Source organism: Pollicipes pollicipes, unplaced genomic scaffold (assembly GCF_011947565.3).
Source record: "Pollicipes pollicipes isolate AB1234 unplaced genomic scaffold, Ppol_2.1 Scaffold_2555;HRSCAF=2994_pilon_pilon_pilon, whole genome shotgun sequence".
In the NCBI taxonomy this organism is placed as follows: Eukaryota; Metazoa; Arthropoda; class Thecostraca; order Pollicipedomorpha; family Pollicipedidae; genus Pollicipes; species Pollicipes pollicipes.
In genome coordinates, this window is record NW_023596136.1 from 42,454,280 (window position 1) to 42,526,368 (window position 72,089).

Here is a 72,089-nt window from a genome sequence, read left to right on the forward strand (position 1 = left end):
AGATATTCGATGTTTAAAAAAGGATGAAATGTTTGAACTTAGGCAAAACAACTTCTAGACTTATCCATTGCAAATTCAAAACTTATGTCCACGACAACTTCGCGCGGAGATGGGATGGAGGTGGGGCTCTAGGGTTTCCCTTATTTGGCCAGGACCAAAAATACTGGCCGAGTTGAGCAGAACAAGAGTGGTATAAACCACTTAACTGAGCATACGACTGTTTTCAGTGCAAGTGCTTGTGATCCCATCAGCTGTTTACCTTCACATAATAGTTGAAAAACAAGGTACTAAACGCGCATTTCGCACCGGCTCTGCCCATTTAGGCACGGCCGGACGTGCTAAGCCCGTTTCGGGGAATACATGGCGTTAGCATATTTCCAGCCTCTTTGGCCCATTGAGCCTCCCGTCTGGTTCCTGAATCAGCGGGAATATCCCACCTAATCGGCGGCGTTTGAGGACGCCGCGCCGCGCCGGCGGGGCCGATAAGTGCCACATCGCCTTCCCGCCCCGCCCACCGCCAGCCGCGCCAGACAGCCTGGGCCCGGCGCCGGTGCAAACAGCCCGCCGGTATGTCCGGCCCTGGAGGAGCCCAACCCGGCCAATTGTCCACGCTGTCCGGCCGTCTCCGAGCGTGCGATTGCCCCATTCTGCCGAGCCCATTCTGGCGCACTCAGCGAGCAGCGCTGGTAATTGAGATCTCCCCGTGCGCCAACATCACGCCCCGCGGCCGCCGCCGCGTGCACGGAAGCGGTCGAGTATCGTTTGCCGTGATTAATCATGCCGCCTGTCAGCCGGTCTGAATGCCGCTGCCGAAAACAGCATCCGCGCCGCGCGGACCGCGCCCCGCGGCCGCACAATGCGCGCCCTCCCCACCGGCCAGACGCGGCGGCACCGGCGCGCTGCGGCCATCTCGGCGCGGCCAGGTGCGAGCCCGGCGCGCGGTCCACCGCCGTCTCGAGTGGGCGGCCGGCGGCGGCAGTGTCTGGCCGTCCGAACACGGCCGGCCACCAGCTAATTGCGCGCCAATACAATGCACGGCGCGGGAGCGCGGAGCGGCGCGCGCGGCGCGCAGAATGGCCGCCGCGTCCGCCCGCGGCGCGCCCGACAGGTGGCACAATGGCCGAGCCGTGGCCGGCGCGGCGGCGGCGGCGGCGCGCCCACGTGCGCCACAATACCACCGCTGACGGATGATCCGCGGCCAGCTGGTGGCCGGCTAACCGCGCGCCGGGGATCGCCGCCAGACGGCCCGCCAACGCCGATCATATTTTCGACGCCCCTGGTGCGCCTGTTTGCTCGACACTGCGCTGTTAAGTAAAGCGGTGACGGGCGGCCGCGGAGGCAGGGGAGGGGGGGGGGGGGGTTGTGTTTGCAGATGGGTAGCGGTTACAGTGCTTGGCCGCCGACAAATTGGACAAACAGGCGCGCTCCATGGTCGACAGCGCCCGGTGACGCCAGCGCGACCGAGAGTGAAAGAGCAACGACGGAAAAGTCAGGCGATAGGGACCGAATGCTGGTGTCTGAATGCATGCTGGCACAATAGGGCGTGGGAACATCGAGGGCCTGCGTCGGGGGTTTTCACTAACACGATCTGTTAAACCTTTGACCGATTCGTCTAAGTTCGTTAAAAGTTTGCTCATGTGTGCTGTATTATATGTAAAACATGCTGTGTTGGTAAGTATGCTGCATTCGTCAACATACAAGTTGTGAAATGAAGCTCCATATCCGTCATTTGAACAGCGCACGTGTCCGTTTCCACGTTTGTATTCACCGATCCGCTGGTTTCGTTTGCATCCACTCAGCCTAACATGCTCGATCACACCAACATTTCCACAAATGCAAGCGGCCACAGCGAATCAGGGACGGCCACACCAGCTCACAGGCAAACAGACATTCACATTTTACCGTTCAATTTCCGGAGTCTCATTTGCATACGTCATAAATCTGCCCGGTTAAAAGGGGCGAATTCATACACGTCACCGCAAACTGCCAGACTAATCAGATAGGGAGAATACATGATGTTAAATGGAGCGATTAAGCCACAAAAATGCGCCTCACATAATATGCTCTGCCTTAAGCCGCGTGGAGCTCGGGCGGCCGGGCAGACCATACCTTTGCTGAGGCAGCGAGCTCGTGAAGTCAGAATGGGCCAGCGTTTTATCGGGGCGGACACTGGTTCCGCCTAGTCTGTCACTGGTGGCGGAACGGTGCGGAGCGAAGGATATGATGACCAGCAAACATTTCAAGCGCTTAAAATGACGCAGTTCGATACGAGCAGGAAGCGGAGATGAGGAGTTGAGTTGATGGCGGGTTGATGGCACAAGTTGACGGCGGGATTCTGGGTGGTCGACACTGTAGCCTACTGCCACACGTCCAAATGGCGTCTGGGACGTGACACTCCTCCGCCTTGTCAACTATCGTGCAGCCTCAGATATCTTCTACACAATGTCAGAATTTCAGCACATCTAATACTGCATGGTGTTTCTGCACGGGCTGGAATGTAGAGTTCGGAAGCGCAAGTAACGATACTAAAAATAGGCCATGCGCGCACTATATGATCATTGGGATTAGTATCTTTCACATAATCATCATCGAGCATTTAGACTGGTACCTTGCGCACAATCAATGTGGCCTGCAGTGATGGATCCAGAGCTGGAGGGGGTGTGGGGACAATGCCTGCCACTTGGGTCGAAGGGCCACACAAATTGCATGGTGAAGGGGGACCAAAATCCTCTTGTTGGATTTACATAACCTCTATATTCAAGAGACACCAAAGTTCAGGGGAGCCACAAATAACCCAAAAATCTTAATAATCGAGAGGCACCGAAGTCAGGAACATAAAATCAGCCACAAATCTTCATTCTCAACGTAGACCAAACTCCTGGGATACACCAGTGCTGTTCCTTCCACCCTTGCGAAATCCTGGATCCCTTGGGCTAGGGTGCACCAAAACCCTTCACTTCGGGGCACCCTAACCCTCATTTTGGGTAGTTCTTATTTTTTGGCCATTTAAGAGGTTAAGTCTTGCTTTGAAGAGTGGACCAAAACTCAGGAAACCAAAACTGTTGTACCTTTTACGCTGACAAAATTGTAGCTCGGCCCATTCCACAAGGGGACACCAAAAGACTTCATTTCCGGGTATCACAATCCTTACTTTTCAGAGGCGCTCACCTCCTGTGGCACCACAAAGCAGGGGACAATCCAGAGGGGTGTGTGTGGGATAGTTCCCAGGGCATGCATGAGAAATGTATGGGACCATGCCCTTCATCTCGAGTCCCATGACATTTTGGGCACCCAGATCTCATGGTGAGAGGCATACAAATATTAATTGGGAACTAAATAACCTTTGTTTTCATTAAATGCGAAGTTTCAGGGGCACCACAGAGGGCCCCAAATTTTCATTTCCTGTGCCTTTCACTCCGACGAAACTCTAGATCGGCCCTTTGGGCGGAGGGGCACCAAAAACCTTCATTCCGGGGCATCACATCCTTTATTTTCAAGAAGCTCCAATTCCAGCAATCATCACCGAAGACCCCAAAACCCCAAATTGCAAGACACAGCAAATTCCAGAGGAGATACCATGTTTGTGGCTCTCCATTGGCGAAATCATGGATCCGCCCACTTGGCAAGAGAACACCAAAACCTTCAGTTCGGTCGCGATAACATTTCTTTCCTTGAGGTGCAAAATCCGCGCGAGCGATTGAAAAGGCTCGAAACTTTGGCTTTAAGGGGCACCAAAGTTCGGAGGCACCACGATTTCTTTTCTCTTATTCTGATGAGATTTTGGTTCGGCCGCTCAAGCGAAAGGGCGCTAAAAGGTTCATTTTGGGGTATCATCACTTATATTTTCCAGATATACCTAATACGGGGGAAGCATTGCGAAGGGCCCCAAAACCTTTGTTCAAAGGTGATGATAAATTCCAGGGGCATCTAAAATGGCCCCAAAAGTGGTATTCTCACCAGTGAAAAAATTTTAATCATCAGAGGTACACGTAGGGGGAGGGCACAGGGGCTCATAGCACGGATTGGTGGGTCCGGTTGGTCCGTAGCACCGAAGGGGGGTAGCACCGAAGGGCCCGATTGGTGGGTCCGGAGGGCAGTCCGGAGGTCATATGAAGAGACCGCTCGAAGGCTGAAGAGCCCGAAGGCTGAAATCTCAAATGTCAGAGTACTCCTTGCACCGATCGGAGGCTCCCTGAAACAGAGAAGGCCTCTATATCAGTCAGCTGATTGAGACCAACAAAAACGAGCAGTCGGTTCCGTACCTGTCCGGGCCGTAGGGTCCCCCTTTCCAAGCAGAGCAAGGTCCGGGCCTAAAAGTGTTAATCAGTAGGCCTCTTGTATCGATCGGGGCCCCTGAAACAGTGAAGTACCCCCTGTGCTGGCAAACACCCACAGTGCCTAACAGGAGACTCTGTGTCGGCAACAAGCCCCAGGTCAACCAGCGGCACATTTGCTGAATAGAGGCACGGATAGGGCCCCAAAAAGCAAAGGTCGTCTTACGCTTCTGGGAGACCCTATTGACAATGAAAAGAAGTGTGAGAAATGGCAGTGCATAAGTTTGCATTCACGATGAGACAGTGGAAAGGCCCTGTGTCAGTCAGAGCCCCAGTACCGAGCGAAGGGATCCTCCACATCGTTTCCACCGAGGGCAGATAAGCCGATACCAATTTGTAGAGTCCTGCGTTGGTAAGGGATCCATTTTAATCCCTAATGACCACTGCGTCGATCCGGTGACGGACTGACCGGTCAGAGTGTCTGCCGCATCAGGGAGAGGACCGGTGTCAGGAGGCACCCCTATGAGGGCCTCTGCACCGACCACAAGGCTACTGTCCCGTATCGCCTGAATGGCAGCCGCCAGGGACCCCGGGCTGGGACGGCATACCCTTCAGGTACTGCCCAGAACATTTTGCCTGTGTGATTTCGAAGTTGATTCTCTGACCCAAATAATAACAGCAACAAGTAATAACAGCAACACGAGCGACAGAGGTTACACCACATTATGGGTTCGTAGTGCTGTACGTGACAACCTGCCCCGAGTATCACTCTGAAAAGCGCACAGGTGAAAGCTAGCCACGGGATACCATTTACACCTACACTAATTTGCTATATACTATACTACACTATACTATACTGTACATATACTATACCTCAGAGAGAGAGAGAGAGAGAGAGAGAGAGAGAGAGAGAGAGAGAGAGAGAGAGAGATATATATATATATATATATATATATATATATATATATATATATATATATATATATATGACATATATATATATATATATATATATATATATATATACTACACTGACATACTATATATATATATATATATATATATATATATATATATATATATATATGTACACTATACTATACTATACTGTACTATATTAATTTGTGTCATGAAGCATTCAGAAGTAGGCACTATATTCCAATACGTAGTCGTTTTCGCCCGTCCGTTGACCGCCGCCGGATGTTAAACGCGAGGCCGATCCGGCGAGGCGCGGCCCACGGATACTCCAACGCCGGACGGACATCGACATTCTTTCTCCTCGAAAATAAGCGCACCTGTTTTAAACAATTTCGCATTTTTTTCGAGGATGGTTGTTAAAGAAAGGATGAACTTTCCTAAGCGAAAAAGGCGTGTCATATCAATATAAAATTTTGACCTTGTTTTGATCTACACTGGCGTTCAATCCACGTGCCGCTCAGTATGTTTGAAACACCTCGGAAAAATCCAGCAACAGCCCTGATGTAGTGTTTTATAGGAAGGAACGAATTAACCAATACGATGTGAATAGCGGCCGCTGTTGATTTGATGCAGTCATTTATTCGTCCTTAATTTAGCCTATTGTTCTTCTAAACGCATGATGAACTTTATCGTCTGGTATCTCCCAATTTCTGCTCGGTCAAAGGCGCTTAACATAACAAATAGGAGAGGTAAATTTACTTTCAGAAAACAAGTGACCTAAACTGGATGAGATATTCCGGCGGACGATAGTTTAACGAGTAAAGTGCTGAAGTGGCCGAAAAACAAAGCGGCCGAAGTCTGCAGACTTTTTGTGAGGGGGCGCCGGGTGACGATGGGTGCCACAATGAACCGTGGTCCCTCCCTTGACGGGAGTCATGGATGCGCCCCTGGCGGCCTGGGAGCTAGAGATGCTGGCTCACCTTCCCCGAACTCAGCGGATGAGCCGCCATTTGCAAGGCATCAACATGTGTAGGCCGTTCTGGAATTTGGAGAAATACGTTCGTGTTCAGGGGACCGTTGGGGAGCCGTTCCGCCAGGCAGTTGAGCATGGACCATAAAAACAAACATGTAAAAAATGCGCGCAATATGACATTGGCCGTCGGCGCGTTCCTAAGCCCCAATATAATCATCATCATAAGCATACAAAAATATCAAAATAGCTACAGCATAAGCAGGCATTCTAATGCACGCTGTCTCTACGTATCTCAGCTTTTTAGATTAGACATTCCCATTGAAACATTGTAAATTGTGTACGGGCATGGCAAATTAAAGAGCCAGTTTAACCTTTACTTTTCACTGTTTTGCTCGCGCTGAATGCCTTCGCGATCGGAATTTTCAATGCGTCGTATCCTCCTTAACTCCAGCATGGCAACTTGCAGCTTGTACATAGGCCGATGGCATTAGTTGTCTTGGCACCACGTGCTTGTCCACGTTGACGCTGCGCCATGAAGGCCATAAATGAACGGCCTCTTCAGATTCGAACAACTCCACTCCCCACCATGAGGTTGGCTATTCGGATGGTATATAGCGTCACGTTTTATAGACCCAAACGAATTCAGAAAATCACTTTGGACACGACTTTCCCCTGGGTCCCATTCTTTTTGCACGCCAAATGACACCTTGTTCACCGCCTACAAATTTTGGGCGGCCACGTCAGCTGGAAACTTTTCGAATCAACATGGGTGAGCGTGTTTTGACACCCACCTATTCATTAACTGATCAAAGGGACATGCGCTTACTGCACACGCTGGCTGACGTGCCTGCCAGACCGAGGCCTTTCTAGTCAGCGTCTCCCTCACGGGGGTGAGTCCACCCACACTGGCGTAAATCGTTCGGCTTCGGCGCGGTGCGACGTCACGTCACGTCACGTGCTGACAAAGTCACATCTGGCGTCAGATCCAGGACGGCAAGGCCGCGGCAAGGATGGCAAGGCCGCACCACTTCCGACGGCAGTGTGGTGACGCCATGTCCAGCCTGGCGTCACGGTGTTGACGTCACGCCATAGCTGATATTAAGGTGGCCACGGTAGACACGTGAGGCTGGGCATCAACGGTAACACTACGCAACTCTGACGGCTTTCGCTCAAGTGGTCGCATCATAGCATAAGCACAGCCGGAGTCCATTCCGATTCCTATCCCTATTCCGATTCCGATTCGGAGTCCGATTCCGCCAGGAGCTGGAAACAATGTTGATAATTGGGACTGACTGATGAACGATGCATCGTTCATCTGCAAGCATCGGCATCGGCAAGCGATTTACTGATGGAACCGTCTTTCCTGTCGTCTCCCTGTCATCCCCATGCCTATCCTAATCATCTCAGTCATGTTCCAAAATATAGTTAACCATTGGATAAGGCTCCTGATCGTCTTCAGCCTCATTGGTCACCCCAAATGTACAGAACCGTTTCAGCGAAGCACGGCCCGTATCCAGGTCACACGATCGCCTGAACGCACAAGTACATCTGGAGCCTATTCACGGTTTTGTGGGACCCAATGATTTTGTTCGCTCAGCTCCTGAGTGTCTTCAAAACCCGCTTGATGTGACGGCATCATTATTGTGGCTCCCGTAGGGGGATCATTTAGATTCTGGAAGGTTTCTTATTGGCTCGAGACTCTATTGGTTACACTGCATCACTTCAGGTCATTGAAATGGTATTTTTGAAGAGTGAGCAGCCCTCGTTGAATCTTCAGGTCCACCTGGCGTTCACAATCTTCAGATCGCATGTGGCTTATAAGTTAAGTTCACCAAGTTTTCGTTGTTAATTTGAATGCGTTTGTTATAGTTGTGGCAGTATCGATTCAGTCACTCAAGTTTTAGTACATACAACTTTTATTTTGTATACAAACTTACCCCCTTTGATCTGCGTGGAGCAGAAACGCTGCATGCAGCCACCAAGTGTAAGGGTTTGCCCAAAAGGATCACCGTCGCTGGGATAGATCTTGTTTTCACTGCATCCCCCCCTACAGCGTGCATTTTTGTTCGGGCTGTCGCACCGGCCTCTAACCAGCAAAGAAAACATCCAACAAAGACCCCTAGGGGTATCACTTTGCGTACTTTCAGGGGCCTGAGCCACCCACTACCGACTTGAGCTCTCTTAATGCTTTTCTGAGCCCTCGCCCCCCAATGTATGTGAGCGGAAAAGGAATACTGGGCCAATGAAATGTACGGAATATCTGAACCGCTACTACACTAGATACCCACACAGATCACTATCGACAGCATTATTCTCATAATTCATAATTATCACAATCACATCGACTTGAAATCAGCTGTGAATTCTTGGACATCAAAGCAACTTTGGAAGGACCAAATATTTGTTTTTAAAATTGAAGATTTAGAATAGGAAACGCAAACTAAAGTGGCTGAAATCCATGGAGATATATGGACAGGGGAGGGGTAGGTTAGGTCAATTTCATCAGATCAGCCTCCCAATCGATTTCAGACAGTGACGCTCCAGCCCTTGGCTGCATCTGGGTAGCCCTGGTGGCTGTGTCATCGGGCATTGTTTGGCTACCTGTGTCTAGGGACAGCTGGTCGTTTTGGGAAGATCGCTTACTATATTACACTTCAGCCTTCTCAAAAATCCCGACGGTCCTAAGTGTCTTTTTTTCTTTGATCTCCTTGGGTTCACCTGGACGTCCCAAGAGCCTTTTCGTGGTCTCAGTTCACGTAAATTATCTCCCAATTGGTGATAAACAAATCGCTTTACGTTCCTTTACTACAGTTTTATACGCGGAAGAAAATCGATGACAGACCCTTCAATGAAGAATGGCAATTCCCTTTTGCATCTGGTATGGTGAGTGTTTTAGATAACGTTAGGCGCGTTGACTGATTCTCCGCAAGATATTCGAATTGCGACTTATTTACCCATTACGCGCCGCTGCCTGATTCTCCGCAAGTTATTCGAATCGCAACGTATTTGCTCATGCAAAGTATTTGCCCGTGGCCATCTGCCTAAACGTGGGCGCGCGAACGCGTGGTTTTATCCCATATGGTTTTAGTAAGCGATCTTAACGGAGTGTTCAACAGGTTGACAGGGCTTTCTTCCTTTTTAAACAGATACATGGTTTTCTAGTGCACGAAAGGCAATATAACAATAAAACTTCAAGCCGCTGGTCTCAGAAAGGAAAATTAAAAGGTGCGACTGTTTAAAACCCGACAAAACTTACTGTAAACCTGAGTTTTTAGCCACGTGAAGATCTAGAATGCACGTTGACGACACCAAAACGGCATTGGGCCAATATGGCATAGTTATAACAATATAAATCAAATACCTCGCTACTGCGCGGTTGTAGCATAACACATCACTTGACAGTCAAAATTGTAGACATTTTGTCCCACGTGGCAATGCGCTGTTATGTGCGGTGAAAGCGCACACGTACTTGCCCCACCCCTCCGACATGAGCACACGAATGACGAATATTTTGCGGCCACTTGGGAAGCTTATGGGAAGGGAACTTATGGGAACCTGTGCCGCTAATAAAATATACACCGATTACAAACCATCAAAGTTCTTTGTGACGGATGGATTTCAATCGACAACAAAGTGTTTAAGGCCGTAGAATGTCTTTTTTTGGAATTAAGTCACTAACATAACCCAACAATTATTTGCCTACTTAGCTGCTGGGAAGGCTCTTCATCTAACCAGTAGCTGGATGCTTTGATATGCCGTTACCATAGGCAGAGGATGGGACTGTCACGTTCGTGAATTCAGTCGTTTTACCGCTCGCATCCCAATTCGAATCAATACTGTCGGCAACATCACCGTCCATATCAACAGCAAATCGGGTTCCACTCATCGAAGGTCGAGAGAATTTTCCGGAGAAGCTGTCTTTTATGATTGGACGGCTTCCGGTCAGCGTACATCTGGCTTTCGGATTGAACTATTAACAGCTGCCGCCGGTCGGTAGCTCCCGCGCCGTGTCCAAAGTTGGCACCAAGCTATGTGCGCCATCTAGTGATATAAATAAGAAGCTTTAGTCCCTCAACCGGACGGACCACCGTCTTGAGACCCGTGTGTCTGACGACACTGAGTGGATTGTGGTTAAATCCAATAGCACAGGCAGGGCGAGGGGGGGGGGGCACAAGGGGGAGGGGGCACGTCCCTCCTCACTTTCCTACGGGCCCTTCGGGCTGCTCGGGATCTATGATAAATTACCCGATTCGGGTGCCCGAAGAGCCCAAATGCCCGGCCGGAGGTCGCATTCAGGGCCCCCGACCACGGCGTCGAGCACTCCAATGCTGGCCAGAGGGCCCTGCGTGCTGATCATGGGACCACTGAGTCGATAAGGGCCTATATGTCTGTCAGACACCACCAGCAACGCACGGTATATGGTGACGGTGATTTACCGGTGATTTACAGTAGCTACGCGATTTATACAGGCGGCACGGGTCTGAGGGTCCATTTCCCAAGCAGGGACAAAGCCGGAGTCAGCAATTTACACTGTCTGAGGTCCCAGTATCTGTCAGGGGCCTACAGCGCCTAAAAGAGGGTCCTGGGTTCTCAAGGATCCCCAAGCCGACCAAGGGAGACCAATGAGATTGACCAATTGACCAAGAGACCAATTCAATGAGACCCGAAGAGCTGCCCGGGCGGCCAACGGTAACGACTATCAAAGGCCTGGTTAGAGGGCATAAGGGCCAGAATGACTGGCTATAGGTCACAGAAAGACGAAAACCACTGAGACAATGCGGGTGTCTATGTCGGTCAGAGACCACGAGCACCAAACAGTTGGCTCCTTGTCAGTCTGACTGAACCCTGGGGGCGCCTCTCCAAAGCAGGGGCAAGACTGGAGGGCACGATTTGCAGTGCTCTGGGTACCTGAGACAGTGGTCGGGGCCCCTGTGTCAGTCAGGGGCCCACAGTATATAACCGGGATCATGTGTTTGCTAGTGGCCCCTAGTCGGTCACGAGCGTTGTTTGAGAAGGTCCGAAGGGGGCCGGAAAGCACATCGGGGCCAAAGATTAAGGGCCCGATTGGGCTCAGATCGCGCCCTCACCCGAAGTGCCGTAGCCTGAACATCAGACAGAGGGCTTCTTATGGGACCCTCGTATTAGGGTTTTCTATCCCTACTATATAGAGCCTCGACACGGCACCAAACAATCGGTGTCATTTCCGTCTGAACCCTGAAGACCCATTTCACAAGCAGGAACGGGGTTAAGGCCCGCGATTTGTCATGTTCGGTGTCCCTGCCACAATGAAGAGCTCATGTGTCGTTCAGGGGCCACAGCGCCTATTAGGGTATGGGTCGGCAAGTGGCCCCGAGTTGGCCAGGAGCGGTGTTGAGGGAGCCCGAAGAGCGGCCGAAGGGTCTCTTGAGACCGAAGATCAAAGGCACCATTGGAAGGATAAATGACACAAAGGGCTGCCTTTAGGTTATATTAAGACCATCGCCCGTAGGGCCGTGATCTGAAATGTCAGTCAGAGGGCCTCTTGCACCGATTGGGAGCTTCCGAGACAGCCCGTTTCTCTGTTTCGGCCAGACGTCCCCAATACCGAGCAGTCGGCTCCGTGTCGGTCTGAGCTTTGGAGGCCCATTTTCCGAGCAGGGACACGACCGGGTCGCGATTTACACTGTTCGGGGCCCCTGCAACAATACAGGGCTCGATATCGTTCAGGGCCCGAAGTGCCTAAAGGGTATTCTGTGTCAACAAGGCGCCTCAAGTTAGGTGAAAATATGCTCAACAGGGACCGAGGCGGGACCCCGAATGACAGAGAGCCTCTTCCGTTGGTCGTGGTCCTGTGATAATGTAAGGAAAGATGGAAACTTTTAAAGACGACGAGAGAGTCCCGTGTCAATCAGGGTCCCCAGTACCGGACCGCGTGCCCTCCATCCCACTTCCAGCTTGGGCTCATTAATCCAAACTGGAGTCTGTGTGCTAATTATTGCACCACCTGCAGATCAGGGATTTTGTTGGGTCAGTGAGGGTCACTGCGTTGGTCCAGGGTCGACTGCGCGGGTCAGAGGGTATCCCGCGTTAGAAAAGGGGCAAACATGATATGATGTATCCCTCTATGTGTTTCCGCATCGGCCAGTGGATCCCACCCCGTGTCGCCAGAATAGCAGCCGGAAGACATCCCTCGGTTGGACGGAATGGCCTTCAGCCCTTCACCGGGAACAATACTGCGCCCCGTAGTGTTCACTCAAGGGGCCCCCTTCCCCAGAAAGAAGGAATGGGTGTCAGTATTGTTAAATTGAGTCCGTCAAAATGAGTTAAAAACGAACAAGGCCATCACATATTTGTCTGATAACTTGTATTCCCTCGCGGAATCGACAAGAGAAAAAAGGCATCAAAAGCTTTGAGCCTAAGCACTCGCAATCTCGGGAGCAAGGGCAGCGATGGCCTGGCTTGCAGTTTCCGTAAAACCGGACAGCACTGGCTACCGCAAGTATACCAGGCGGCGGGCGCCGTGCGCGTAAGAACGACCGTCATAAAATAGTGCTTCCGAATGTCTTCAAAAATTAATTCGTAGAAATTAATTTTAAAGATTAATTTTGGGGATTAGTTAATCAATTTCAAAATTTATCAATCAATTCCAAAAAAGATGCGACTAGGTGTCTTTTTGCAACTTTGAGTTTGTAATCTGGGCAGATTAACAATCACAGCAGCACGAAAAACAAAGATTCTACCTTTACTCTTCCAGTTCCACCACCAGATTCCAGCACTACTTCCCGTAAAGGTCAACCCGTTCTTATCATTAATCTAAGAATCGCACACGCAAACAATGCCCCGGACTACCCTTTGAATATCTGATTTGATGTTCTCAACTGTTCAATGACGCTTCTTTCAAATGCGTTATCATTGTCGTCAAGCGTTGGTCAAAACACAGTGTTGCTCACGGGGCCAACATCGCGCGGCCCAGGCAGACTGCAACGCCTGGAAAAGAGGTGTTTGTTGTCAAGAGTTCCGAGCGAGCGTGCTCAATACTACGTTGCACAAGCTGCATCACTTATCAATTCGGACTGAATGCTGAATATTTCCAGAAAAATGGTTTAGCCATGTTAATGCAAATTGTTGACGCATTTCGATCTACACTGGCGGGGTCGTGAATATCCCTGTACATCCCAGGTCAAGATTCGGACAATTATTCTGAGCTTTATCGGCCTATAAAGAGCCCACTGGACCACTGTGAAAAGAAGAGTGCCATTGATTTATCTCATGCAGTCGCTTAACACATGATTTCTTCTATTTTTTTCTTATAACATTCAAGCAGAAGAGATTTCGCGGTGACTTCTGGCTTCTTTTTCAGTTGAATAGCGCAAAAATTCTGGAAACCATGAAAAACATGCACTTATTAAAAGTGGGCCATATCTGGTGATAAATTTCTGGGGGGGGGGGGGGCCTTTTACTATCAGGGGTCGTTTGTCAGCCTTGTGCCTCCCCATGCCAAGGCTCTGGCTGCGCGCATGGTTGAATTCGTCGAAAATAGAGTCAGCTCACAACTTTAGGCGGCACTTAGTGCCGTTTTATTATGAAATTTAATACTTTTTGGAAATGATACTGATCAATGAAAGAGAGTAGTAATTTCCACTCAAGCCGGGCGAACGGTATCAAACTGCCCTCTGATGGTGGATCATGGTAGCTTTAGTTCTTCGTTTGGGTATCGCCACCAGGGGAGCAAGTTCCCAGGTCAGTCATCTTGAGTTTGAATAGGTGTCTTTCTTTCTCATACAATGAGATTTGTGAAATCGGAGCTGAAAGCATTTTAAATGTGTTCCTATCTCCTGAAGGATGAGAAAATCTGACTCTTCTTCGACTTTGTGGTGGCATGTGTAATACAGGCAAGCCACGGCTGACAAAGGCGAGTAACAGGCTATCAATCATATCATCGGATCTATTCACCCCCTTATCGACCAAGTTATCCTCGCTCGTGCTTCATCCTGCATACCCGTGACACTCCGCCCATCCGGGGCAGGCTGCATACAGCAGCCAGAGCATGCCTAGTGTCCCCTGGTGGGGCGGGCGTGCTAGCGCTGAGCACACACCCTCTAAAGGGTTTCTTGTGCGGGCTAAGTCTCAGCCTATGTGCCCCTAGGTGTGTATAGTCCTGCACCACCATTATCGACTCTCCTTTACCCCATAACCCTGAGATGGTGATGACAGGCTGAAAGATCTCGAATCCAACTAAAAACAACAAGCGCCCTCTCATTTCTTTCGCATAAAACTTCGACCTTATGTAAGCCCCCGCAGGTTATCACACCCCTGTCAGCCGCTGGCGAAGCCTGTGTTCACGCCGCTCCAGTTCTGGGCACGGGTTGAGCGCCCGCACGACCCCCATAAGGAGGGGTGCGCTGAGGGATCAGAGACACGGAAGGTATCCCAGGTGAACTTGCTGCCAGTTTATGAGACGTCCGAAGAGCGTCCGAAGGACACCTAACTCCGCGTTACTCGCCACAGCACGCCGAAACATTCATAAGACACCACCACCATAACGCCGAAGGCGACACCACAAAGACCTGTTCCCTGTACCTACTTCTTCCCAGAGGAGATCCAAATGAACGCTCCTGGCGGATGTGAGCCACACCACGTCAGATCCCTTGTCAACGAAAGTGCGATATGTACGCACGACTATCTCTATCATTATCCAAATTTAAAGATAGATTCAAATTTTGTGCGTACTTATTGGCAGATTAGAAAGTTAGGATCAGTTTACGGTCACATCTTCACAGCCGTTTCACATGCAATCTATCGTATTTGACGGATACCAGAATGACAAAATTGGAAATGTCAGTTGTCGCATTACTATCAATAAGCTCGTTAACTAAACTGAGTTATTCCGTTCGTTTGGGATGCCATTACCCAGTGATGCCATGGCTAGGCAACCTTGTGATTGATTCGTAGTGGGGCTGTTAGGACAGCTGCCTGGTTTTGTCAACCCACATGACCTGCGTGCCCCATTAAACGGTTAATAAGAGTAGCCTCGTAGCCACTTCAATCGTAAAATGTGTCATTACTTATGAGTCAGGGGACTTATCCAGACCAAACAGCACCAGAGCGGCATGTTCTGCTGAAAAATCCCAACACGAGGCGATAATATGTATTTGTTTCATTTGCTCACATTCAAACAGCTCATTCAATGGACCACCGCTAACCGTCGACGCAAAAGTGATTACAGGGCAGCCTCGTGCGTGGACAAGGCACTTCGTCTGTACGAGTTCAGCAGACAGTGATACATGCGTGGGAAGGCACGAGGTGCGGCGTGGGCCCGGGCTGTCACGCGGTCACACCGTCACACGTCACATGTCACACGGTGCGAACGCGACAGGGTCCCGGGGAAGGGTGCAGCGAGAGATTAACGGAGCAGAGACAGCACGGCTGAAGAGATCCCGGGCGCAGCGGGCCCCGATGCCCCAGCCGATGCTGCACTCCACGAGTGTCCGATTCAAGCGGCATCGCTTCAGCTTGCTTCGGTGGGATTGACAAGCAGAGGCGCTGCTCCAACAATCTCGCAGACTGAGGGACACTGCGGTCGTTCACGCCGATCCCAAAGAAGAGACGTGCACACAGTGCAACAATGACGCCCGCTACGGACAAACTTGTGAGCCGGAAAACAACAACACTGAGCTGACCCACTCAGCTCGAACAACGATGAACACGCAGCTTCGCACAGCTCGGGGTGCGAACATGGTAAACACATGTCCAACATGGCAGAGTGCGCGGCGGGATGCAGTCAATGCAATCACCGCACCCGACACCGAGCGAGAGGCAGCACATGACACTGGCACCGCTGCGGTAACAGCCAAGGCGGAGGTTCGCGCCGCGGCTCCGAAACGAGTTTCGTCGGCGGCCAGCCGACCTGCGCCGTTCTCGGAGCTCCCGCACGCGCGCCGTCGTGAGGGGTTGAGCTTCTGCAGTGTCCCGCGGCGACCGCGTCGCTCCACTAGATGAGCTCGTAAAAAGCGACCGTTTCGCACATGAAACGCGCGCACTGAGTCCGGGCTCGTTCGGGCGAGTGCTCAAAAGTCGCGATGCACAAATAATTACAAAAATGGAAAAGGACGATGATAAAAATATGTCGCAATCTGATCAGTATGCATGGTCTTGACTACACACGAACCGACTAGTCACAAATGATAAGCCTTTTAAGATCACTTTTCAAGGGTTTGCTCCGCCATCTCCTCTCGATACCTTCAGCCGACGGCTTGAGTCTCGCTTCCGTCCCCTGACCAAACCCTTCTCAGGCGACGCCAGCGGCGTGCTGCGGCGAAAGCGCGAACTAATGGTTCAGGTACTCATCGCAGGTGGCGCCGCCTGAGAGCGATTCCCATTCGCGCGACGCATCTTTGGATTGACACACGAATGCCGGTTGGGGCTTCACTCGTCGTCCGACTTATCCGGCTTGAAGTCCACCATGGCGTGCATCTCTTCCGGCGTACGCCTGTGGCGGGGGCAGCAAGGCGAGAGATCAGCTGATGGGACCGGACCGTACCTGCGCCGACGACTGAACAGACAGCGCACCCATGCAGGAAACGGGGACGAGTGGGCGGCAGTGAACGGGGCGAGTCGGGGATCTACCAACAGCCAGGTGGGGTGAGTAATTAGACCTGCACAGTCAAAGAGTCATCGGTAATCAGAAAACCACGAGTCAAAGGATCAGTATAAAATATCTATATGCTCGTCAAACCTAGGCGCAATGACCTGCTATATTTCCAAGGTGAATTGATGCCTACCATACCAGCGAGACACAGCTGAACAACATTTTTCCACAGTACCTCGAAGCCACTCACCCCAGTAAGCTCTGCAGGTCGCAGACGAACCGGTAGACATAGCGCTTGCCGGCGGTTTTGTGAATTATGTTTTTGTCGTAGTAGTATCGTAGACCACGACTGAGCTTTTCGTAGTTCATTTTTGGCTTGTTTTTCCTGGTTCCCCACCGTCGTGCAACCTGTCATGGAGGGATTTACATTTTACGTCGTTGGAACGTCTTGAAGCACAAGTACTCAAATTAACGGTATAATATGCGATCGAAGTGAACGCACCACGCTATTCATTAAACATGCTCGCACATATTATGCATTGTGAGACATTTACAAAAAGCAATGCAGTATAGCCGCATGTGAGTTCCACGCAAACTCCCAATGGCAAGCAACTCAAAGTCGTGTACAACCGCTGACGTCACAAGTTCCGTCACACCACGGCGACCAGAGACAGTAAGACCTCCCACGTCGGGAATCGAACACAGACCCCTTTCTTCCCACATCCCAGCGCTCTCACCACCCGACCACCGCCACCCGCGCTGCCTCACCTCGTCCGGGTCTGTGAGCTTGAACTCCCAGCCGTCGCCGGTCCACACGATGAACGTCTGGCACGTCTTGTCCGTCAGCTGCTCCAGCAGGAACTGCCACAGCTGGATGGGCCCGGAGCCGGTGAAGCAGGGTCCGCCGGCGGCCGGGTACGACCCCCTGGCGTCGGCCTGCAGCGGCGAGTCGCGCGGGTGCCGCGGTGGAAGGTAGGCCGGGTGCGGCGCGCCATGCATCAGCTCCGGGTGCCACGCCTCCGGCGGCGCCTGCGGCACCGTCTGGTAGTGCGGGTCGTAGCCGCCGGCGTAGTGCTCGTAGCCGTCGTAGCGCGACGCGGGCGGGTAGAGTTTGTGTGGCGGCCGATACTTGAGCTCGTTGGGGTAGAACTCGGGCGAGCCGGACTGGTCGTAGGGCGGGTGGTGCGGCTCGGCCACGTGCGTGTAGTCGGGCTCGTAATGCTGCGGCACGTACGCGGCCGAGTCGTCGGCCAGCCCCGGCATCGGCTCACCCATCGGCGCACCGTACGCACCTGCGGACCGAGGGTCAGGCGAGGTCAGACGAGCCGGTCGGGTCAGGTCACGGCCCAGGTAACGCCTCGGTACAGGACCATCGACATATCGGTGGACCGCATCACAAGCTGGCGACGGAGGGCGCCGCGAGAAGCCATTGCGGTCTACAGTGTCTATCTACAGTTTATATTTACACTGTCTATCTACAGTGTCTATCTACAGTGTCTATCTACAGTGTCTATCTACAGTGTCTATCTACAGTGTCTATCTACAGTGTCTATATACGGTGTATATATACAGTGTCTATCTACAGTGTCTATCTACAGTGTACAGTATCTATGGCGTCTATATTACAGATGCATAATATTTATCACATGTCTATCGGAGCAGGTCTAGCTGAGGCCGTCAGCGGTGAACAGCACAGCACCTCGTGATATCAGGCCCCGCCGCGCTGGGGCCAGCGTGCTAGGGCTCGCAGACGGGCCCAGCATTCGCCCACAGCCGGAGCGTCACGCGGTGGCCGAGCTGCCGGCCCCGCCCCGCGACGGGTGCACTGGAGCGACGCACGAGGTCACGAGACTGGACCGAGCCCCCCCCCCCGCGCCGAGAGCGGAACAGAGGTGCGGTGACTGGCCGGTGGACCGGCAGGGTCGGGCGGCGAACATCAGACGACAGGCCGCGGTCCGTCCCTCGCTCTGGTTAAACAGGGACACCAGCCGAGAGGGAGGGGTATGGTGTTTTTTTTAATGCAGCGTGGAAGAGGAGCTCAAACGTGTGCTGTGGCTCCAACAGGGGCCAGTAGCTGGGGGTCTCGAGATTTTTTATTGCGTCGCGTTTCACAGAACACGATAGGTAATGTTGAATCTTGCAGAAGTGTGCGGTGGGAAGAGGGTGGGGGGCAATGATTATTTCTGTCCCCGCTCTTTGGCCGAGTCCACGGATCCGGTGAGGGTTCTTCCTGGTTGGGGATGGAGTGAGATGCCAGCTTGGGGCACGGTTCGTCGTGTCTCCGGGTTCAGTACAGCGCATGCGCTGACTCTCCCACCGATCCCGGCAGCGTCCCCTCAGCCCGGCCGGGCTCACCACGACCGAAGCTGACACCGAGCTGACCGCAGCTCACAGTTGGTGACCCCCGCACCAGCCGCAGCCGGCTGGTGCCGCCCGAGCTGCCCGAAGCCCCGGACAGGGGACAGCGACGCTGCCGCCGGGGGGCGTTGCATTCCTGGCCGGGGCCCTGGCAGCGCGCCGCGCCTCGCCCGCCCCCCGCCGGCCAACAGCAACAAACAGCGAGTGACCCGGCCGGGCGTCACCCAGCTGCCGTCCATTCATTCCGCCGGCTGGGGCGCGGGGGGGGGGGGGGGCTGTGGCCACGGGACGCGGCCGAGACGCTGCCACGCGCCAGGCCCAGCCTGCTCGCTCAGGGGCCGCGTCGCTCCCGGCCGGGATCGGGTGTCGCCCGGGATTTAAACCCCGCGACGAACGCGCGTCGGCTGCCGGGAAGAGCACAGCCTGCCAGGGGCGCCGCCAGGCCCCGTCCACGGGGAGGAACAGGATCGCAACTAGGCGAGTGCGGGTAAAAAAAACCCAGCCAGAAAGGCGGAGGAGAGCGAGGGACCGCACGTCATCCTCTCCAACCGTGGCAGAGTGAACCTATCTCGATCTGACGCCCGACCCTGGAGGCAGTCAGTCCCGCGCCGCCACCCGCCCCTCGGCCACCCCCCTTGATTCTGGGCGCGTCGCCGTCCCTGTCCAGCGCCAGGGCGACGACGGACCAGGTGCGACCGAGCGTCCCCGTCGCCATCGGCAGCAGATCGTCCTCGCCGGCCGACAGCCGCAGGGGACAGACGCCGGCTGCCGCGCCACGTCTGTGGAACGTCTCCGGAGTCTGAGGCGGCGTTCAGCGCCACGGGAATGGCCAGAGACGATAGTGTCAGCGCATGCAGGTGCTGGAAATGTGCGCATGTCGCCGGACAGCAAAGACATGAACGATGCAGAGCATTATGAGAAGAAGAACAGACGAACGGCCGACAATTCGTGTGCTCCGGTTGGGGGCTCATAGCAGGAGGACAACGGCGGAGCGGTTCACATGCTCCGACAGGGTCGTTTCTATCAGTAGGCTCGCCGTGCGGAACGCGTGGTCTCGGAACCTCTGACGGTGTTGCCATGCCATCCGTGGGAAAATTTATCCAGCGCTTTGGTAATGTTTCATACACAGCTGCGATTCGCTGCAGTGTGCTCCGACGATGCTGAACGACAGACGATTTTAAAGCTGCGAGCCATGCCAAAGATGGATTGCAGCGACCTCTGCCTCCCATCTGACATTTGAAGAGCTGGAGCCAGCAACTAACGCCATCCAGCATTCAGCCACGTGACATCACTGTTGTTATGCCGACAAAAACCGCACCCCTCTTTCGTGCACAAACCCAACACGTGAAGCCCCCCTCGGCGATGCCCGGTGTCGACTCATGCGACCGGCAGACCGCGACACAAACAGGTGGACACTGACGTCCCCATCAGCTGCTTCCGCCCGCCGGCTTGTTGTTGTCAACAGGGTGGGAATTCAACAGGCCATCCATCCCCTCTCCAGCGGCGTTTTCCGTTATTTTAATTCACGCTTTTCTTCTTTCATTCCACACCAAGGTTTACAAACACACACCGCACCAGCAGACGGAAAGAGAGACAACCACTCAAACCTGCAAACACCCGATCCCCCTCGCGGCCTGTGGAAAGAGGGCCTGGATCAGCCAGTCATCCCGAGCGGACCCCGAGGTACCCGTCCTCAGCAGCCCCGCCCCCCCCCCCCCCCCTAGCGTCAACAGAGCGCCCAGAGCCAGGCCTGCTGCGCCGCGCCAGCGCAGCGGAGGCCGGGCCGCGGGCGTCCTGCCGACTGGGGCGCCGGCGGCCGGCGCGTTTGATGTGGTGACCACACCGCGCCGGGCCGCACACCGCACTTACGCAAACCCATTACAGGGTCCGCCACAGCCGGGGCCGAGGCGCGCCCCCGCGGGGAGCAGGCGTCCGATTCGCGGAGCTCGGCCGAGCCGGGATATATCGGCTGTAGAACGACGCGGCGTGACGCAACCCTGCAGCTTTGCGCTGTGGAAACGTGTGTGTCCGCCCATTGTTTCACCGCGCGGAGCAAATAACACGGCCGGCGCGTCGGCCGTGTGTGCGTCCGTGAGCGGGAGGGGAGGCGAGTGACGTGGGAACGTGGTGACGTGACGCTCGCTGACGTGCGTCATCACGTGCGTCATCTGAGAGGTCCCGCCGGTCAGGAACTTTCAGCACGGTTCGGGGCGGTGTCGCTGACGGTCGTGACACTGACACCCGTCAGCAGCCAGCGCGACGGACCAATCGGCCCGGTGCAGCGACGGACCGCTTGGCCCGCACGGTCGGGCCACCCGCGCTCTGCTGCGGATCAGAGGCGCCGCCCGGCGGCGCGTCTGAAGTGCGGCCTTCGTGAGCCGCACCGCGACCACCGGCCGAGTGTTGACCTCAGCAAACAGCGCCGCGCGGCGGCGGCGGCGGCGGCGGCGGGACCCGTCCCGCTACAGTGGCGAGACTCGCCCTACTCCAGCGGCGTCGGGACCTGTCTTGCTACAGCGGCAGATCCCGTCCTCCCAGCAGCGGCGGGTCCCGTCCTCCCCCCGGCAGCGGAGGGACTCGTCCTGCTTCAGCGGCGTCGGGACTCGTCCTGCTTCAGCGGCAGATCCCGTCCTCCCAGCAGCGGCGGGTCCCGTCCTCCCAGCAGCGGCGGGTCCCGTCCTCCCCTCGGCAGCGGCGGGACCCGTCCTGCTTCAGCGGCGCGGGACCCGTCCCGCTTCGGCGGTGTGTTCCGTCCTCCCAGCCAATGGGCCGCCGTCCACAATGTGAACAGCGGCCGGTGAGGGCAGAGAAGCAGTGCCAGCGGGCACGAGCTGATCGGTGGCGCCCCACTGGCGGAGGCAGCCGATTTGCCGGCCCCGGATGTTCAGGGGCTGGTAGAATCAGTTTCCAAGTGACTGTCAAATGAAAGCATGATAACGAATGAAACAATTATGCAAGCTACACAGCATGATACTCCTGTTCCTTTCTGTCTAATTGTCAGGGCACAATGCAGAACGTGCAGAACGGCCTGAGAAAGACAACTCTGCTCTGACTTTTGTCTTCTGATAGACAGTTTTTTCAAATTGTCATTGCTCTAGCCATCATTCATTTCAAGTGATCCGCCGAGGCCACGGCCGGGCAGCGACCGGAAGGCACAGGACCGTGACACCGCGCTGCCCTGGTGTGCGGCATGGCAGTCCCACGTCATTCCAAAGATGCATCGAGAGGGCAAAAAGTTGTGTAAGACAGCCTGCAATATCTTCAGTCATCCAAATTCCCCGCTTCTCTCAGTAGAAAATGGCTGGGGGAGGATGACACTAACTAAATCTACCCTTCTGCCCCAGCCGACGGCATGCAAACAGCATGCCGTCGGCTGGGGTAGCGGGCAAACAGCACCGGCAAACCGACCCGCTGGGAAAGGAATAGCACAGCATTCGCGCGATAGTCAGGCCACCTACGCCACACGGAGCCGGCTCTAACGTCACTCAGCTCACGCGCCACGGGGCAGCGGCCAGGAGGCACGGGACACCACGCCGCCCTGGTGCCCGTCATCACCAGCACAGAGACGGCTCACGCGGCATGGCAGCCCCACACAGTTCACCTGCCGCGGCCGGCGCCGGCTGACAGGTGGGGGTCCGGCTTCGGTTCCGCGCGGCCGAAACGTCAGCCAGGCGCGACGGCGCTGCCCGCTTCCGGCCGAGTCGAGGGGGATAAACGCCGCCTTCCGCCGGATGTCGGCCCCTCCGGCGCCACCCTCCGAAATCAGCGCGGCGGAAAAAGAAACGGCCACATGATCCCGCGCGCCGGACGACACGCAGGGGGCGCCACCGGCGGATCACGCAGATACATGGGAGGGAGAGGCGCTACTGGCTGATCACGCAGGTACACGGGAGGGAGAGGCGCTCCTGGCGGATCACGCAGATACGCGGGAGGGAGAGGCGCTTCTGGCTGATGGTGCAGATGCCTGGGAGGGAGAGGCGCTTCTGGCTGATGATGCAGATACGTGGGAGGGGGGGGGGAGGGGGAGGTGCTACTGGCTGATCACGCAGATGCGCGGGAGGGAGAGGCCCTTCTGGCTGATGGTGCAGATACGTTGGAGGGAGAGGCGCTACTGGCTGATAACCCAGGCACACGGGAGGGGCGCTTCTAGCTGATAACCAAGATACACGAGAGGAGCTGAAAAGCAGATACACGGGAGGAACGCCACTGACTGATAATCGAGATACACAGGGAGAGACGCTACTTACTGGCTGATACCCAGATACACAGGGAGGGGCTCTACTAGCTGATAGCCCAGATATACATGGCCGACAACAACTCAGTGATACGTGATACATCAAAGGCTGACAACAACTCAGACATGCAGGAGGAGGGACCACGCCGGGTCCAGGTGCACCGGGACAGAGCGCCACCGGTTGATAAGTCAGGTACACAGGAGGATGCTACTACAAGAGGCAGATATGGCGCGAGAGGGACATAACGAGGAGATAATACGGATATGATGGTGTGGTGCACCATGGGCGGCCCCGGCTCATCTCATGTTCAAATTGTTGGAATGGCAAACGCAACAGTATTTTACCTCATCTCTTTGCATCCACGCTGGAGGATCAATGTTAACTTTCTTCCGAGATAGGGAGTGCAAGGAGTGGGGGGGGGGGGGGGGGGGATCGTCCCGCCCTCTTGCTCCGCCACCTTGCCAAAGGCTGATAACGCAAACAAATTGGAAGGGATTGCACCGACCATAACTCAGATACAGGTTCGAAGATGTTGCGTCCTTGACTGGCACATAACCGGAACGCGGTACCCGGTCGCAAATAACTCAAATATGTTCGTGCATCTGGAACAGAAAGCCACATCCGGGTAGCTGAGATATGCCGGGCTGGTTATTTGGGTTTAAGGCAGCTCGGCTGCACGATCAGTCGGAATTTTCTGGGAGAGAAATAGCGAGCTACGCCGGAAGAGGAGCGCCGACCGACCAAGCTTGAGGCGAAAAGTTGCAAATACACACTCCGGCACATCCCTCACGTTCCACAAGGCAACCTAATCGGTGTTTGCCAAATCGAAATACCAAAGCCCAAGACCAAAAGTCCAGCCAAAAATACGCGCACTGGAGCTCCGCTACACCTCAGCCCATCTTTCAGGAGCACACGCCTGCGCGCCATTGCGCGGGCGTCGTCTTACTTGCTCGGAGCGCGCGGACGGCGGCCACCGAGGCCGCCTGGAGCCCCCAGTCGCGGCGTTGATCCATGGTGACACGCGGCGGTGCCGGCGCTGCTACCTCCCCCGGCCGACAGCCGACACCGTGTGCGGCACGGCGCCGGCAGTCGGCTCTCGGTGGCTTCCTGTCGGCCGCTTCCGACAGCACACTTCTCAGCCGGACTAGGTCAGTGGCGGCGCCGGCTAATGACGCGACCCCGGCCGACCCCGGGACGTGACCTGGCGACCCGGCAGCCCGCGGCGGGACGCCGCGGCGTGCCGCTCGGCGGCTCTGTATAGTACACGGAGGAAACAGAAAAGGCTAAGCGAAGGAACTGATCGGGAGACACTTCGATCCACGATGCGTTGGCACCCCTGTAGCTCAGGATTTCGAAGAGCTGGTGACTCACTCACTAAAACAAAACAAAACAAGAACGGAGTCGCTGCACGATGCTGCCTGTACTCTCTCTCGCTGTCCAGTCAATGCACTGGTGCCTTTGAAGTTCACCGCTCATGGTCACAGCCGCCACCACTTCAAGGCTATCCGCGAACGTTCGCCCAGGCGCGTCGGAGAATGGGGAAGTCCAAAGTTGTTCGGCACCTGCGCCGCGGCTAGCCATTGTCTAAAGCATGCAGCACCGCCCAGGAATTCAGGAGTCCACCGACGTTCTTTTACTTACTCGGGCCGGCCACCGACGGGAGGATAATTCCAGCGCTGATGCGCAAATCCGATCCAAGCGCAGGCCAGCGCCTTCCCCAACTAAGTCGAGATGATGAGAAGAGGTAACGCGAGCGGGGCGGTCAGGCTCAGCGACGGCCGGCGCGCTCCAGCTTCTACGCCGAGCTGTGCGCGGCGCCCGTTCCGTCGCTCGGTCCGTCTGTCCGGTCCGCCGCCCGGCACGCAGCTCGCGTGATGCCGCACATCCGGCGCGACACAACATCCGGTGCGCCAGGTTCACGGCTACCGGTCGCACTGCAGCCCCCGCCCCCGCGCCGGAGAGGCGCGCGCGCCGGAAGCGGCCGCCCCCGGCGGCGCCTGAGGTGCGTTCCCACGCGCCGGCGCGCCGCCGACCGGCGCCCCCAGACCGGCTGTCGGCGGCGACGCGGAGACGACTCTCGCTTTCCGTCGGAAGCGCGGGTCGCGTGGGGAAGTCGCGGCCGCGCCGGCTCTCACGCGGGAGGAGTGCCGGCGGGGCGAGGGCTCGCGGGCGCCGGAGACAAAGGCCCCGGGCGTTCGCCGAGCAGGAGACAGTCGGGGCGAGGGCTCGCGGGCGCCGGAGACAAAGGCCCCGGGCGTTCGCCGAGCAGGAGGCAGTCGTCACCGGCGACGAGACCCGTGCCACGTCCGTCGACGGCCGCAGTGCTGCGGACTTCAGTCTCCAGTTCCCGGTGACCGAGGCGGTCGGAACCGACCCGCGCGCGGGGTGTTGCAGAGGTTCTGCCGCTGAGAGATGGCGGCGCACACGTCATACCGGATAGAGTTTGGAGAAGGCCGGTCCGTTGCTTGCAGAAAGTGTGATGGAGACCCGATACAATTGCACGGGACACTGCAGGTTTCTGCAGGAGGGCACGCGACCAGTGGACATCATGGCTGACCTGGTATCACCAGCGGCCATCGCGCGCTACCAGCATGTGCCAGAGTTCGTGTCAGTCCCGCAGCACGGATCTGTGGGCACGTGGACCCTTGCAGACCCCGGCCGCCATCACCGGAGGCCCCCCGGGGCAGCTCAGCCCCGGTCGGCTCCGCCGCGCCCCTGCCAGCAAAATGGACCCTCGGCCGGCGCTAGATGAACTGGGAACCGCCGGCGGCCGGCACTAAGTTCACGTCGTGACAAGGACTGTGAGAAAGCGCCGGTCACCGTTCCCAGAATAAAACAGCGCGGCGGACTGGTGGCCGGGCGGGGCGGCCGCGGCGCCGGCGAAGGCCAGCGGGGCACGTCTCCGACGAGCGCGGCCGGACCTGACCGCGCAGAACAGGCCACCGAGGCGGAGGAGGACACCGAAGCGGAGGAGGCCACCAAGGTGGAGGAGGCCACCGAGGTGGAGGAGGCCACAGAGGCGGAGCAGGCCACAGAGGCGGAGGAGGACACAGAGACGGAGGAGCCACCAGGTGGAGGAGGCCACCGAGGCGGAGGAGGCCACAGAGGCGGGGCAGGCCACAGAGGCGGAGGAGGCCACCGGGCAGAGCAGACCGCCGAGGCGTAGGAGGCCAGCGAAGCGAAGGAGACCACTGAGGTGGAGGACACAGAGGCGGAGGAGGCCACTGAGGTGGAGGAGGACACCAAGGTGGAGGAGGCCACCGAAGCGAAGGAGGTCACTGAGGCGGAGGAGGCCACGGAGGAGGCAGTACAGCAGGAATCTCCGCTATCATAACCACCAGGTTGCGCGGCAACTCCTGTCGCGTCGCGAGGACCGAGAGGGGTCCGTGGGACTGCGGGCGACCTGGGAGCCGACTGGATAGGCTCGACGCCTAGGGAGAATCTGCTATCATATTGGCTGAGCACCCAAAGGACTTGATATCCTTCTCGTTCACGATCGACTGGCATCAGTAACGACACTTGTCAGCGAGATACCGGCCAAGCGTCCCAAACAACCCAAACACGGATCACCATCTTCCGGCCGCCATCAGCGCCGCTCTGGCTGCCGTCGGCCGGCATCAGCGCCACTGCGGGTGTCATCGGCCCCGTCACATCCCGCCAGACGAGCACACGGCACACGGCGAAGGAGGACAGGCCGGCGGCGCGGCGCCGCGCGCCGCACTCTAATCGGGACGCCGGGGGGTGGCCGCCTGACGCCGCGAAATGAGCGCCGGCGGCGCGACGCTGCCGGAAGCGCCCGCGCATCCGCCGACACCGGTTTGTACCACTTACGGCGGCGGTAGTGTACAGAGGTCAGCGGGCGGCGGCCGCCTGCCGCCGAGACGGACGGGCAGGCGCACCGGCGGCGACGAAAGTAAGCCGGCCGCTGCGGAAATGACGACGGCGGCGTCTCTAGGCCGAGCCCGCCGCCGGCTCGGTCGGCACCCAGTCCGCGTTTGCGATGATAAATCGTCGGCAGCCCACTTGCGCGCGACAAATTATGGTCTTCGGGTTGGCGCGGTGCGGTGCTTATGGCTTTGGCGCACCATGTGCTCGCGCAAAGCTCGTGAGGCAAGCGCATTTGAAGGGTTCATAAAGCCAAGCAACAGGCTCTTTGGGCTTTGAGTTCTGTTTAGCAAAAGTCATCAATTCGTCGAGGGAAGTTGAAGAATTATGTAGTCCAATGCAATGTGTCGCGTCTCTTTGCCCACACCCTGTCCATGCATTGGCGCCTGACCCTGAGATTTGCTGTGGGAAGGTGGTAGCGGACAAACTATGGAAGAACCTGGACCCCCTCAAACGGTGTAATGCTTCCCAGCGAGACCAGCAGACCCAGAGTAACAACCAGGCACTGTCATTCGTCACAGAGAGGTCATGTCTCCTTATGTACATGCAGACTCCACCAACAGTGCAGGCCGCGTGGGTAAAACAGCGCGATTGTGGGAGCCGGAAAATAATCGTCGGGACCGTATGACCGAGGAGGGCTGCACGCAGCGAGCCGATCAGCCGCCGGCAGCCGCCGCCCGCCGCACTCGGCCCACGTACACGACCGCAGCGGGAGGGGTGCTGATGAGTTGATCACTTGTCGGCGGCTCCCACGCCTTTGTGCTGGGTGGGTGTGAACTGCTAGACCAACCGTCTGTGGGAATGTTCCTGGTGAGCGGACTCCCGCCTGTGGGAGATCGTCGAGACTTGTCGACAAACCGCAAGGGAGCTAGCTACGACCCTTGCAGTGCGCCCCTGGCCTCACCTTCCGAGAGCGGCTGAGGGTGCGTGGCGTGGTGCGCATGGACGGGCACCGGCGCCGACGGCGGGCCCGGACTGCCGGCCGCCAGACCGCCGGTACCCGAGCCCGACTGGTGCAGACCCCTGCCCGCCGGGTACTGGTCCAAGAACTGGTTGAAGTCGGGCACGCAGACGTTCTCGTAGGCGCCAGCCGGGATGTTCTCCAACGTTGCCCGCGCCTTCTCCCACTCTGGAACGGCAGGGGCCCAGGTGAGGAGACGGCGGGATGAGGTGCGGCGGCGCGACAGGTCATACAGCAGTGCGGAAGGTCATGCAGCAAGGCTGCAAGTCACACAGCAGTGTGGCAGGTCATACAGCAGCGTGACAGGTCACACGGCAGCGTGGCAGATCATACAACAGCGTGGCAAGTGACTCAGCGGTGCAGCTGATGCAAACAGGCAGAGTAGGGCAGCCTCCAATGAACAGGACATCAGTGGCACTCACCACGCTTGAATGTACGCCTCAGTGTAAACGGTGATTTGAGATTATCATTACAGTGGTGCCAGTTTCTTTGGCGAGCGAGCTGTTAATTTTCAAAGTCACTTACGCAACGGAGGAAGCAACGTGCCGTCAAAACATTTTCCTCACGTTTTCAGTTAGCTGACACTGTATATATCGAACACGGGTGATTTGGAAACACATGACGTCATAACGTCTCAAAGCATGGTATGTGGCTACGCCTAACTGTTTCGGATATCCGAACGTTCTCGTTTTCCTACTCAAATACACATGGGAAAATGATGGTGTTCTAGAAACGTTATCATCAAGTTAGTTGTGTTGCTGTTATCGCCATTGTTGATGACGCGGTTATTTGAAAACGCAGTGAGGACATACTATCTTAGTGCGTGGTTTGGGCCTCTATCATTTATTCTGAATGTCATAAACCTTTGTTTTTAATTCGAGACATCCGTGAAATGCAGGGCGTCTAAGGAGGCAGTGAAATGTATATACATGATGTTACGAAATAATGTCCAAACCGACGATTTAAAGGATACGTGAGATCTTATGCCCAATAAAGACTAGCTTTCAATACACCGGGAGGCGCCGATGACACAATACATCAAGCAATCATTAAAATATACGACGGTAATACCCACGTTCGCCGCATCGTTCAATGCCACGAGTGAACACGAACGCTGCTGAAAAGCTAATTATGTTCATAACATACTTACGACTATTTTTTGATACATTGGTGCCTGTAACTCAAGGTACATTAAAGGTCGTTAGTCATCAGAAAAAAACTAAAAAAAGTCGAAGAAGCAGGAACCTAAGCCCCTTCGTGCTGACAATGGGTTCACCGCCATTAGGTTTGTCGCTGCTGGTTTAAGCCATCCTGACCACGACCGCGTAACATTTATGGCGCACGCGCAACCCTGGAAGCAGGGAGAACGACCGCCACCACGACGGTCGTATTCGCGCATGCGCTGACGCGTGACGAGTCACGGACTAGACGGAGCCCTTCACAGTGTTTAGACCCGGTGACACGTCACGTGACGTCTGACGGTCTCAGAGGACTGACAGCCGCTGACGGCCCGCGTCAAGGCCAATGTCGAACAACGCGTTTCTGCGCTGGTGCCCGGCGTCTGCTGTGGTGCACCACAGGGCTCCACGGGGGCGTCATTCCCGCGATGAAATCGCGCGTGAGCAAACGGGGAGGAGATTATCAAGCGAATATGTTTGTCATACGGGCTCGAATGAGTTTGATGCCGGTGTGTCCCTGATTCAGAGCTTTTCAACCCACCATGATGAGGAAAAAACGCACTGATTCGCATTACTGCGGGACAAGCGTATGTCGTTACAGCCCGTTCTGCGCAATGCCCCACAGATTTCCCCGATTGGCCGAAATGGTTGGCGCATGGGTGGACGACCCAATTCAAGGACGCATCCCCCATCCGTGCCACGGCCGTGTCGACAAATGGGTTGACAGTCGGGTTGACATCTATGTTGACAGCCGGGTTGACGTTTATGTTGACAGTCGGGCTACCATAGTAGTACAGGCAGACAGACTGACGTTGGGGTTGACAGATTGGTTGGCTGGTTGACGGATTGGTTGACCGTCGACGGCCGCGCGGCGCCTCACAGTCTCCTCGTGACCTTTGGGCGGCGCATGACCTGCCCTCCAGCACGGGCACGTGCGTCGCTCGTCAAGGACAGCGCCGCCGCTGTCGGATCGACGGTGCCGCGCGCTGGCCGCCATTGTTCGCGGTCCCGCGGCAGAACGGCCGCCCGGGGCGCCGCCGCCGGCGCTCGCTCACCTTGGTCCCCCCCCCCCCCCCCCCCCCCACCGGCCCGGTCCCAGCGGCCGAGTTCTGCGGTCATTAGCGCGATGTGTCATCTGTCGGCGCGAGGCCAGAGCAGGGAGAGCCTACCCGCTGGACAAATCGGTCAGAGCACCAGAGACCGGCAGACTTGGTCCGCTGGGCGGGATCAGTCGCGAGGCCAGAGCAGTGAGAGCCTGCCCGCTGGACAAATCGGTCAGAGCACCAGAGACCGGCAAGCTTAGTCCGCTGGGCAGGATCAGTCTCCAGGCCAGAGCTGAGCAGGACCGGGTCATGGAATAGCCGTGGGACATGCCAGTCAGTCATATCGGGTCAGGAGAAACCTTCGTCCGCTGGAAAGAATCAGACGGAGACCGGAGTCCGGTAAATCTGGCCGGTCAGAGTCACTAGAATCGAACTATAATCGGTCCCCTGCATGGGATAATTTGCGAGATCTCGGTCGCGAGAAAAGTCATTTGACGGAATCGTGGTAAGGCACAAGGATTCCTAATTCAGATCTGGCTGTTTGATAGCACCGGGGCCATGTCCGCACCGCATGCTCCGTTTGCCCAGTTCCCTGATGTGTAGTTACTGATGAACTGTTGCGCTGTTCGTTCAAGTTAATCAACGCGATTATCATCGAGCAGATAAAACAAACACCCTCGTTCACAGAGCCGAGATCGCACGCATGAAGAGATCATTTATACTAGCTCGCACATCCCTCAACCCTTAAGTATAACAAGGTCATTTTGGGTTGTTAGTATTCGGCAAGCCTTTTTACGCCTTTGGGTCGAGAAAAGTAATCATGAGAGTACACCAAAAAAGATTACATCATGATGCTTGGGACTATGTGACGTACGGTGGCGTCTTCAGAGTAAGAAGACGCTACGATATCGCTTTCTGCATCGTTATCGTCGCCTGTACATCCTTGTGGCTGAATTGCCAGCACGTAAAAATGGCATTGCTTACTAGCAGTGACTTCAACGTGCGGCTATCAGCATTCGACATCACACAAGGGACACTTCTCATTATAAAATGTCATACAAGCTATTGATCTGCTTAATGAAAACTATACTCACAAGCAGTACTTTAAGAACAAGCAAGCTATGACCCACATGCCACGCTTCACTCGATCAGGCGAGGTACCACAGACGTTTCCAATAACAGGACGCTTAGATCACAGATCAGATGACGGTTCTCAGTCACACATGACGTCCGGATGACGGTTCCAGTCACACATGACGTGTGGGTGATGGTTCTCAGTCACACATGACGTCCGGATGACGGTTATCAGCCACACATGACAGGCGGATGACGGTTCTCAGTCACACACGACGTGCGGATTGCATTTCTCAGTACCGAGCCACGTACCGCGGCGGCGCTGCATCGGAGGACGTCCCGGAGCCTCCCCAGCCAGGCCGGAGAGGCGGCCGCCCTCTCGAGCTGCTACAACAGCCAGAGCCACAGGCGAGACCCTTCGCAGCGGCCAAAACCACAGCCCAGACCTGCCGTAGCCGCGAAAGCCACTGCCGAGACCAGGTGTAGCCGCGAAAGCTAAGGCTGAGGCGACACTGGTGACCGGAGGCGTGCGGCGCTCTCTCGCGCTCCTCACTGACACCGAGCCTGATGAGTGCCACCCACAGCCTGGAGACGAGCACTCGACCACGGCTGCTCAACGCCGCTTGTTCCTCCCGCAGCCACTCGTCCGATAGCGGCGCGGCCGGCCGGCTCGTCCGCGGAGCCCGACTGGGCGGGCCGGGCGGGCCGGGGCGGATCCGCCCCTCCCGCCGCCCCGCCCCGTGACGGCCGGTCGAGGGCGCCGCCGGCCGTCCCGCGCGGCCAGACAGCCACGCACGCCGTCACGAACTACGTGACGGACGGAGCACCGCCGACCAGCCGCAGCGCGGGGTCGCCTGCGTCAGGTCGCCGCGGGGGACACACGGTCTTTATCCTCGTCACTCTCCCGTGTCTTCACGGGCTCTGCCCGATGAGTCTACCTGGTATTCGGCGAAGCCCAGAGTCAGACTGGACGGACGGAGGTTGGACCGATTCGCGTGCCATGTACACTGTTATCCCCTCATAGCGCGGTGCAGCCTGTCAGCTTGCAACGCAATCAACTTTTCATAACGTGTTAACCTGGAGTCAAATGATATGACATTTGTCTTTGTCACTCTAAATATGAAGAGAGTAGACGCCGCTCTGCGCTCCGAATCTGAACACAGCAGACGCTGCTCTTCTGCTCGACACGCTTCAGCGAGCCGTGCAGATGCTCGAACGGCGTTGGTATCTGCTTCGGGCTAATGTGACAAAGGGTTTCTGGACCAGTGAAGGGGGACCGGGTCCACCAGGCCGGCCGGCCGGACAGCCGAGCCGCGGTGTCGGTGTCGACCGCTGTCTGCGGCTCGCGCCAGCATAGCCGCCGACCTTTCACGCGACACCAGACCAGAGAGGCACGCTGTCGGACGTGTGGCGGCGGAGCCACCTGGCAGGACAGTCGTGGGTAATGTGGCAGGTGCAGTCACAACAGCGGGTGATCGCAACAAAGACCGCTGCCAGCGCAGTCGGGGATCACGGCGAGTCACCGCCTGAGCAGATAGGTCACCGCGAGTCACCGCCTGAGCAGATATCAGTCAGACGAGCTGGTGACGGGCGATACCACGTGCGGCTGCCCAGCCGAACAGGCGTGCACTTGGCGAACCGCCCATTTTAGCAAGCAAGGTTTTTGCGTGAAATCGTACATCCCGCAGTCTCATTTCTGTTTGCATTCTAAAAAAAACGTCCACCAGCCAATCAACTGTATGCATGGTCAAGTTTGGACATGAGCATCAGGCCATCCCAGGGCGAACTTCCCCCTCTAAAGATCCAGACCACGGTCCCCCGCGCGCTCCTCTCGTCCGTCCCGCACCCGCGCTGGTGGCGGCCGGTGGAGGTGCCCCGCGCGCTCCTCTCGCCCGTCCTGTGCCCGCGCCGGTGCCGGCCGGTGGCGGTGCTCCGCCGCAGTCGGGCGCGCCGCGCTGCCGTGCTGTCGGCGCGCGGGGCGTAGTCCCGGCCACTTCCGGTCGAAATGGGTCGCGGCGGGGCCGACCGCATCCCAGCCTGGCGCGCCGGGTCGACGGGGGGGGGGGGGGGGGGAGCAGGGCAGGTGGCACGGCAGGTCTGAGGGCGGCGGCGGGGAACTGTGCGAAAGTGGACGCTTTCCCTGTTTGGGCTCGGCTTTGGGGGCATTGGCGAGGTATTTAGAACGTGGCTGCCTCCCAAATGTTGCATCGGATCCGCCCCTGGGAGGTTCCGTGGCAAAAAGGGTACTGAGGCAGTTCTTCGTTAGCAAACTACCTGCATGAGGTAGCTAAATAGGACGTCAGAGACATGTCACCCGCGCGGCTGTGAGTGCAATGTTTAGGGCCTGCCGCGACGAACTACATGCGACGTGAGAAGCAGCGTCAGGTCAAAGCCAGCTGCTTTATAACGACGGGATGCACTCTGGGGAACGGTACCAAGCGTTCCAAGTTTGTTTTTCGGTAGGCATGCGAAGGAAAGGCCCGTCCAAACATTGGCTCTGTTCTGGAATGCCTCCTGAATAAAAGTGACTAGATAAATTAGGAAATATATAAATGAAGATATATATATATATATACATATACATATATATATATATATATATATATATATATATATATATATATATATATATATAATTGGCGAATTACAGCGGGCCTTTGTGCGGGAGCATGAAGAGATCACCCAATATTCTACCATGTTTACGTTAGGGGCGCAGCTGGTGAATCGCTGGGGAGAAATGCTTGTTTTATTTCGTGGCCGTTTCAGGGCCAGTTTTGACAGCAGCCGACAGCCGAGATCAGCATTCGCCGGCGCCGCAGAACCTCCCGGGCTGCGGACGGGACGCGGGAGCGACGGACGGCTACCCCCGCTCCCCACCTGTGGGGCCCGCCCGAGGCCGGAGAGGTGGACAGAGCGCCTGTCTGGGGAGGCAGGGGTCCGGGGTTCCACCTGTGGGGTCCGCAGGAGGCCGGGGGCGCGCCCCCGTCCGTGCCGCGGGCCCCGCCGCCCGTCCCCGGTCTGCGGTGGCGCGGCCGTCGCCGGCCGCCGCTCTCGATACCGCACTGCCAAACATAAATATTTGGTCGGCCACGGCGGTGCCGCCGGCGCGGCAGACGGAGCGGCACCGCGGCCGCGCCGGAAACGCCGCCGCCGCCGCCGCCGCTGGCAGCCGGCCGGCCGCGCCGGTGCCGCCGCGCCGCCGCCACCGGCGGGGTGGGCAAGGACTGTCCAGAGGGCGGTCAGTGAGGCAACGTGGGGCAGGGTGAGGAGTGGCGTCCTTGTCAGGTCATATGTCTGACCCTGGGGCCATTATACGGTACGTTAGAAGAAGTCCAGACGGAGCAAGCGTGCCGCGCTGTTGATGTGGGGGTCTGCCCTTGTGGTCACATACAGCAAAGGATGAGAGAGTTTAAAGGAGGCTGGATGATTCACTGGATCTCTGTTCACGGAAACATTCAAATGAGATTGGATGAGATATCATTTGTTTGCTCTGGGACTACTATGCTATGTCGGGCTGCATTAAGGAGCGAAAACATAATTGTCCATAATAATTTAATTATAGGTAGTAATAAATAATATGTGACATCAAGTTTACTAATACACAACTAGCAAACGATGCAACTATAAAGCTATCAGCATAATAATAAATGACTATCAGTAAATAAAGCAATGACAATAAACTACAAAACAGCACGTTGTGATCACTTATTGATTCAAAGTCAAGTGTAAAATAACCACAACGTTAGAAAGAAAAACTGAATTTATTTCAATTACAAAATACATAAAAATTAGTTGACGAATACACTCAAAATGCGCATTATGGCACCTATTGTCAAAGGGCCGGGCCTCCCCAAGCCATCTAAAAAAATATATTTTTCGGTTAAAAGGAGGCTGAAGGAGCTTTGCCGCGATCTGAGATAACCTGGAGGAGTCTGGAGAAGATAAGAGGAGTCACAGGAACGATCAGATAAGTTTAGATGAGCTTGGAGGAGATTGGGTGTGTCTAAGAAAACAGACTCTTGGCCTGGGCTGGGTCCACCGGAGAAGCCACGAGCCTGATAGGACACTACGCACCCTGTCCAGTGTGACTAGGGGACTACACACTCTGCCAAGTCTGACTAGGGGACTATGCACTCTGCCCAGTCTAACCAGGGGCTGCACACTCTGCCCAGTCTGGTTAGGAGACTATGTTCTTTGCCCGGTCCGACTAGGGGACTGCGCACTCTGCCCAGTCTGGCTAGGAGACTACACACTCTGCCCAGTTTCACTAGGGGCTGCGAACTCTGCCCAACCTGACTAGGGGACTACGTACTCTGCCCAGTCTCACTCGGGGACTGCGCACTCTGCCCAGTCTCACTAGGGGGCTGCGCACTCGACCCAGTCTGACTAGGGGACTACACACTCCGCCCAGTCTCACCAGGGGGCTGCGCACTCTGCCCAGTCTCACTACGAGGCTAAGCACTCTGTCCAGTCCAGCTAGGGGACCACGCACTCTGCTCAGTATGACCGACGCCCGCCAGGTGCCGAGGCTCTCATGCTGCAGCCCTGGTAACCAGGACACTGCGCCGGATCCTGTCTGTCCGAGTCGTTATGAGCCCAAGAAGCGGCCAACTCTGACTCTGGCCGGGTGTAACGAGGCTGCCGAGTCCGACTGAACACTGCCGGTCCACGTCCGGTTGACTTGATGCCAGATGCCACTGAGCCAGACCACGTTTCAATAATCGCTGCCATTTTCCCGGATCACCAACTGCTATCAATCCTTTGAAATGTTTCGCCAAGGGAACATTCAACACTGACACATCGCGCCCTGCGCTGCGCTTTCGTCTAGGCCGGCAGCATCATGCCTCAGTCGCAGGCTGCTGCCGGTGTTGTTGGGCAGGCCCATCTCACCCAGACCGCCAGGGGACCCACCCAGACAGCTGGGGGACCCACCCAGACCGCTGGGCCCATCACACCCAGACCGCTGGGTTTATCACACCCAGACTGCTAAGACCATCACACCCAGACCGCTGGGCGACTCACCCACACCGGTGGGCTCATCACACGCAGACCGCTGGGCCCATCACACCCAGACCGCTGGGCGACTCACCCAGACCGCTGGGTGACTCACCTCGCTGGAGGTTTTCCAGGTGCTCCCACAGGATGTCGCCCATCCACTGCGGCGTGCGCGACAGGAAGCTCTCCTTGCCGAGGGCGCACATCTCCCGACCGTTCATGTTGAACTTGTCGATCTCGACGCCCTCCATGCAGAACTCGTTGGTGGCCCAGCACAGCCAGTGCACCACGTCCATCTCCGTCCACTGGCGCGGGTCTGGAACGCGAGGCGGCGTCAGCGGCGTCACCACGAGCGCAGCGCGTCGGCGGCCGCCGCTGGGAGTGACGTCACACTGATGTGACGTCACAGATAACGCGAGGCGGCGTCAGCGGCGTCACAAACGCAGCGCGTCGGGCGCCGCCCCTGGGAGTGACATCGCACTGATGTGACGTCACACTGAACACGAAGCGACGTCAGTGGCGTCACCACGAGCGCGGTACGTCGGGCACCGTTGCTGGGGTTGACGGCCTACTGATACGACGTCACAAAGCCATACTGCGCCTCGCGCACCTGAATGTCGGACAGAAGATGACCTTTCTCCGCCAGGGCCAAGGACAAGGGCGGAGTCAAGGGTCACCAGATACATGTTCCCACCAAAAACATGCAACAAAGCTACTGGGTGTTGACTTGCCAATATGATCGGAGGACAACTGGTTAGCGCTGCCGCGCGAGATTTGAACTAGCCTGCCGGAGTCAGTCCGTCACAGGCAGCGGCAGGTCTCCCAAGTCCGCGGCTGAACAGACAGACGTGTTCACGTATGAAGATCCGCGGTGACCTCTGACCTCCGGCCTTGTATTACAGCGGCTCGGACATTCAGCGGCCGCTCAGGTGACCCGGAAACGGTCTCGTGCTAGTCAGGAGTTCTCAGATTCCTCCCGCTGCCGTAGGCCCGTCGTAGGCCCGTCCCGATGCTCAGCCATGCCTGCTGACCACCCCAGATCGCTGTGGTCTTGAAAAACTTGATGGGTGGGTCTGTTCTGGCGACTACCGAAACATGGTGAAATCAGGCCGTCGATATTTCCCAACGCAGCAATGCGCATATACTGCATACGTTCGATGTACACATGGGAGCAGCTGCAGGTTGCCGGTAGTGTGGTGATTGACGCGTAAGCGTTAACCGCTGCGCCTCTGGGAAACCAGAGGTACGGGGTTCGATTCCCCGCGATGCCCGCCCCTTCCTGCCAGGGGGACAGGCGGGTGACGCCATATAACCTCAGCAGTTGGGTGCGTCGTAAAAATCCCAGTGATGCGTTAGAGCAGCTGCGGGCTCATGGATGCATTGATCGTACATATGACATGGTGATTTAATATCGAGTTTACATGGATATAGATCTCCTGCTGGCTGCCAGAAGCACCTATATCGTCGTCATGAGGTTAACAGCATAGCTGCCGGTTTTAACTGCGCTAAACAGTGCGTCCATGATGGTACGTTCCTCGAACCCCATGAACGCTTGCTCAGCGAAATGGCAGCTGGGGTGGCCATATAACATTGGAGAAACAGCATTAGCCAGATGTGTGTCCCCCCATGTGGTTTGGTCATGCCTGTTGTAGGATTTACCTTTATCCGAATATTCCCACGCACAGCACTACATGCTTAAAGGGAGTTAATGCTCCACATTCAAAGGTTTTGAGATAAGCATCACCTATACGAAAGCAGCTAACTTGTAACTATTGCTTGGCTTTTAAGTGCGAGACTGGTCTAGAAAACAGCAGTTCACTGTTCGGTAAATATGCTCAACACATCATCGTTTGATGACGTCATGGCACGTCTTAATGACGCCAGAGTCGCTGAAAGACTGACCGTGTCAAAATGCCCACTGTATCTGAAGGGCTGACTGACTTGTAGTACTTGAAGTTGTCGAGAGGTGTAATGTTGGCTGGTGTGTGTTTGCTGAATACGAAAATGGGTTTATACACATCGTATAAAATCATATCAGACACCGCCAGGCCATAAACATGAACACATTATGTGCTCGTGTTTGGTCCTTTCCCGTGGTGTTCTTGTATATTTGTTCATTATTTTACATTACTTACTTTGATTTACAGCCTCGGATATGGCGCTGACATAAAGCTATTCGATCCTCAGTCTTCTTTCGCCACAACTCGTATCACCTTGGATATGGCGCTGGCCTAAAGCTATTCGACCCTCAGTCTTGTTTTGTCATAACTCGTATCACTGCCCGAATTTCTGTCTAACGTAGCACAAATCTTGATTCGACTCCCAAACTTGCCCTCAACGCAATAGATTGGTAGAACACTAGATGTAGGCCAGCTATCCTTTGATGCCAAGAATCGTGCTAATGTACACCAACCAAAAATGATTCGATAGTCATATTTGTTTTGATCTTGAACACTCAGTGGCCAATGTGCTGGCAGGCAGCGTTCACGTGACGTTTTTATGACGTCATGCACGTAGGGCTGACCTTCGGATCAAGATGTTGAAAAGGGCATGACTGTGAACTGCACTTAATGGCCTCCAAAATAACTGTTTCAGTCCAAAACCCCATGAATAGCTGGAACACTCCTTTTAACGTTGAAGTTTTAAGACAAGTGGGTAGTTCATATCCCCCTCCAACTTGTTCCTACGTCTTGCATCAGCGCCTCCAGATTCAAGAAAGAAATTAGCTTTAATACTAACTGGTTGCATGGTTAAACGCGGATAAAAAGATGTCTATATCCCCAACCTTATCTCCCAGGTTTCCGCACCAACTTTTTGCAGGCCTCCACGCTCCTCCTGACAGCTGACTGAACTAAGCCCCGCCTGTCGGCCACGTGACCCAGCTGGCAAAGGGGCTCACCTTTGGGGATGTTCCGCTTCTCCTGCTCCTTGTTCCAATTCTCGAAGGACGCCATCAGGGCCTCTGCGATCTTCTTGTTTGTGCCGGGGGTCAGCGGAGGCACCTGGTTGGGCGGGTCTGGGGAGAGAACAAGGCCGTCAGAGAAGGGACACGGCCACCGGGCCACGGCGGTGCGTGTCCCTCGATGAAATGCTTAACTCAGAGACAACGTGATCGATAGGAACATTCAATCGTGTTGTAAACTTCAGGTTGTGTCAAGTTAACTGCGACGCTGCAGTCTCTTGCTCGATACCTATGGCTGCGAAACATGCGACACTTTTTTGCTCAAGAGCTAATTAAGTAAGATACTTTTTGTTGAGCTTCATGCAAAAGTTCGGCATTTGTTCCCTGGGACACCGCATTCGCGGTTCATACGCTGAGTTCAGGCCCGACCTGGCGGGGCTGACCCAATGCCCTCGGGAGGTCAGCCATGCAAGGGCATAGCACATGCCCAGCCAAGCTGACGGGCAACACGAACTGCCAATATCGCATGCTTCTGTCATCTCGACTGTCGACCTTACAGATGCAGGCATGGGTGGAGCGTTCCGCCATTCTAAGAGGCTCAATGCTTCCGAGCCGTAACGAGGCCGTTATGTGGCCATTGTGTGCAGAAACTTCACCACAAACCCTGCTTTGCCCATCCAGCGATTCTCTGAAAGTTGCAAATGGCCGGAACAGCAAGAGCAGTTGCGCTCACAGTCCTGCCACGCAGGCTCCAACCGCGCAGAGGAGACAGGCGGGAGGACAACTAGACATTTTCCATTGGCTCGGCGGCGCAAGCAGGGAACCGAGAAGTAGCCTGAAGACGCAGTAGTTGGAAGAGAAAGGGTGGTAGGAGTAGTGTGTGCCACAGTCGGCAGGCCACTGCCGGGCAGCAGCCGGCGGGCACTTGAAGGTAGCGCGAACGCAAAACGAGCCTTTTGGTCATTCAACACACTTTTTGACCATGCGATCAGGCAACCCCAATCATTATGGTTATCGCGTGCGTGCAGCATTCCCAAACACCTGGGACAAGTTAGATTTTACATCTCAGTCCGTCAGCCGTGGACAGGATGGCCAGGCTGCCCCAGTGAAAGGTGCCATGGAGGTCGAGGTATCTTCGCCGGAGTTCCGAAGGTGACCAAAGTGGAACGAGAATTCAACCTAACCATGAAAGGAGACTCAAATTACGAAAAATCGAAACTACAGAGCACGAAAAAATCAGAAAAATTTCGCAATTTTTCAAGACTGCTCCTGGGTCTGCCGTTCCAGTCTTTAACCATCGGGTCACGGAGTTAACGCAGCCTGGTGGTGTCAGCTCATGACCGCCGCTCCCACTTCTCTGTGAGACGAGCAGGCGCGACTCCGGCCAGCACCGCCGCTGGGCCCAGCCCAATTCCGCTCACCAGCAGCTCAAAGCAGCTCAGCCACGGCTCGGCTGAGTCGATGGCATCCTTTACTGCAGCTAGATAACAGCTCGGCTACAGCGTGGCAAAAGCGATGCCAGATACACTTAAGCAGCCTGCACCAGGGGCGCAGAAAGATCCAAAAGAGTGGAGCAGCCAAGCCCCGATTTGGGTCTAGGCTGCAACTTAAAAAGAGGATACAAGTGTCCTTTTTGGGTTCATTCTTTCCATGCAGCATCGAACACCGGCAATCAAGTTTCTGAAATGCTGGCGACACGGCTGCATCCCCAACCAACATCAAGTTATACCCATCCTTCAATTTTGAGACTCTGGATACGATTCTTCACATGCATCACCACGGGCCTAATATTAAGTTTTCACAAAAAAAAAACGTATGGGTCATGGATCATCCGGCCCATGCCCTTCCGCCAAAGCATCCACTGGCCCTGCAACATTGCCTTGCCTCGCCAACAGTTGCCTAGTCGAATGCCTCGGCCACTGTTTAACCCAACTGTTCCGTTGCTGGGACACCGACTGTACCACTCCCATCTGCACTCGACAGTCCCAGCTGAACCGAGCTGGATCCAGGCGGACCGGGCCGGACCGGATCGGACCAGGAAGGACCGGGAAGGACCGAGCCGGACCGGGCAGGACCAGGTCGGACCGGATCGGACCAAGTAGGATCTAGCCGGACCGGATCAGATCAGATCGGACCGGGAGGGACCGGGAAGGACCGAGCTGGATCGGGCCACACCGGGTCGCACCGGGTCGTACCTCTCGCCCTGCGCAACGGCCGCAGCACGTGCCGTGGCAGCGGCGGCACCTCCGGCCGAGGGAACGTCCTGCCAGCCAGCACGCCACTGGTCTGCGCCATCGCTCGCCGTCCGCTGCAGCCGACCGGCGCGGCGCACACTCTCACTGCCTCGCGCGCGTGCTGCCGGCCCCGTCTCCGGAGACGCACTGAGGCCGGCCGGCCGCCGCCGCTGCCGCCGCCGCCCTGCTTCCGGCGGGGGCGGCCGGTCAGCCGGGCCGCGCGGTCTGGAACGCAGCGCGACGCCGCGGGGGCGGAGGGACGGGTGGGCTTCAGGCCCGGAGAGCTGGGAGGAGATGGTGTAAGACGTCATCGCGGTGCCGGCGAGACAGGGCTCGGTCAGGAAGATGACCGCACCCCAGAGCGGAACATGGATCGGAAATGTTGATGCGACTGTGCTGATATTAGATGTTGGACTATGCTTTTGTGGTTCGGGGTTTCTAAATCGCCAGATTACTTAAAGCTATTCCACACTTACTGCTATTGTATATGATGCTGCTGTGCACGTAGTGTAGGCCTCCAGTCATGGCGCCGCTGCAAAAGACTCGTGACTCTGCGGTCCTGACCCGGAGTACATGTCAACGGAAGAAGTTTGCCACTGGCCGGATGTTGCTGCTGCCAGTGTGTGAGGTTGGGACGTTAATGAAGCATAAGCACCGCGTCCATGCACGCGCCCATAGATATTATAAATAGCGTGTGCCGATGCGAAATGCCCCATTCCAGCCATACTGCTCGGTGCATGATCGCGCCCGCGAGCCCGTTTCATCTTTAACCGCCTGCTCTACGGCCAGGCATTCCTGAAGCCAGCCGCGCCGGCAGGGCTGGTTTCCGATGACATAAGCCCGTCTAAAGTCAACACTGCCGCCCGTTTGGTGGTCGAGCCGTCCATAACAAACCAACGCCATTGGACCCGGTCCAAACGGCGTTCATGGTCCGAGACAATGGCGTATTACACAGGCGGCTCGACTTTCGCGCCCCCTCGGCGAACAGCGATCTTCCCCGGGAGCGTTCTGTGCCTTTCCTCGGTAGAGTTTATGAATGAACGGCCAAGCGGAGGGCGGGTGGGCGGAGCCTGAGGGAGGCGCTCGGTCCTGATTGGTGGGCTGCGTGACGTCAGAGGTGGGAGCATTGTGAAGGCGTGAGAGTCGGTTCTACTGAGCAAGGGGACGTTGTTTGGCACTTGCTAGCGTATCCAGCGTGCCCTTATGAGCTACTTAGGCTAAGCAGAGTTAAAGCGATGTGCGTGAAGAAATCCAAGATACGATGAGCCAGCGGCTTCACGGCGCCTACACGATATTCGTGTGATGTGAACGCCTTCTTACATCATTCACCGCAATTCATAGGGTACCTCTGAAATTTATACACGAACGGCAATCTTTTGATGCTATATTCGTATCACTGCATGCATTACTGGTTGCTTACGATAACAATGACATTTACATAGAAGGAAAACTATCGTGAATGCCGGCTTGGCATTTTGCGGTAATTCTCTGATTGCGCTTGGGCTGCCCTGCGGCAGCGAACGCTTTCCGAAGCGCGGGTTGTAGTCAGCGACGCACCACATGCCTCTTCGTGGACGCAAGCAATGTCAATGACTCTGACAAATCCAGTTTTAGTGATGACATGCACAATGACCTTACGACCTTCCAGACAACTACCATCTACCTGGACTATTTACCATGCGTTGTCCAAGACCCAAGGCCAGGACCTGGGCTTCGCATTGGAGCCGTTTTTGCACATGAAGGCTGCTAAGGTAACTGAGAAGCGTTCTCAAAGAACTTATGTCATCATCTCGTGAGAGGCCCTGATATATCTCAGAGGGCAAGACAGCTCCAGGGTTTAAAAGCGTCAGCATCCGCACAGACACCAGTGGAGTCTGAACGTACTCGAAATACAACAATGTTTTCCCCCAACCACCAACCATGCATTACGCGATGATTTCATGCGGGGTATTACCATGTCATTGTCTGCGATATTTGTGACTATTTCACGACCCTATTTTCATAAGCACTAGTATATTGTTTGTGCATTTCGTATTATCATCATACCTTTCGAAGCATATATATTATACGCTTCCATTTATATCTATCCTATGTTTCGAATTATATTTTCATAACTAATATTGCTGCCATCTAACGAGCGTTTCACAACATGGAGGAACTGCTACAGTTCTCAATGCGCCTTTTATTTCGACTGGCATTGTTCAAATCTCGGAGTAAATGCAATCGCTTTACAGGCATTCCCCTTGTGAGTGCAATCACAACTTAGACACCTTGGCATTCATTCCTAGAACCAGCTCGTTCCGTAGTCTTTATCAGTAATGCGCCGTACACTCAAAGTAAAAGTACAGACCTTGCGAGCCTACGAGGTGGTACAGGCAAATGAGCTGGGCTGAACCGGTGTACAAGAACGTCACCTAACAAATTCTGTCTGCACCATATCAAAGCTTTATGAAATGTCCCAGAGCATTTGTGTCACGTCAGAAAAGAGTTATGATGCTCTTCATGAACCTCTGTCGCCCAAACTGAACGGTAATAGTCAACAGTAAAACCAGATAAAATACAAATGCTACAGACTGCAAAGACAACTAAGCCGATAATAGAATGCCAAATACGTTATTGGCCTGCTAATTTCATTTCTTGGTTGTACCGGGTTTTAGATTAAATTCAGTTCATCTTCGAGAGAACCTGATAGCTAATGGACACTGAGACATTCCACGACCCCCTCATGACAAGTGGTATCTGGCTGTTGGGTAAATGTTCATGCAATGAAAGATTTCTCGCGATAGCACCAACGATTATTGGGTGGATGGGCTGGACGTGATTTCCCCATGTTGGGACACTGATTCAAGTATTTCTTCATCACCTGGTGTAGCTGTGCCATGGCGTTTCGCAGCGCACCGGTTTGCCACCCAATGTTCGGAACCTCGCGAAAAAAACATCTCCAGTCCCAGCCAGTGGCATACGGAGTGGTGGGGCGGTGCTTAACAAGACCGCCTGCCAAATCACAACCCAACAGCAGCCATCCACACAGGCTGAGCTGCGAATGATTCACGTGGGTTTCAGTCATACAAGGAGGCTTGGAAGCCAAAGCCAAACCAGAGACAGATGCGGACTGAAGGGCTGAGTTGACCGGAAGTTGCGGACTGAAGGGCTGAGTTGACCGGTTGGAGACCGACCGCTGCATCTCGACCCTTGGCAAACACTGCTTTTGACTATCTCGAGGTGGGCTAAAGGAGGCCAGCCAGTCGCGCGTCCGACATGACGCGTCCCCCCTGTACCAATCGCGTGGTGTTCGCGCGCCCTTTTGGGGTCAGCGTGGCACGCGCCGTCCTCAGCCCTATCGAAGGCGCACCGGGTCCCGGGCGAGCGCAGTCCTAGCAAACGTCCTCACCCTTTCCGGCACGGTCTGCCCTCCCTCCCGACCCTACCGAAGGCGCACCGGGTCCCGGGCGAGCGCAGTCTTAGCACACGTCCTCACCCCTTCCGGCACGGTCTGCCTCCCTCTCGAGCCTGTCGAAGGCGCACCGGGTCCCGGGCGAGCGCAGTTCCAGCGCACGTCCTCACCCTTTCCGGCACGGTCGGCCCTCCCTGTGGTGCCGCGGGCGTGACGCCAGCCTCAGGGTACGTCATCGACCGAGTCAGCGATGACTGGAGCTGGCCACGGGCGCCGCGTCTCGCTGTCGAGTCCACCCGCACGTGGCCCGGGGGACGGGCTGGGGACGGGCGGGCGGAGCGGGGTCACAGAGGTCACGTCGGGCCTCACGAGGCGACAGAGACCGTCGGCGACGCGAGGGCAGCGGCCGGACCGGCTAACACGCGCTTCGCTGCAAGATGTCGCAGGTCCTCCAGAGACGCTGCCGCAGCTTTTTATAGTCGGCATTGGCAGACCCATCGACCAAAGAGGCGCTAAGCCGGCCGGCTGGAGACCCGGCCAGAGCCAGACGGGTAGGGCAGAGCCAGAGGGGCTGTAGGCCTGCTGGAGACGTCGCCAGGGCCGGCGGCGTGTGTGTGGGGCGGGGGCGAGGCGGCAAGTCGGCGCGTGGCAGGTGGCGGGCCGGGTAGTCGCCGGCAGCTGCCACCGCCGTTTGAATTCCGGCGTCAGGGCGACGCGGACATGTGGCCAGCAGGGCCCCTCTCCGGCCGGCGTCTGACGCCGACTCCTCTCTCTCGCCCCAGGCCGCGGCACGCGCCGACACCTGCAGATAACCGTCCTGCACGCGGCGGCACGCTCAGCCACATGTGATGGGAGGAGGACACGCACCGGCAGGAGGCAACCGCCAGCCTTATGTTCAGCGATGTGGAGGATTGAAATGCTGGATTGCCCAAGCCGGATGGCAACCCAGTCTTGAGGATTACACATGTATTTGAGATCAACTTTTGTAGCAAAAAGAAAGAAATGTGGTTACAAATCGGATTGCGCATAATTGTAGCTCTTGCAATGCAGCGGGATTAGAATAATTTTGATTTGAAAACGCTCCTTGTAATATATTTTTGTTTTTTTGGTAAGACTTCATAGCCAAATGCATCAAACAGCTCCTTTGTGCAGTCTGAGAGCATGCAGTGTCCGAAAGTTTTGTTGGCTTTCTTCTCGTCAACATCCGCATTTATAACGCATTTTTCCTTGCTCACTTATTCTGACACATAGCATTCAATGTTTTACGAGCTAAACGCCTGCATGAATGCTTCTGCAGGCACAAAGTACCTCACTTCAGTCCAGATTCCTTGCGAGGGAGGCGGAAACTTAACAGATGACTCGTTGGTGAAACCACTGAGCCGAGACATGAACTTGAGTCATGGGTAAAACACGGGTCTTCCAGTGGAGGAAAGTGCTTTATTTAATGCACTCTTGTGCCTACATTTAGTTTCAACCTCCTCCCTAAATGTCCGGCGTTCGGCAAATTGCAAAGGCTCAGCTAGGGGGGCCTAGCGCGTGACAACAGTAAACAGGAAGCTGCGAATCTATTTTTTTGGGGGGGGGTTGTGGGGGGAGGCGCGTCGACTGCGGATGGTCATTTAGTTTCAGGATTTTGCGAGTACTCCTTCCCCACAATACGCACCGCGAGTGTGGCCCCTGCCAAAGCCCGTCGGTAAAAGTGCGCATTTGCCACTCACTTCGCGACGTTTCTACATTCACAGACGGCTCAGCGCCAGTTGGATGGACCCTCGGCTTGTGGGTCGAAGGGCTGGTAAATTGCTCCAGAACATTCATTACATAAGTTGCATCAGTCACGGGCGACATCTTGCACCCGTGGGCCTGCGCCCTACCCCTAAATATGACTATGCAATCCCTCTTACCTGCTGTCATCCACGATGCTGTTTCAAACGCGGCAACATGCAGCGCAAGATCAAAGAACCCCGCCGAATTTCTCTTCAAAGGAGCTTTGTCCATGTCGCCGTCACCCCACGATAGTCGGGGGCGCTTTGTGCGGGTAATCCCCGGTGAAGACGGCATGCTGTCCAGCCAATCTTGCCCTTCGGCGGAGCTGAGCCGCTTGTGGACTCTGCGCTCGGCTGCGCAAGGCAAGGAGTTAAGAGAAGCGGACCGGTACTGTGTGCTGAACCTAATTATCCGGGATGTACTAAGTGAGCAGTCGGCCGAGCGAACGAAAGGGCCAGCCATCAAACAAAGTGATGTGGTGCTTGTATCAAGGCTATCAGAGTCGGTGCGTAAATAAGCCTCGATTTCAAACGGATCTGACTTTCGCCAAAATACTCTTCAAATTGCAAGTACAGAACACTAGACGTTTGCATTGGCAAGCGGACAAGGAAGTGTACAGTTGTGGCCAAATAAAAAACAATCTTGTTTCCTTACTTTAGCCATAACGATACGCAAGGACGTGTACACTTGTGGTCAAATAAAAACAGCCTAATTTCCGAAAACCTGGCATCATTCAGTGTTGTTGTTTTATGCTCCACATGCTGATGATTGGCAGCACTCGCTGGCTGCATCACAAAGGCGTAACACAGCCGGCCGGGTACACAGACCGCGGCGCAGCCTACCATCCTATCTCCCCATGCCCAGCCCCCAGCGACAGCGCAGCCCGGCCGTCCACTGGCGCTCACTCGGCCACGGCTCACTCGCGGACGCGCCGCCGCAGCTCCCACCCTCACCTGGCCCTCACGCGATCCGCTCCGACGCCAAGACCGCCGCCCGGCGCCGATCGAGCCCCCGTGACGCGGCGTCAGCAGCCCCGGGCAGTGGCGGCGGCGGGGGACCGGCGCCCGCCGCCGCCGCCGACAGGTGGGCAGCGGCCGGCCTTGGTCCTCACCTGGCCGCCGCCGCCCGGCGCCAATTAACGGCGTGTGATTAGGGCGGCCCGCGCCGCCGGGTTCAGTACCGGCGTCGGCCGGCGGCGGCCGGCGCCGCCCGCCACCGGGCCCCCATCTGAAGAGAAAGGCTTCGGCACTGTGGGTGACCGACTGATGCGGCGGAGAAGGCCAGAAGGCGGCTCTGATGGTTTCGTCAGGCGCAGTTAGGGTCAGATGCACGCCTAAGAATATGCGCACTGCGTCGAGCTTTTTTCGAGGTGCTATAACCGTGACTGGCATCCATTTATGCAGACGCAAGTAATGCATCATGCTTTTGCTATTTTCGTCCGCCGGTTTCATGAAGGCGGACGTCAGCGGTGCGGTTGATGCCGCTCCAGCGAGGCCGTCTGCCGCTGGGGGGCACCGTGCTCACCCCACGTCACACCGCCGCAGGGCTCAGAAGCGTCACTCGGGAACACGCGGGGGCTCCCCGACCCCCAGCGGCGTCACGATAGGGCTGCGTCCGGACGGCGTGACCCCGCTGCGGGTCCATGCCCGGTATTCGGCTGCTGTTCGGGGGTGGTGACGGCATCGCACGCAGGCGACCGGCAACAGCCAATCAGAGCTCGGCACGCCGACGAGCTGACCTCGGCTGGCCAGTGAGCTCTGCCGAACAGCGGGGACGCGCCGTCGGGTCGGGCTGCAGCCGCCGAGCTGGGCTGGGGTCGGGGGTGGCTCATGACGACCAGCCCTGAGGCTGCCGTCGGGGAACCTGCTGGCCTGTGGGGAGGCACCGCGGGATCCAGATCAACTGATGACTTCCTTGACCAAACAGTGATCGTATACAGCAAATCAATGTTGACATGTGGGAGTCCCAGTTTTACCTTTGTGTCGGCTTAAAGTTCAAGGCTTGTCATTATCTTATACAGACGTCTGTGTTCTGCGGGGTTTTTTCTTTTTGTGTTTCTGTCCCGCGCAAAGATAATCATACCAGTGGTCATGACAGTCTTTTTCCAGCCACGGATCAGGGGTTGACCCAAGCCGCAACTCAAAGCCCTGCCCAAAACTCGCCTCACTAGTTCACCAGCAGACAACGACGGAGTCTGTCGTGTCTCTGGTCGAGCGGACACTGTCACACCAACGCCGCCACACCGCTTTACAGCGGTCACCCCGCCCAGCGCCCAGCGCCTTGCCGTGTCAAGTGAGCACACTCGCACGTGCCGCACCGAAGTCACGTGTCACGTGGTCTGCCCTCACCACGTGGCGCGCCAGCCGCGAGGCATGCACGACCCGGCGCGACGCGCGAGCGTCTTCTAGGAGCGTCGGATGGCGCCCGGCGCCGCCCTGTCCCCTGTCAGCACGCATAGCTGACGGGCTCGCCCCTCGGCCGGCCGCAACAGCTGTCCTGCCGACGGCGCCACCCCGCCGCCCCAGAGCAGCTGCCGCGTGGCGGCGCCGCCCCGCCCGCCCCCAAACAGCTGGCAGCCAGCGCGCCGCCGCGGCCCGGGGCGCCGGCAGATGTCAGCCGCAGTGTCAGAGCCGTCCCTCCGGCCTCCCGCCTCCTCCGGCCGTCCCGATGGCTCTTTAATTTGGGACGCGAAGAAATTAGATTTCAGGTGAGTGTCACGCCCGATGTAAAAACGGTCAAGGGCGCGCTAGCAAAAAGGCCCCTTTATGGGTTTCAGTAAAGAGGTCGTTTGACCAGATGATGTCATCTCGTAGGGAGGTTCGAAGATGATCTTCGCGATCGCTTAAAAAGTGTGGTGATGTTATACTTCTGTTCTCGTTATCAAGCAGATAACCCTCTTCAATTCTAAAGCACTATTCATGTAATTCGTAGCGCCAGAGCCTTACAGAGGCATCCTTGTGTACAGGGGCGTCACACTATAGACTTTCGGGGAGGAGGGGGGTCTGAACCCTACTCCAGTGCTCTTCTGAGCCCCCTCAACGTATATGAGCAAGGAGGGAAAACTGGGCCAAATAAGTGCATAACAATTATGTTGGCAGATGGTATACTTGCTAGCAGGTACCCTAATACATTACTATTATATCTAATATATTACTAAACATAAATGACATGCAATTTTTGCACCAAATGGCATCTTGTGGGTACCTAATGTGTTGGCCATTCTCAAGGTCCTATAAAAAGTCATGCCAGCTTCTTTAGACGTTACTTTTTCAAATGATAACGCTTGGATTGGGGGTTAACATCAATTCACTACAATATGTGGCAACTTTTAAAAGTACAGAGTGGCGGAGATATAAGTTAACACATGTTTCCTTCGCAGTGGCGAGTGTATTTGTCGCATAATCGTGGCTATGGTGGTTATACAACACGATCAGCGACAGGGGTAGTCACGTATGATCCATTACTAATATGCACTAAGATGCGTTTCGTGAATTACACCTAATTCTAGGCTTTTCACAAAAAGGCAGCACACATAAACTCGAATCGGAAGTCATTCCTGCACAGGAAAATAATTATGAGTCTACGAAAAATTAAAAGAGCTTTTTCATTTAAACACCGAGGGCGTAAATTGAAATAGTAAAAATCCGGGGAGAAATCAGGTTTTCGGGGGTAGGTTAGGTCAAGCTTTTCGAAGCTGATTCCCCCCCCCCCCCATCGATGACAAGGCGGCAATCCTGCTTGTGTACATAAGTGTGATGCGTCACAGTCATCATATCGTCGTTTTTGAATGTCGTTGCTTGAAATGGCGAAATAAATCGACCATCACATGCATCACCAAGGGATGCCAGGCACACTTTTGCCAGGCAGCGTTATGATTCAGCCGCGGTAACGCAGCGGAGAAAACATGCAAGACCGCACAGTGTCCTGACGCTGCACCAAAGAACGGCTAAAAGTAAGAGAGAGACCAGATGTAGTTGAGCTCTCGGATTTAAGTGTTGCTATACAAGTCAAATAGACTATCGGCAGATCCCTAAAGTTCAGACCCAATGCCTTGAGCTGGTTTCTCACTGGTTTTGTTTTTCATTGAGGTACTTCCCTGCGGGATGTGTCGAAGGTCGAAACGAAATGCTTCACAACATGATGTCTCTCAGTTCGGGGTCCTCCGTTGAAGGAAAGTTTTACGCTTCTGATCACACATTTGACAGAAAAAAGATTGGAGCACACAATTTCGCATCATATTGCTCACGGAGGACGGAGCTAAGCGTCACAGAATCCCCGTGTGATGGGGAGGGGATATAAGGGGTCGGCTCTTGCACACGTTAACACTTTCTTTAAGGCTTCGTACTCCCATGCATCAATATTTCACCCAGAAACTAGTACGCAAGCTCCAGGCTAGGACATAATCAATGGGAAGGACAAAGGGACCGTCCCCCTTCTCCCTGAGACAAAAGGCTCACACTAGGTACTGGGCGGTTTCACAGGACTTTGGTAAACAAACTCTCATGATTTTTGACAAAATTGACGTTCGCCGTCCTTCCACTCACACGGAAATTTATTTTAGCTACGTGCCTGCCCCAAGGCATGTCTAACGATGAGGGCGTGGAAAGCTGCGATCGCCTGGCAAAGCCGATCCGCCTAAAAAACCGTATCGAATCTTCCCTGTGATTTCATTTGTTCCTGCTGTACAGCCTCTCATCTTAACAGGCGCGCGGCCGAATACCCTTCGCTCGAGTAGGCGGGGCTCAAATTGAGTCCTCTGAGATTTCAGAAACTAAGAGAGCTAGAGACACCAAATTTACAGGGTGTATCGATTTGTACAGGAACTCACGGAAGTCAAAGTTCGAGGTTCATAGGTCATGACCTTCGAGTCAAATAAGATCAAACAAGGTCAAACTTCAGTTTGGTGTCTTTAGTGCCCGCAGAACCCAAATACCTGTTCTAAGGAAAAAGTGGCAAGCTCACTTTAGGTCAGTGACCTTGCTTGACCTTTCAAAGGTTATGATGACCTAAAGCATACAAGACTGCTTTGAGTTTTGCATTTGAGTAGGCGACAAAGATCACGCTCGGCAGCATGTTCTTAAAAACAAAATGCTGACCTAGGTCACTTAAGGTTAGTGACCTATCATGACCTTTAGGAAGTACAAGGAGGATGCATAATGCGTTTGCTCTTGTCAATAAATTTGAAAAGAGCACCAAAAGATATCATATACAGAAAGCCCTAGAGCAATAAAACAAGCTGGTTTTGACCTTGGTTTATCGTTCATACCTGACCCTAGGTCAGTGGCATCTGTTCATTCTATTGTTGTGTTGCCTAAGAAAGTATCTCAGAGATGTATGGCCTCGTCTAACGCTCCGTTGTTGCATCAGATTGGACGATTCCCTAGAAATTGACTTCGCTGAATCCATGGCCTGACTTAAACCTGGCGTAGTTCAGCGGTCTTGCAAGGTACCTCCAAATTTTGGATACCAAACAATCCGATATTACATTGTCTACAGCTATGCAATATTCGGCGCGGTTACGCCGCGCCCTTCGGAAATTAATCCAAAAAAGTCTTTGGGGAGTGGGGTCAAATTGACCTCTCACCCGTGCGCGTGTTAACGAGTCCAACTGGTCCCCACGGACCTGAGCAGAGCTCCTGCGGCGGAGCTCGTCTAAGGAGCACCCTTTCCCTCTCGTCCTAAGTAGCCTAGCTGATCTCATCGCGGACCTCAGCAGAACTGCTGCTGAGCTGAGCAGGAGCTGCCCTGCTGTAGACTTCAGCGGGGGGCTGCTCTGGCGGGCGTCAGCTGCTCCTGTCCGGCCTGTGGTCACTGCTCTCACCTCCCAGGACAGACGGCAGGCGGAAGAGACGCCCGCGTTCGGGGCGGAAAGAGGGGGGGGGGGACACAACCAAGGTCAACAGACGGGCGGACATGACCGCGGGGCAGGTGCCCCATCCCGCCCCACGGCATGCCCCCCGGCGATAAGGGGGGGGGGGACGCCGACCGCCTGTTGTCAGCTGACCTGTCGCCGCCCACCTGTGATCTGCCATTGTTTCTGAATTCTGTACATGCCTGAGCCAAGTAATGGCGCGCGTACGGGAGCTCTCTCACGCCCCCTCTACTCCACCGCGTCCCACGAGCTTCCGGTATGGAATGACGACACGCTCAGCCAAGAGGGTTTCTGCGGCCGGATATTTCACCAGATGGCGTGGTGCCACAGGGTAAACCTTCGCTGGGGAAGCCCACGGATCTTGCGGTGACACCGGCCAGACTTTCCGAAATGTTGGTCATATGGATAAACACACATCTATCGGAGGTTTTTATTTGGTTACAACAATAGACGTGCTATTGCGTTAGTCATCTATGACGCTTTCTTAAAGGGGTAACGTGCAGCTGCGTGCATTATTGGGGAGTGGGAATAGAAGAGTTGTAATAACTCTTACGCCGAGCTTTCTCATGCCATTGCGATTACGCAATCCCTGGCGATTACGCGAACAGCTGTAATCGTTAGCGATGTCTGAAACGGAAATTTTTTGGATTGCTTGCATTGGTTTTTTAGTCAATGACTTCTGACTGGACTCTCTTCATGCGACACGACTGTCCCATCCTGGGATAAATTGTCGTATGGTGGGGAAGCCCTGTTGATGTTTTTTTTTTGCGTGGTGTAGGTGGGCTGCGTTGCAAGCATGTTTAACTTGATATGATGTTTTTTTGCATAGTGCAGGTAGGTTTCATTGCAAGTATGGTCAACACAATGCGATGCTTAAAAGTTTCGGCGGTTTCGTTATTCGTCGTGATTGATGCGTGCAAAAGTATGCTCTTTCACTCAGTTAAAGAGAATGTTTCGCATTTGAAAATATTAAAGCAAGCATCATATATGATGAAACAAGCTCACTTTTAGCCATTTGCGTGTTGTTTAAGTGGAAAAGACTGCTCCAGACAGCACAATGCTCTGTTCAGTAAATATGCTCCTCGATGCGGCATGGTTTGATTACGTCATCGTACTTTGTACAACATTCATTGAGAGCCAATTGACTGCCGTCATATCTGCAAAATGCGCTCACGGAAGCCATGTATGAACGCACTGACAATTACATATGTTTGGCCTTGATCACCGCATGGCTTATGGAATGATTTGAATGACGCCATGAATGCCAAGGTGTCTTTGAAATACTCTCCCCAGTATACCTTTCCACATTTTTGCGGTCTTGCAGCTCAGAAACTAGAGGGGACTAGGTCTTAAGAACGACAAGATTGCGGACGGCACCGAAAGGTCTTCAAGATGTCTGGTCCAGTTCAAAACCCCATATAAATGTGGAACACTCTCTTTAACTTTGCTGATTACTGTTACCTTCTAATTGTCTGGATCGCATTAAGTAATAACAACCATGTCAGTCAACCATTGACAGACAGCCAGCGACATGACAGTTAGTACGTTGTATCACTAATGCAACACGTTCCGTAAACACCTGGCACAACGTGCACCACCGCGACGTCCTGGGACAAAATCTGCGTCTCTCCAAAATGCTTGGCTGCCAAACACAATATGTTTTGTGGCATATGGAGTACAACTACTTCAGAGCCAAGCGGACACTCAGATTGGGGTGCATGTAACGTGACACCTTAGACACGCACTTCCACCGACGTGCTCATAAGAGTCTGAGGTATGCAGCAAAGCCAATGTTCATCGCGCCAACCTCAGAACGCATGCGCGTGTGCGGCTGCGGGCGCACCAGAAGATAGATGGCACTGCTGCGCATCAGCTGGGTTTCTCAGGACTGCCATCCGCCGACGTAGATTTAAAGTATGTCACCCTGATACTTCTTGTCAGGGGTGCACTTTCGCAAAACGAGTTGAGGGGGGGGGCTGAGCAATACAAAATGGCGCGATCAACCCCCCAAAAAAGCCAACAAACGAGCTTCTCGCAGATTTATGCATGGTGTGGGCATATGGGATTGCAAGCAAGTTAAATACGATATGTTATTGAAACAAAACAAGTCATCCTCACTACCTGGACATGGTACAACTCACCTCATTCTCCTCTACATACTTTGAAGCACACAATGTCATCCAGGAGAAAGGTGCTGAACTCGTAAGCTAGGGTGACTGGGTGCAAATATCAGAGACAGCGACATTGTTTGGCCCGAACGATATGGAAAAGCAGGCTTTCAGTTGGTCAAAAAGGATCAAAGTGGTCTTGTGCAGCGCGTCACAGCAGTGTACTATATGTAAACGCCTTAACGGTCTTGCCTGACAAAAATACCGAGGGCAAAACCATCGAATGAGCTGGATCAGCCCATCCACAGCGTACACAATACCCGCTTAACAAATGTTCCAGGGTGAAAGCCACCCATGCAACACGGCTAGAAACGAAAACCGCCAGATAGTAACGTAATGAATCTAGTTGAGCCGCCATTTTCTTCCAGCGATTTTGATCATAACTGGCATAAAAGTAAACAGAATTCACTGAGTAAGCATGTTTGCTTGCTAATTTGCGTCACTTTCATACTGAAAAGTGGCATCTGAACATAATTTGTTGTTGTTTACTCATATAGTTTGCGGTTAACTTATTTATGTACTCACGAGAATAGAGTGCCCACATTGTGTCTGGCTATCACGGTCCGTTGACACACAAGACCTCGACACCCAAAAAATCATCGATTATACACATGCATTTCATTTAACTTAAAACCAAACATTAACACTCCTCCATGCATCATTTCAGGTCATCGCCTTCCACCTGTCCCCCAATGATCTCAGGCAAGTAACCCTCTGCTGAGAATGTCCGCTTTTCGCCCGTTCCAGTAAACACGCATTGCAAGGCTGCTGTACTTCTCAAGGACACGGTTCCAAGGTGTTATGTCTCGGACGGGAGAAGCCACCATCACCCGCCTCGGTGTAAACGTGTGGCAAATGAAACGCCGTCACATCAGTGTCATGCGCGACAAGGGTTAAATGCAACGACGTTTGCTAGTTGAGTTGGCTTTTCAGTGACCATGCGATTGTGCTTACGTACACATAGTCGATGCTCAATGAGCTCACCCGCACAAGAGCGCTGCCAGCCTTGGTAAGAGGGGGGGGGGGGGGGGGGGAAGGGCACGGAGTTGCCTGGTGAAAGGACCACCACTCTGAAAAGGCACCGGATATGGCCCACCTGGTTTCAATGGACGCGACTTTCTTTGTCTTTAGATATTTACCCTTGTTCTACCTGACACAGAAGCCAGAAAGTACCGACAGATCAAATGCTGTTTGTGCTTTAAAGTCAATAACCTGAAGGAACCAGGCATTCAATTATTGCACAGATTAAACCGTCAGCACTATTCATTTTTCAATGTTTCAGGGGCTCTTTTTAATTCGATAGCACTCAGAGGTGGTGTATATTTTTTCTGAACTTCGCAAAAATATTGTCAGCATAGATGACGGTGAACGTAGATGATATTGAGCTTAAATGATTGTGGGCGTAGATGACAGTGAACATAGATGCTAGTGAACGTAGATGATCGTAAACGTAGATTGTAGGTCAAAGTGGGGTCGTAAATTTGTGTTGATGTGTCCAAGCCATGTTCGTCTGTGAATTCGCAGCCCTTTTCAGAATCAATGAGCGGAACAAATACATAACTTAGTTTTGACATTGCGCACCCGCAAGTCTCACAACAAAGCCCAAACCCCGGTGTTGCAGCCTCCGTAAGCTGCGGGACGTCAGCCCCGCGGCCAAATCTGTTTTCGCGCGGTACCTCCCTTTTGTGTTGTTTTTTTCTTATGGCTTACGTCAATTGACCCTATTCTAATTCAAGGTACGCATACTTAGCTTCTTCATAACAAAGGGATCACCACAAAAATCTACGAGTCTACACACCGTTTTTTTATGAACTAACACCGAGTGAAACTGGTAAATTCAACTCAATTGAAGATCTTGAACTATTTTGGAGAAACTGCTGAACAGCCAACATATGCAATCTCCTTAGTCCACGGTATGACATCTTCTTTGTGCAAAACAAAATCCTCTTTTTTTCCTTCAGAAGGCCCTTCGAAAGGAGCCAATAATTTCTACCTTGAAAGAAAGCAAGCAAACAGCTCCAATTAGTATCAGGATGCAAACATGAAAACTGACTTTATATTTACCTTAATTAGTATGACGACTTTTCAGTCACGTATATGCATATATGCAGTCATGCTGTCTGTAAACAGAAATTGCCAGTCTAAGTCCCAACGCAGCGGGTACTTTGAACCAGCCAGGTTGTCGATTCTGTTATGAAACATTGGCATATACACTGAAACATGGATAGCCTCACACATAAACACATGTCATGGAAGAAACATTAAGAACAACATTTTCCATGGCCAATAGGCACCACAAACCATTGACAATTCCATGGAAAACAGTGGGTACCTGAATGATGGCTGATTACGGTTGCCTGAGTCCAGTAACAAGATATTATGGACCAGTGGCCCACTCAAAAGAATGTCAATCGATATTGGTGTACACACACACACACACACACACACACACACACACACACACACCACACACACACACACACACACACGCACACACACACACACACACACACACACACACACACACACATATATATATATATATATATATATATATATATATATATATATATATATATATGTGTGTGTGTGTGTGTGTGTGTGTGTGTGTGTGTGTGTGTGTGTGTGTGTGTGTGTGTGTGCGTGTGTGTGTGTGTGTGTGTGTGTGTGTGTGTGTGTGTGTGTGTGTGTGTGTGTGTGTGTGTGTGTGCATATGTAAATCTTGTACGGATACACTTTCGCAAAACGAGTTGAGGGGCTGAACAATGAAAAATGACGCGATCATATATATATATATATATATATATATATATATATATTTATATACATATACATATATATATATATATATATATATATATATACATATATATATATATATATATATATATAGAAAAAGACAATGCCTAATCTATTTATGATATAAGGTGTTTAATATCTCCGGGCAGACTCTGTCACAGCCCGCTATCTGGGAACTGAAAGTAGGACCTGAGCATTTCCAGTCGCATGGTTTGCTTCCGTGCAGACCTCACGGCATCGACGTCATCAGCAGACACCCTTCCACGAATCCAGCACTACCCGTGATATTTAGGCCCGTCAAGCCAAAAACCAAGCGGCAGCATCGGAATTTTCGGTATTACCCGAGTACCTCCCGTCAGCGAAATGCCAACCAGCCATCATAAACTTACAATAAGCTCCCGATGGGGCAGAGAGGGGTTCTTACGCGCTCTCACACTTATCCCTCACCACGCTCACCATTAACAGAGTTCTTTAATGTAGCGTGGCGAAAGGACAATTACATCGGGGCTTCAATTACGTTTCTCCATTGTCCAGTGCAACAAGCCGCAGCCCGTTAACGTCTCTTCCGAGCTGCAAATTATGGTGATGAGTGGATGGTGTTCAGATGAACAGCGGCCTTAAACTAGCATCGCTAATGGAGACAAATGGGCGACGAAGTGACAGTGTAGAGGTTCAGATCCTCGCCGCAAAAGGCAGCAGTATCCGACCGGACATTTCAGTGGCATACCATTCACCAGGGATCTGCTGAAGCCAGAGCTAAGTGCCAGATATGGGAAGGTAGTTTATAAAATACCGTGTTCCTGTGCAGGCCTGCTCAAAGCCAATGACACACTAAAACCACGCTGGCACGGGTCTACACCTTAAGCGTTCCGTCCAGTGCACTTGCACGCCCCGAACCCCAGCATCCTGCCGCCGCTTCTCCGCGACAGTGTCTCTCCTGCGTATGTCTCCCGCGCCGTGCCCTGCGACATCATCTGTCCCGCGCCTTCCCAGCGACAGTACCTCTCCCGCGTATGTATGTCTCTAGCGCCGTTCCCTGCGACGCTATCTATCCCGCGCCGTTCCCCGCGGCACTCCGTCTCTCACGCGCCGTTCCTCGCGGTACTCTATCTCTCCCGCGCCGAAGTGAACAGCTCCCATCATATCCTCCCTCCGCGCGGCTTCATTCTGTCACAATTACGCGGGCTGTGACGGCGGCGGAGGGGGGGGGGGGGGCAGGTGGAGGGCTGCACGCCCCGGTCGCGCAGCACCTGTCGCTGGAGGGCGCCGCGCTGCCGACCGTGACCCCTTCACTCCGGAGACGCTACCGCGGCGCGCAGCGGAGCCAGCGACCCCTGCTGTCCCCCTCGCGGCCAGCGGGGCGCGACTGCGGGCCGCGTAGCCCTGTGGGCGCGGCGAGTGGCGGCACTGACCCCGTCATCGCTCTCAGTGGCCGAGGGCTTCCAATGTCGCTGCAGAGGGTGCCAGGTCTTTTGTTTTCAGACGTACTCGGCGCGGTCCACACACAAATTTAACGGTGGGAGCAGAGGGATAGCACCGTGCCACTCTTGACACCTGGTGAATGACCAGGAGCTGTCTGTCTGACAGTCCCTGGCGCACTTGGCGCACTTGACGCGCGCACTTCACTTGGCGCACTCTCCCTCCGGTATCCACGTTCAGCCAAGCGCGGACAGGCAGGGCCTGACCTCTGGCCGCCCGAACTTCGAGGCGGCTGCTCAGGGTCGAACATGACCCCGCAGGACTGGTCAGCAGTCGTGCCGCGGCGCGGGTCAGCCTCCGTGACCGTCCCGGCCCAGAGGGGCGGCGGCCCCTGACCTTGGGCGGTCCGCGCCGGCAGGGCGGGGCCCGGCCGGCGCTCCATTGGCGGCTACCAGGCCGTGAAATCGCCGCAGTTCGGGCGGTGGCCGCCAGGGGCGCGCGCGGAGCCGCTGCAGTGCCGCGGGCGACACGGCGGGGGCCGGGGTCACGGCGGGGTCAGACGGGACGGCTTGGTGGACGACGTACCAATGTATGAGGGTAGGGGGCAGCCGCCCGCCTCTTTTCGAAAGACTGGGTCAACTATTGGCCGGGCTAGTCTCATGCTTAGCTCACCAGGGGTTCTGCTGCGAAAGAATGTTCACAAATTATCAAAGGATCCGCTGACGCTACGACGCAATCTTCCGGGGTTTGATCAAGACCCTTGAGGCCACTGGTTACTGGTGATTCTGATGTGTGAGCCCTGGCTACGCTCATCCGGAAGGAAAGCATGATCAGAGCGCCCCCGACAATAGACGATCTCCAAGGAGTACTGACCGAACGCTCCGCCCTTTCTTTGCAGGTTTCAGGCGAGTCCTCCCCTCACATCTACCAGTCGCAGTGTGGAGAGCTTAGGCTGTCCGGCCCACGCAGCTCGCCGCGAGGGCTCCGTACCCCCGGAAGCTGCTCGGCCGACCTTCAGGGCGCGCGCCGGCGCCGACTCTCCTCCGGCCGTGCGCACCAGTGCCCGGCCGTGGGCGGCCCCAGGGCAGGCAGCGAGGCGGGACGCCCCAGGAGAACGGCCGGAGCGCGGGCGCCGCTTCCGGCCACTAGATGCGAAGGCTGGCGTTGTGCCTGATGCACTCGTCAGGAGCGCAGGACATGAGGAAAACCCCCGCGACTCTATCCCTCTCCTCCCCTCCGGCGGTACAGCATCTGCACGAAGAGCGTCCAGCCTTCAGGTAGACCAGCCTAGCGCACCGCTGCAGTCCGGTGGCAGAAACTGTGCCTGAACCGTCCCCACCGCCAGCAGAGCGCAGAACCCGATCCCGCCCGAGACGGGATCAGAGTGCGTGACAGATGGGAGGTGGAATTGACCGCCGACGGCCACCTCAGGGAACAATGCGGACCCTGCTCGACCATCGGGCTCGGCCGTATTGTCCGGATGTCCAGATACCGCGATAACCTGGGAACATCGCTCATTATCATTCGTCAATAAAGGTTAATTAAATCTCCCCAGCGTTGTCCTATTGTTCGGCGTATCAGAATTTAGTCAGGGGTCGTGGATTATAATTGGGTCCGCCCTCCGTTGACGACAGGAGATAGGAGCTCCTGGGCGTATTGACAACTCCTGTGCTTCAGGTTCCCCGCCGGAAAACTTTCGCGAGCTTATGAGCAGCCCTATCTTTATTGATAAATGGCTGCCAGCGCTGTCGTTCGCACTGTTTTGGACGCCATGCTATGCTGGAAGCCATGACTCTTGGCAATCTCGTACACTTGGCAAAATGACCCCCGATGTGGTGGTCACGATCTTTGAGTCGGCAAGGTGGACAAGAAAGTCACTTTCAAAGATGTTGGGGAAACCGTATTATATTCTTACAAAAGGCCTACAGTCACCCAGCCTCGCACAAAGCGGCCATGTTATAACCGCAATGGTTTATTGACAGACAGCCACACGTGAGCAACGGCAACGGTTCGCCGCTGATGATCGGTAGCGCTGTATCGGTGAGCTCGTCAAAAAACAAAAACAAAAGAAGAACAAACAAAAAACAGCTCATGATCCGCCTGAGCATGGGCTCGCCTGACGCGCTTGTCACGGCGACGCGCGTACACCCGACCCAAGCGTGACTGGCACACGTGCCATCCTTACCGTGTGCAGCCGGGGAAGCGGCCCTTGCTGGCGACCGTCCCGTGATTCCGCCGTGCCGGGAGCTCTTCGTCAGTCCCAGCCGCACTCGCCGGGTCGTGGCCAGCTGCGCCGCTGCTGTCGACGTCCCGGACAATCCCACGCCTCTGCCGCCGCCGGCGAACACAGCAGCACAGGCTGATGTCGGGTCCAGTGCTGCTGCCACTATCTCTGCCGCGTCCGCCCCCCCCCCCCCCCCCCCCCCCCCCAGATTGTGACCGCGAGGCGCTGGCGAGCGGCGAGGCGCCGCCACGGGGGCGCGCAGTGGCCGTCGGCGACGCTGCGGCGGCCAGGCCGGAAGGCGCCCGAGCGGGTCGTCGCCACATCCTGCCACCGTCTTCGGATAGCTCGGACGCTGCACGATGGCGGCGACTGCGCGGTGCGTAGCGCTCTGCTGCTGCAGAGAGCAGAGGGGGAGGGGAACTGCGCGCAAACTGGCTCACGTGCCCACGCGCTCCCCGGTTACGGAGAAGCGGCGGTGTTCGGGACAATGGGAAGCCCAAACACAACATCCGACTGTCGTCGTCCGACTGATAATTCTCCATACACCAGCACGCCCAGTCAGAGGGGTGTGGGCGTCCCATGTCCCTCTGGATTTCATAGCACTTACTCCACCAGCAATGCAGTGTATCAAGTCGCATGCACTGTGTTGGCTATCTACATCGGGGAGTGCATTCGTCCGGTAAGCGACAGGTTGTTTTTACCATCATCGCACGGCATTCAGCGGGACATCAATAACCCGGTCGGCCTTTATTTCCGGACCTATCACGCGTTTGACGTGCTCGCTGACATGCCAATACGGGGGGAATAATGTGCAAGTGTCCCGGGCAAGTAGGAACAAAACTCAATGGGACGATTTTGATGCGTGATATGAAACCTCCCATGAACAAGCGGCAGCAGCTAGCTCCTGTTAGGGAAGCGAAGAACACTTGCCCGATATCAACCTTAGCACATCCGTTTTGTGTATCATTGATTGTCACCGCATGTCCATTTGTCATGATTTGTGACGTTCTTATATTGCCATCTGTTCGCCATATTACTGTCTTTCAGTGTCCTGTTTTTCACAAAGTACGTAATGTTTGCAAGGACGGGAATGGACCAGCCTTATAGAATGCCTCGGTATGAAAACTTTTACATGAATTGTCTCAATAAACATCCCACGTTCCGGACTCTCTTTAGGCTTTGAGTCACATTTTATGATCCACCATGAAATCTATATATATTTCAAAACTCTCCTGGTGTGGGCATGCGTGTCGAAATGTAGCGAATTTTGTGGCCTATTTTTGCATTTCATTCAAGACTGAGACTGCAGTCAAGGGTGCAAGGTCAAATATTTCACATCTACCTTCAAATTACATGTCACCTATTACAGGTAATGGCAGCCTTTGTGTTGCATGATGCATATGGCATACCCGGTGTGCATTGATGCGTGCACCACAGTTCATGACTTCCTCTCGGTCTTTTTCGAACAACAGACAGACACTTGCTCATGATTTCTACCTAGTTTCCTGTCCAGTGGCGTAGTCAAGAGCGGGAAGGGGGGGGGGAGGCGCTTTGGGGCCATTCCCTCTCCAGCTTGGATGGGTGGAAGTCCCCTGGGGATAGAGGCCCTGATGCACTTCGTCAGTTGAAAGGCCAATAAGGACATTTGAACGATAAACGATGAAACCCCATTTCAAAACGTTTTTTTAAACGCAAAATCTCATGAGCGGTCTCAAAGTGTCATACACGTCATCCAATCACTATCGCTTTTGTCCTTGCGAATACATGTCGTGATAATCCATTCGAAAATGGTTTTCAATGACGTTCACTTAACATCAGCTAACTGCCATGAACGTTCAGCATAGCTGCTGTGAGATTATACTTTCATCAATATTGTTCTGTAAAAGCTTCCTCCTCGCTAAAGTTGTGAAAGTGCAAGATATCAACGCGCACTGGTTCCTGAAAGTTATTCCAAGACACATACTTACTCTTGCTTATTCCTTCAACGTGACGCTACTGTATCTCGGCTCTTACTGAGTCCCTCAGCACTATTCCACCTTGAATCTTAGTTTCTGTTGGAACTCTGTACACTACTCCACGGGACATCTGGGTTTTTGATGAATTAATGAGCATAAATACAGACCTAGCCTTGGTTCTTGCTGGATTCCCTCGCACATCACATGCTGGGTTTTGTTTCTTACCGCACCTCTCTACTTAGCGTGAGGCTGGATCCTGATCTTTGGTGGCCTCTTCCGCATTATTCAGTGACGGATTCAAGTCCTAGCTGAATCACCCGGCTCACTTCCAGATCGCACTTGGGGTTTTCCCTGGTCCCGAAAGCAGAGGCGGGATCCAGTTCCAGGGAAAAATGTTCAGAACTTGCACGCGTTAAAGTTAGTATAGATACACGATTTCTGTTATATGTCGTGCTGAGTCCTTCTGTCGTGGAATTCAACACGTAGAAATCAGGCATGGATGAACAACAATGGAACAAAGGCAGCATGGATATTTTCAGCGTAGCATTGCAACAAGTGGAAACGTTAGCAGGCAATACTTCTGGCAGCGCCAACACCTTCGCCTCGTCCCCGGCAAGGCCCATACCATAGCCACAGAACATTTTCTCACTCATGTTTATGCTCGCTCATCTCCTTAGCATGCTTCGAGTAACGTCTGAAATATTGCGCTTTGTGAGATTCATTTGACGAGGCAACTTGTGGTATCACTTGGCACTTAGATAGGAATCACTCCCAAATATTACTGAGACGCCTACCCGGAGTGGTCGGTGGCATCTGAATAATACGCCTTCAGGTGTCATTATGAACCGACCTCAGGTCATGATTTCATGAACAAGTCTTTCGACCTGAGGTATCCTTGATGCCATTGCACCTGACCGACAGACTGTGGCACTTCACCGGCGTCGCAATTGGCTCCGGCAGGATAAAAGACACTGGGCCGGTAGCCTCAGGTGTGACGCCTTCATGCTCCATATGCGACAGTTCCTTGATTCTTCCGTTCTAATCGAGGCTATTTTGCATAAAATGAAACTAGAAGAAAGGTCAGCCATCTCAGATGATACCATAGACATTGTATGTTCTTACGTGCAAAAACAACCGACCTCCATCATGCTAGGAATACTGGTTTAACAAAAATATCAAGCATTCATTAGGATATAGTAGCTCGACGGTTCAAGGTCACTATTTCTTCGCTTATAGCCATGTTTGATATTGGAAGTTTGCGTCTTCGGCAAAAAGCTCATCACGCCGAAAAACAAGGAGCTCAAAAGCCATTCGTACTTCTTAAACCAAGTGTGACTTCATCGATGCCGAATGCGTTATCACATCCAGATTCCATTGCCGTTAACACGCGCCCGGGTGGCCGGCTAGATACCCTTCGTTCTGGTGGGGGGGGGGGGGGGGGTCAATTTGACTCCCCTCCTGAGATTTCGGGAACTAAGAAAGCTAGAGACACCAAATTCACAGAGTGCCTTGACCTGTACGTGAACTCACCAAGGTCAAAGTTCGAGCTTCTCAGGTCATGACCTTCAGGTCAAATAATGTTAAACAAGGTCAAATTCTAGGTTGGTCACCAAAGAGCTCCCAGAACCTAGAAAACTGTTTCTAAGCAAAAGGTCAAAAGCCCATTTGAGGTCAGTGACCTTGTTTGACCTTTTGAAAATCATGGTGACCAAAATCATACCAGACTGCTCTACGTTTTGCATTTGAATAAGCGACAAAAGTTATGCTAGGCAGTATGTTCCTAAAACAAATGTCTACCCGGGTCATCTTAAGTCAATGATCTTTTCTGACCTCTAAGAAGTCGATGGAAGGTGTATGATGCGGTTCCTGCTGTCAATAAATTCGAGGTGAGCACCACAATCTATCCTATACAGCAAACCCTAGAGTAATAAATCAGGTTGGTTGTGACCTTGGTCTGACCTTTATACCTGACCTTAGGTCGATGCAATTCGCTCATTCAATATTTTTGGTGCCTAAGAAAGCATCTCAGAGATGTATGGCGTCGTCAAACACTCCGTTATTGTATCAGATTGAACGATTCCCTAGAAATTGCCTTTGCTAAAACCATGACCTGACTTTGACCTGCTGTAGGTCAACAACCTTACAAGGTACATCTAAGTTTGTTATTTCAAACGATCCGCTATTCAATTTGCTACAGCTCTGAAAAATTTGGCGTGGCTACGCCGCGCTGTTCGAAAGCCATTCTGGAAAAATATTTGGAGGGGGGTCAATTTGACCTCCCGCCCGAGCGGGTGTATAGGCAGGGAGGACGGCGCCACCCCAGTGTCAGTGCTATCTGAAAATGCCGTTGGAAAAAAGTCGAAAACTTACCCCTCAAAATTCCCCGCAGCCTTTGGTCTGGAGTAGCTGGTACTACTTCATTCTAGTCGGGGTGAGTAATCGAATGCAAACTGTCGACTCTAGATACAAACACTGATGCAGCTACAAAACAGCTGACAGCTGAAAATACCAATGACGTCATGCACGCGTGGCCACATATTCCCACTTGATCACAACGAAACGTGGAATACGCTCCGCAAGCTCATGAATGACGTATAGTGAGCCAAAACTTCACGTTTGTCTCAGCCTGTCCCAGAATGTTTGGATTGACTGACCTGACCTGTATGGACAAGTCAATGGCAAACCGCCAAAGAGGGTCATTCTGGCGCGGGGCGGCCATCCTGGCAGAATGCACCGCTCGGTTTTCCCCGGAAATTTGTCCGTCAAAACCAAAAAATCCGGGCGAAATTATCCGGTATACCAGGGCAGCACAACCTGGTTGATGAGTAGAGGGTGCATGAAATGGATCGACTGGCAAGATTACCAAGCACTCCCAACCATAACATTCGTTCAGAATGCATGAAAAGTTGCTATGGAGTTGTGTGTCATTATTTCTCCGTTTTATATTGATTATCTCGGCCAACGAATCTCGAACTCATTGTCAATTTTCAGCTGTTCCAAACGTTTAATTTAAGCCATACATCATGCAGGAACAACGCATGACGAATGGTGACGGATGCACACTGGATATTTCTGTGGCAAGCCAGCGAGACCCGTGAAGAGGTAGCGGCCTGTGGTTAGTGGTTACTGACTCATCGTCAGCCGCCGGATCAGTGCGGGATTATGATCATTCTTCACTCACACAGCGCAATTCTGTCGGAGTGCAGAACTCATATGACCCTGCACTACAGCTCTTTGTTAAGGTTTAGTTGTGCTAAGGATTCGTGTGCTGAGGCAGAATTCCATGCGCGCCCATCGACGTTGAAGGCATTATCAGACCAGCGTGACCTGAGAAAACACCCGTGGTCCTTCAGACGTGAAATACCGCAAAAATAACTGATCATTCAATCAACTTGAAGACCCAGCACATGCATCTCGCCTCTCCTGAGCAGGATCCTTCAGACCTGCGTCGGCGCCCGCTCAGTTCATTCGCTTCGCAGCCTTCACCGGAGCGGCCAGCTTTCAGGGCAGCGAGCGGCAGCCGCTGAGCGGGTGCGCCGTCCGCCGGCACTGCGGAGGGACACTCTCGGGGCTCGTGTAATGAGTGCGGCCTTGACTGGAAGGGGTGGGTCACCGGTGGGTCCCACGCGGCCGACAGCGCGTGGGAACGATCGTCTCCGCGGACGAACACGCCCCCAACCCGCCGGGGGTGGCGGCGCCGAACGTTGGCAAGAGAAGCCGCAAGGGACGGGTTGGCTGGTGGCGCCGAACGTTGGCAAGAGAAGCCGCAAGGGACGGGTTGGCTGGTGGCGCCGAACGTTGGCAAGAGAAGCCTCAAGGGACGGGTTGGCTGGTGGCGCCGAACATTGGCAAGAGAAGCCGCAAGGGACGGGTTGGCTGGTGGCGCCGAACGTTGGCAAGAGAAGCCGCAAGGGACGGGTTGGCTGGTGTCCTGCTCTACTGTGAGTAGAGCAGGACAAAACACACGCCCGCCGCCGCTGACACGTACAGCAATGCATGTACCCCTTACCTTGATCACGGCTGCTGCAGTATTGTTAGCATCGTTACCTTTGAGCGAATATCGTAAGCTGTTCGGTGAAGTTGTGAGGAAAAACAACACATACGTAAGAGCACTTCTTTAAACCTTATTCCTCGTTGGTAGTTGAAGTGGTGATACGAGTTAGATATATTAATATTTTGAATATAAACAAACAATAACAAACAGAAACAGCATAATGAATGGATGAGCATGATTAAATGATTATCCATTCATTGTACTAACTGTTCGATCAAAGTGCTGTGACCGTAATATTAACACCTAATTTATGATGATATGATATCTAATAATAATTTGCAATAATATAATATCGAATATCTGCGAAGGAGCCAGCTGCCAGAGCAGGCCAGAGGATGTGACGCAAATAAGCTGGCTTGTCATTGTGGATCGCGTCATCAGCCGCATGGTGCGTGTGCTTATTCCAATTACGCCACAATACCCAACTGAAAATCCTCGCCTATGACCTGGGATGAGCTATGGTTGCCAGCAAGAGATGCATCAAAGGGACGCCTTGAGGGGACAGCGCACGACGGGTGGCCATTTTAAAACATATGATGCGTAACTGAAGCTGTGAATTCATCCATTTCCACACGTACATTAATATCCATGTTCTCGCTTCTACTGGTAGCAGGTAAGCCGTCCACAGTTTCGCGGACTTCAGTTCAAACGCGCCGCTCCGCAGCTCGTCTGGGCGGAGGCACCGCCATCTGTGGTACGGAGAACGAATTATCCGTTGTCCGCGTCCATTCATGAAGTGATCGGTCGGTGTTGCGGGCAGCTATAAGGTTACATTAGCGGACTCTTACAGACTCATACACATCATTGTGCGCGGAAGACCAGATTTACCCAAAAACATAAAGGTCATTCTCTGTGGGTTTGTGTTTTGGGTAATCTTTTGGAGATTTTCGTCAGTTGTAAAGTGGCTGAAAAACTGCCAGTGCGAATGGCCCTACAAAGAGAGTAAAAAAATCACATAAACGTTCACATGTGTGCACCGGAAGTCAAAAGTGATATTGAATCGGCATGTCAGTACTTTCTCAAAAGAATTTCTCTGGATGCAGATGCATTCCGATGTAATGAACGCTTCCATGACCTCACGCTTTTAGTTCTTTGAATTAAGTCGGCTGACTACAGATCCATTAACTCTGCAAAATGATAGCAGTCGACCGCCAAACCTTGGAACCGCGAAAATGTCTGACGTGTCATGGATAAAGAATGCAGGACGGCAGGTGCGGAATAGCTGCATCAATTTACACTGCAATTACCCGTAACTCTACCACTTCGCCACCACGACACGTCATCCCGACAGACTACCCAAACCCACGAACTCAACGTCGCCACGCGTGCTCAACGTGTGCCCACGCGGCGTTGTCAACGTCAGGTGCGCCTTTGGTCGCCAGGTCATTGGAACATACAGCGCTCTTGTGAACTGCGTTACTTCCACGGACGGAACCCTGGGTGCGCCGCTGTTGTCTTGCACACATAAGTACGACATCGCGGAATCGTTCAGCCAGTGGATCGTCTTCTACGACGCTTATGCAGCGTCCAAAGGAACTGTGGATTGTAATGTTATAAAACTATTACTGTAATGAATGCTTCACAGCAAGTCCGCAAAATCAGTTCAGAGCTGGATAACGCTGGAATCTTCCCAAACGCCGACGGGATGTCCCCAGGTCCCAAATTTCTCCCTAAGTCCGATGGTTATAACTCTCCGATCAGTCCAACTAGCCAAAGCTGACGTGGACTACACGCGGGACGGTCCATCGAAAAAAGAAGCCCTGACAAGCACTGTTGGCCAGCTGTAGCATGAATTACGTGCAGCGTTCATCGTCTGCGTGGATGCGGAGCCTCCGGGCTTGGGCCGAGCTGTATGCGGTCACAAAGTGGTGCTTGAAACACTAGCTCAAGGGTTCTCTTCCCACACTTCGCTTGTCCGGAACGACCTGTGCAATTAATTATTCTCCACAGCTCAATATAGTTCTCTACATTTACGACTAATTAGAAAGAAGTCATTTCACGAACCTTTACTTACGTCACAGCTAGAGAATGGCCTCAATCAAGTCCCAGCTTCAAGCACTGTGCGTTTGGCTCTCCATAAACACAGTGCAGGGCAGGCTAATAGCTGGGAGAGACAGGGACCCCACTCTCACATAGTTTGAGGTCAAAGGGGTGACCATTACACGAAGCGCACAGCGGGAGCACCCGATTAGAACGCCCCTAACCGCGTAAAGGACGCAGCCACCGTATTTATCACCGGATTCCCAGGCACCTCCCACGGCCGGATGCGGCCGGCGGCGGCCCGGCGCCGACGCCAGCAGAACACCACTCAATCAGCCGCGCTCCGCACGTCAGCCGCGCAGAGAGCAGGCTGTGCTGAACGTGCTGAGCAAGATGTGCTGAGCGTGCTGAGCAGGCTGTGCTGAGCGTGCTGAGCAGGCTGTGCATAGCAGCCGAGCAGGCTGTGCTGAGCAGACTGAACAGGATGTGCTGAGCGGCTGAGCAGGATGTGCTCAGCGAGCTGAGCAGGCTGTGCTCAGCGGGCTGAGCAGGCCATCCTGAGCGGCTGAGCAGGCTGCCTGAGCGGCTGAGCAGCCTGTGCTGAGCAGGCTGAGCAGGCTATGCTGAGCATGCCGGCAGGCTATGCTGTGCGGCTAAGTAGGCTGTGCTGAGCAGGTTGTGCTGAGCAGGCTGGGCAGGCTGTGCTGAGCGGGCTATGCTGAGCAGGCTGAGCAGGCTGACTGAGTAGGCTGAGTAGGCTGAGCAGGCTGTTTTGAGCAGGCTGAGCAGGCTGTGCTGAGCAGGCTGAGCAGGCTGTGCTGAGCAGGCTGTGCTGAGCAGGCTGAGCAGGCTGTGCTGAGCAGACTGAGCAGGATGTGCTGAGCGGCTGAGCAGGCTGTGCTGAGCAGGCTGAGCAGGCTGTGCTGAGCAGTCTGTGCTGAGCAGGCTGTGTGCTGCGCGCTCCGCTCAGCTACCGTGATGAAGTGTCCGCAGCTGACTTTGCTGGGATTAGCTGACTCCCTGAGGTGACATTAGGTCATTCTCTGAGGTGATAGTAGGTGAATCCCTGAAGTGGCAGTAAGTGACTCCCTGAGGTGACAGTAGGCACCCCTGAGGTGATAGCAGGTGACTCCCTGAGGTGGCAGTAGGTCACTCCCTGAGGTGACAGTAGGCGACTCCCTGAGGTGACACTAGGTCACGCCCTGAGGTGACAGTAGGCGACTCCCTGAGGTGACAGTAGATCACTCCCTGAGGTGATAGCAGGTGATTCCCTGAGGTGACAGTAGGTGACTCCCTGAGGTGATAGCAGGTGATTCCCCGAGGTGACAGTAGGTGACTCCCTGAGGTGACAGCAGGTGACTCCCTGAGGTGTCAGTAGGTGACTCCCTGAGGTGTCAGCAGATGACTCGCTGAGGTGCTAAGGTCCACGCTTGCCCGTGGATTATCTGCAGCATAGGACGGATGGTTCCGCTTGAGGCCGGCACTCGCCTCTGCGGAGGCGGTGCAGGTCTGAACACGGGCACCGTCTGGGGAGAGACGGAGCAAATCCTGATGTCAGCAGCGCGTCGGAACCAGGAGTCGTAGGAAGTTTAGCTTCTTTAAGCGGAGCATATTGTGCAGCAAATAGAGCTATGCTTCTAAGCATGACACCGCATAGCGTGAGCCTCCATTCGAACACAGGGGCTTGCGTAGATGTCCTTCATGGGGGTAGGGCATGGGGGTGGGGTGGGGGGGGGGGGGGCACAACTGCTTTGCATTAGTCTATTCTACGCAACTTTTGGTGAAAGAGCTCGGCGAACTGTTGGTTAATATTGCGGGGGATCCGGTGCGCATCAGTATTGCTTGCAAATATTTCTTGCGAAGTGCACGTTCCGAAGCATCGACTGACACGCACGCCGCCTTAAATTCGCTGAACAGTGACGCAGACTCGTTACATCTGCACCCCTGCTACCTGTTGGTTTTTAAACTGCGTGCGGTCAAATACAGCTTGCATGATGGTGCGTGCAGTCACGCCACCGGAGAAGTGATCGTTACTTCTATGTTAAACACAATGTATGGTTGTCTTTGTTAGACAACGAAGACACCGTGCGCGTCTCGCCTCCTTTAAGCGCCGCCCCTGAAGCCGTGCCGTCGGCCCAGTCGCGGTCTGGCGGTCGGTGCACGGTGCCGGCGCGACAGGCGGAGCGGCCGGGGCCCGCTCGACAGATCGCGGTCCGTCTCCCCTCCGCGTCCGTCTCGCCGCCGGCTCGGCCCGCTCGCTCCCGCCCGGGGCGGTTCCGGCGGCCGGGGATGGCGCGGTGGGAACCGCCGCCGGCCGGACCCGCTCGGCCGCCGACTCGGGGTCCGACAGGTGCCGCCACCGGGGCGGGGGCGACGCCGCGCCGGAAACGGTCCGGCCGCCGCCGCCGCCCGCACTACTGGACTATGGTGGGGAGACGAGCACCGCTTCAAGGCCTCTGATAGCTTGGATTGGGCGTAATGATTACGTCGCTGCGGTAACAGGCCGCGCTAAATTACGCATCTTTCCGCCCAATGAGTATCTGTTATGCGCGGTCGCGACGAAGTAATTTTTGTGCAGTGCTTGATGCGCTGCCGCCTGAGAAAGTATCTCCAGAAACAAGGCTCGCGGCAATTATTCGATTTTCAATGACGGGTTGTTTAAGACATAGTTAGAACGACATGGACTACACAACGTTGGGAACTGCAGATCAGAACGGGCTAAGCCACAGGGGTCATGCAGGAACAGAGCACGCTAAGAGATTTGCGTCACCCCCAGCGGCAGGCATGCGTGAGCGCAGAGGCGCCGTTGGCACATCTAAATCATTGATGGTAGTCATTGAGCAGAACGTGGAAATAACTGGTT

General features: G+C 54.4%; 1 protein-coding gene across 1 annotated transcript; it reads right to left on the reverse strand.

Moving 5' to 3' along the window:
* Nucleotides 1-15,276: 15,276 nt before the first annotated feature.
* LOC119105902 (ETS-like protein pointed) lies at nucleotides 15,277-41,729 on the reverse strand. Its single transcript, XM_037229467.1, has 7 exons — nucleotides 41,559-41,729; nucleotides 39,361-39,477; nucleotides 36,577-36,777; nucleotides 28,115-28,339; nucleotides 17,501-18,024; nucleotides 16,983-17,140; nucleotides 15,277-16,633 (listed from the first exon to the last, which is right to left on the reverse strand). Exons 1-7 carry the CDS (start codon nucleotides 41,656-41,658, stop codon nucleotides 16,570-16,572), a joined length of 1,389 nt encoding a protein of 462 aa, XP_037085362.1. The 5' UTR covers nucleotides 41,659-41,729; the 3' UTR covers nucleotides 15,277-16,569.
* Nucleotides 41,730-72,089: the final 30,360 nt, after the last annotated feature.

Bases quoted from the DNA above. Each gene is read 5' to 3' on its own strand.
- LOC119105902 (XM_037229467.1), bottom strand. From the start codon at position 41,658: ATGGCGCAGACCAGTGGCGTGCTGGCTGGCAGGACGTTCCCTCGGCCG. The intron at 17,141-17,500 runs GTGAGGCAGCGC...CCTCCATGACAG, and splicing joins AGCTCACAGACCCGGACGAG to GTTGCACGACGGTGGGGAAC. The intron at 16,634-16,982 runs GTGAGTGGCTTC...CCCCCGCCACAG, and splicing joins GACCTGCAGAGCTTACTGGG to GCGTACGCCGGAAGAGATGC.